Raw genomic sequence first — 64,063 nt, forward strand, 5'->3', positions numbered from 1 at the left:
TAATTTTCTTCTGCTTATCATTGAACTTCAAGACACGCCTACTTTTGTTAAAAATGAGAAACAAACTCAGTAAGTCTCAGAATAGAAGCAATTATATGCGCCTATGTGTGATTGGACACAGGCCTGACTTTGTTTGTCCAGTCATTGTGGCCCAACTTGATGCCCGTTATATGTGGCTGCAAGTCACATGAAGATTGGGCTTTTACCATGTGAGCCTAATTTTCCTCATTCATTTCTTTATGGCTAATAGGATCACCACGTGACTATTTACATTTAGGTATTACAATTAGTTTCTCACTCACCTTTTAAGAATTTTATCTTGGCGAAGTTAACTGATCCCCACCCTTGTTCAGTTTCAAAATACCTAATATGCTTGAAATCATCTGCTACCTACTCAATAGTTTTGAATACCCAAAAAATTGGAATTGCTTTGATGATCTAACAAACAAGTCTGCATACCTTACTTGATATTCATATCTGGGCGACAATTTATGTCCCTACGTTCAGGGCCCCAATAATCTTAAACCTCAAGGAAAATAGTCGATTCATATGAACATCCGTAGTTTGATTTAATTGAGTACAAATCTTTTTTAAAATAAATCGAGGTGTGCCATTCACAAATGAATTCCCTAATATATGGCCCTCACATTAATATTATAACTAGTGTAGAAAACACTTTGAACATTCGTAGTTTGCTTTGGGCGCATTTATAATAAAATCATCATAGCTACGGGTACGGTTCCCGTGACGTAGTTGTGATACCTAAGTTCCAAATACGGGGGTACATTTATGTGACCCGGCCACAACTTCTAATAACTTTAATAAATTAAACATGTTATAGATCGTGGGTACGGTTCCCGTGACATAATTCGCAATGTGTATCAAACAAACAAGTGTACGACAATCGTAACTTGTTCCAGAATAATTTCATAAAATAATTAAAAGCGGTTTTAAAAGTTAAAAATGCACAATAGGCTTTAAATATGTAATAAATCAGATAATTAGGCTAATTATTAATAGTTAAGCGACCGTGCTAGGACCACGGAATCCGGGAATGCCTAAAAACTTCTCCCGGGTTAACAGAATTCCATACTTAGAATTTCTGGTTTCGCAAACTTTTAAATAAAGTCGATTTTCCTCGATTTGGGATTTAAAATAAACCGGTGACTTGGGACACCATAATAAATTATCCCAAGTGGAAACTCTAAATAAATAAAAATAATCTCATTCCGAATAATGTCACTTAAATTAGAAAAATTCCCTTATATACTCCTCTCGGGTGTAAAAAAGGAGGTGTGACACCATGAATCCCAAATCACTCTAAACTTTTCTCAAGGAGTGTAGTCATCCTACCACAGAACCTATATGCTACCCTGCCACTCTCCCACTTTGGTCAAACCCTCTCCTTTAAGCAACTACTCGACTTCTACTTCTTACACCTGGCCTTCTAGAAATTTAACCACCGCGTGACACTTCCCACATGTCCTTCCTCACCCTTCGCTGCCCAATTGCTGCCTTAAATCAAAATCTCTCTCTGTATCACTTGAACCAATAGATCGCTACTAACTTTAACCCTTTCCGGTAATCATTCTTCTCGAGCCATCGACACTAGGAACGCCGATTCGATCCTGAACCACCGCACACTGTTATCTTTGATAGCTGCTTCTCCGGCACTATTTCACACTACTCTTCCCAAAGGCAAATTGAAGAAAACCATAACACCGATGAACTTAAGGTATTCAACAAGGACAATGACACTGCATCATAGATGAAAATTCCACCACGCTCGAAAGTACCAAGTCTCGTTACTCCATCAACCCAAACCTGATCACTTATAGTCCGATTTTCGTCCCCCTGCCGGGAATAAAATACCGAATCTCTGAATCATGCACTGAGTAAACCTCATTTCAAGTCATTCACTGCTCTGACACATAGGCAAGCACCTTACCATCATATCAATAATGCGCGATAATGACCCGTGAGCATCTTAGCAACCTATGCATAGCCTCAAAGCTCCCATAAGTACAGCTACTGAGCTGAAATGATGGAATATCCTTCCGCAAGGCGACGACAATAGCCCAATCAACTATGCAAGGAGGAACATCCCGCACCGCATCTGTAGTACCATTATAATTCCTTAACTCTCGATCGATTCCTAGCGATTCATGTCGCATAAGATTGAATAGGAAGAAATAAAGGCATAAGCCTCAAAGGAATCAAATCACATGATGAGGAATTAAGATGGGAAGCGCTCCTAACACCCTTGTAGCCTCTCGAAGATAAGTGCAGACGTCTCCGTACCGATCCGCAGGACTCTACTAGACTTGATCATGACTCATGAGACCTAAGTGAACCTAGTGTTCTGATACCATGTTGTCACGACCCAAAATCCATTAAAGGTCGTGATGGCGCCGGACACCATTGTCAGGCAAGCCAACACTAAATAGTTAACTAAATTCTCATTTTCATTTTTTTGAAATCATAAATTTCAACTTAATTAGTAAAAGATGACCTTTACAGAATAATAATAACATTTTCCAATTTCAACACTGAATAGCCCATAATCATCCCAGAACCCGATGTCACAAGTGCATGAGCATTTACTTGTAATTAAAAACACAATACAATAACTATCCGGAATACAACTTAATAACTATCCGGAATACAACTTGGACAAGAAAGAAAATTCAAGTACTCGGTAAGTTGGGGATGATGTTTTCTCTTGGCGCATGTTAAGTAAAATATGCTAACGTGCACGAGTAGCATGACGATTCAGGCCACCACCACCATTCTAACGCCACTGGCGAGTTCAGTTACACCGGTTACTACTATACTGGCGCATGCAAAACCTCTAACGTTTGGAAGCTTCCTTCCAATTCAGTTTCAAACAATACGTGAAGACCCAGGTGAGGGTGAATCAAATGAGGATCCACCAAACTTGGCTGGGAAACGAGCTGTGCGAAGAACAGGGTAAGAAATTCCACGCCGGCTTCAACTCTCTGATCTAGCAAAATCCACGGCGAATTCCTCAGCTACGACTCAAAAACCAGTGCCGATGGAACAGGAAACCAAATTAGTGGAGGAGAAAGCTTATAAGAGAAATCGAAGCTCTCAAATGGGTAAGGTACTCACATACATTCCTCCAAATCTGAATGGAGATACAATTATAGTGACGATAGTAGATGAAGATATTAGGGAACAGCAGAACTATTGGAGCAATTCACTCATTGGCTATGTTCTGGGTGAAAATCCTTATTTCAAATATATGGAGAATTATGTTGATAATATGTGAGATTTTGTTAATAAACAGAAAATCTTATATCATGATGATGGCTATTACATATTTAGATTTGATTCGATGGATGATAGGGATAGGGTCATGCAATCAGGTCCATATACTTTTCATAACAAGCCGTTCATTTTGAAGAATTGGTCATTTTTGACCGATATTGGTCTACTGAGGTTCTGAGTAAGCTGGCTAGTGTAGTGGGCAAGCCTATGTACACTGATATGTATACTGCTGAGATGGATCATATCTCCTTTGCTAGAGTTCTAGTAGAAGTAGACATTTCCCACCCCTTGCTGAGTGATATTGAGCTACACACTCCAGTAGGAATTATTCATCAGAGCATAGAATATGACTGGAAGCCCAAATACTACATGGATTGTGTAAAGATCGGGCATACTACTGAGGAATGTAGACAGAGTAAGACCCGGGAGACAAATAGAGCCTTTGCTGAGCAGAATAGAAAGAAGAGAAGGGGTAGAAGGAGGAAAAAGGTGGAGACAAAATGGGTGGCAAAAGATCTGAATACCATGCCAAATGAGCCAACTATTGATGATACAAAAACTTATGTAGATAGGGACAATGTGATAGGTTCAAAATTGGCAGGAAATCATATGGATAATAGTGAATTTCCAGCACTATCAGAAGTAATAAGGAAAGAGAGAAGAACTGACAAAAGAGTGGTTGTGGATGATGTAGATAAACAAGCACAAGCTAGCTGCTCTACTAGTCATATTGGTATCACAAACAGATTTGAGGTCCTCAATCAAGATGGTACCTCATCTAATGCTGGGAAGGGTGGGCATGACCATCATATACCTTCATGATAGTAAGTACTTGGAACATTAGAGGGCTAAATAGGCCCTATAAACAGAAGGAGGTAATGCTCTTTCTGAAAAAGTACAAAGTAGAGGTAATGGGAATAATTGAGACAAGGGTGAAAGAAAATAAAGCTAGGAGAATAACTCAGAAAATAGCAAAGGACTGGAGAATTCGGTATAACTATGACCATGCTTATAATGGTTGAATTTGGCTATTATGGAAGACTCATGCTCAACTTCAAATCTTGGAGGTAGATGCTCAATTTATCCATTGTGAAGTGGTAGAACCAAGTAGTCAGAAGAAATAGTTCCTCACTGTGGTTTATGCATACGATGAGTTGGCTCCAAGGCAGCAGCTATGGGACAAGCTTACTGTTATAGTGTACAAATATTACAAATGATTGGATGAATAGTGGAGACTTCAATAATGTACTACAAGCAGATGACAGAATTAGAGCCCCTATAACACAGGCAGAGGTACAAGGTTTTAAGGAATTCCTGGAAAGAATGCAACTTACCCCTTGAAGAGCACAGAATGGTACTATACTTGGTGTAATAAAAGAGATGAAGACTCAAGGGTGTATAGTAAAATAGATTGGGCATTTGGGATTTTTAGCTGGCTGATAAATAATGGTCACATTGAGGCAGAATTTTTAAATATTGGTGTATCTGATCACTCTCCTATACTAATGAATTGCAAGTTTGGATTGATACAGCAGCACCTGCATCCCAGACGATTCAAATTGTATCATACAGTCCTACACCATCCTGAATTTGCGAGAATAGTGAAAGAAGTATGGGTACAGACTGATGGAGGTATAGGGCGGTTAAGGACATGGAATAAACTTAAAAGACTCAAGGAGGCATTAAAGGGCTTGAACAACTATATGGCATCTTATCAACAGAATCTGGCTCAAGCAAAGCAAAAATTGGAGCTGGTACAGCACCAATTATCCTTACAACCATTAAGGCGGGAACTTATAGAGCAGGAAAGAGAGGTGCTGTTGGAAGTGGAGAAGTGGAGTAATGTAGAGGAACAAGTGTTGAGGCTGAAGTCTAGAGCCACTTGGATACAGTATGGAGATGCAAACACAAAGTATTTCCATGCCCAATGGAAGATGCGCACAACTACTAACACAATTGTTTCTATTCATAATGATGCAAGTATCAAAGTTACAGATCCTAAACAAGTGGAGGATCAGTTTCTGGAATTCTTTCAGAAGCTGATGGGGGAATCATCACCAGTTCATCCCTGTCCAAACACTGAGGTGTCAAGAAAGGAGCTTGTCTAACAAGGCAACAACAACTGGAGTTGATTAAGACTGTCACAGTGGAGGAAGTAGTAGGGGCTATCAAGAGTATGCCAACGGATAAAGCACCAGGTGTAGATGGATTTCCAATAGAGTTTTTCACTAAACAATGGGAGGTGATCAAAGAGGATGTGATTGCTAATGTTCTGGGCTTCTTCCAGTTAGGAAAGTTACCAAAGGCTATCAACAGCACTGCTATTACTCTTATACCTAAAGTCACTAACCCCACACAGGTTAAGGATTTTAGGCCAATAGCATGTCGTACAACAATATATAAAATCACCACAAAGGTCATCACTGGCAGACTAAAGATAGTAATAAATCATCTGGTAGGAGATTCTCAATCAGCATTTATTGAAGGAAGGAACATTACTGATAATATACTATTCACTCATGAATTGTTCAAAGGTTATACCAGGAAAGGGATATCTTCAAGGTGTGTTCTCAAAGTTGACCTGAGGAAGGCATATGATACCTTGGATTGGTACTTTCTGAGGAGGATGTTGATGGACCTAGGTTTTCCACACAGATTTATTGAATGGATAATGGATGTTTAACAATTGTGTCCTATTCCTTAAATTTAAATGGAGGGCTCACAAAGACATTTAGAGGTAAAAGGGGGATAAGACAAGGAGACCCTATGTCCCCTTACCTTTTTGTGATTGCCATGGAATATCTGCAAAGGGAGTTCAGTCAACTTGCCTTGAATAAGGAGTTTCATTTTCATCCAAGATGCAAAAGATTAGGAGTGGTCCATGTCTGTTTTGCTGATGATCTCTTGATGTTCTACAAAGCTGACTTGCAATCAATCAGATTGCTTCAGGATGTCTTTATTAAATTTTCAAAAGCTTCAGGCCTTCAAGCTACTCCAGATAAAAGTTCAATCTACCTTGCAGGTATAAATGAAAGGATGAAAGAACTCATATTGCAGGAGTTGGGATACAATGAAGGCAGTCTACCTTTCAAGTACCTAGGGATGCCATTTGCTTCAAAAAAGCTAACAAATCAACAATGCTGGCCACTGGTTGAGAGGATAACTGCACAAATCAATTGTTGGACTTCAAAGCTATTGTCATATTCTGGAAGATACAGCTTATCAAATCAGTAATTTTTGGGATGCAATCTTACTGGGCTCAAGTTTGCTTATTGCCAAAGAAGATAAGTAAAATTATAGAAGCTATTTGTAGAACTTACTTGTGGACAGGGCAGGTAGGTATATCTAAGAGAGCTTTGGTTGCTTGGGACAGAGTATGTTTACCACAAACAATGGGAGGCCTAAATGTGATAAATCTATGCAATTGGAACAGAGCTGCAATAGCAAAACATCTATGGGCAATCACAAAGAAGAAAGATTGTCTAAGGATTAGATGGATACATTCTTACTACATAAAGAATAGGAACATTGAAACTATGCCTATACCTAAGAATGCAGCTTGGGTAGTGAGGAAAATCATTAAGCTTAGGAAGTTAATACTGGAACTACCAACCTTGCAAGGTGACCTACATGCAAGACTAACAGCATTACAGAATACAGATGGTAGGTTCAGCATTAAGAAGCTATACAAATTGCAAACTCCACAAGGTCAGAAGGTCAACTGGAAAATTTTAATTCTGCATCCTCATATACATCCTCGACACAAGTTCAACTTATGTCTGGCCATACATGGGAGATTACCAACAGTTGACAGATTACAGAAGATGGGCATACAAGCACCTCAAATGTGTGTCTTCTGTGATCAGGAAGATGAACTACTTGAACACCTGTTCTTTTAATGTTTCTACACAAAGACTACATAGCAGAGATTACTTAATTGGCTGGGAGTTCAAAGGCAGATTCAAACTTGGAAGGAGGAAGTACAATGGGTGGCTACATATGCTAGAAGAAAGCAAGGAATTGGCAACATCATTGTAGCTGTGTTTGGCATGTTGATTTACATCTTATGGAAAGATAGAAACATGATCAGATTTCAAAATGGGAGAACTTAATCAGAGAAGATATGTCGAGAGATAACAGCTTATATACACATCAAAGGCAACCTACACAGCAATTGGCAGAAGCACATGGGAGCCTTGAATAGATACCCTTAGCCAAATTTACACTTTAGTTTCTTTATTTCATGAAGATAGACTAGTAAAAGTGTATAGGCTGAGATACATATAGTTGTATAGTTATATAGTTGATGCACCTTGTAGGTGTGGAGTTAAGAGTAGTACCAAATAGAGACAAGGATCTGGTCAGCAGAGTCCTATTATATAAAGTTTAATTTTCTTATAAATGAAATGGAAGTTTATACGGAAAAAAAAATGCAAGTACTCTGAAGGAGACTCTGCTGGTTACGGATCGTCTCAATCACACTACTGCGCCCACAAGGCCATTAGACATACGTGTGCCTGTACAACAAAATATACAGCAAGTGTAGTATGAGTACGAAAACAACGTGTACCCAATAAGTATCCAGTCTAACCTTGAAGAAGTAGTGACGAGGGGTCAACTTCGACACTTATTAGTGGTCCAATAATATCAGGTACAGTAAAGAAGTGAATAAATATGAAACAGAGTAAATATATGGAATAAACAAGTATAAAATACGTGGTACATTCCCCTCTTTATAATTTTACTCAAGATCTCAACTAGCAAGTTTCCTCCATAACCGGAGCATATATATATAGATACAGTAGATTTCATCAAAGAAGTTGTCATGATTCAAATCAGGGAAAATCCCTTAGATACACTGGCTTCTTGCCAAATATTACGCACGATTCCATGAGGATAATATGTACTCCCTCCGTTCCAATTTATGTGAACCTGTTTGACTGGGCACGGAGTTTAACAAAAAGTGAAGACTTTTGAAATTTGTGGTCCTAAAGAAGTAAAAAAGGGGCCCAGAGCATTTATGTGGTTATAAAAGCTTCTCATTAAGAGTAGAATTGTAAGTTTAAGCTAAATTGTTACCAAATTTAGAAACGAGTCATTCTTTTGGAACGGACCAAAAAGAAAATAGGTTAACATAAACTGGAATAGAGGGAGTATAGGAAGTGTCGAGGCATACGGCCCAATCCAACATAAAAGTAAATTGTGCACTACCGAGGGTCAAATGGCGCAAACCATAGATGCATCTATTAACCTTCCGAGGCGATCAGCCTGCTCCCATGAGAGTAATAGAAGGAGTTACCCCGCTCGCGGATCATACTTACGACGCGGTCAAATATAAGTTTAAGGAACTACCCCGCTCACGGATCATACTTGCGACGCGGTCAAATATAGGTTTAAAGAATTACCCCGCTCGTGGATCATACGTGCGATGCGGTTGCACATAGATTTCTTAAGTTATTAAAGTATTCCTCGATTCTTTTAAAATTACGAATTTCAAATGAAAACTTTTAAGTTCCCAACATTTCCTCAATTTAAACTCCTTTCAAAATATTAATAAGCTAACTCAATCTCGCTCCTTCTCAAGACAAACAATATACATAAATTAACAACAATATCAATAAGGTAAGATGTAAGCCTAAAACTACCCGGACATAGGCATAGCCAATAGCTACGTACGGACTCTAGTCACCTCGTGCATACGTAGCCCCCGCAAATAGAAGCACATATTAATTTAGTTCACCTATGGGGTTAATTCCCTCTTACAAGGTTAGAAAGGAGACTTAGCTCCCTCTGAAGTTCCATTACCGGCTCCCAAGCCCTTCCGACGACTCAAACCGATGCCCAACGCTCCAAAACTAGTCAATAATTATGCAAACCCATTAATATATACTCAAATACTCATTATAATCCTGCTTACACAATTCCCAACTCCGCTTGAAAAGTCGATAAAATCACCCTCGGGCCCACGTGCCCGAATTCCGAAAATTTTCGAAGATAAACTTTTCCCATGACATCACAAACTCAAAAATATAATTTATTCTCAATTTCATGTCCAAAATTCATGGTCAAAATCCAAATATACAAGATTCTAGGTTTTTTCTGCCAAAACCCCAAATTTCTACTAATTTCCATGTTCAAATGCATATAAACTCATGTATTTAACTCAAAATTGTGAAGAAAACACTTACCCCATTATGATTGATGAAGATGGCACTCCAATGTGATCCAAAACCGACTCCCATGGGCGAAATGAAATGAGATAGAGCCAAACCCTCGTTTTAAAAAAGACACTGCCCAGCCCCGACTTTCGCACCGACGGTCACTTGACCGCTTCTGCGGTTCCGCAAGTGCGGCCCAACTACCACTTCTGCGGTCTACCACCAGACCCCTCAACTCCGCATTTGCGGCACCCATCCGCTTCTGCGCCTCCGCTTCTGCACCTCCACGCGCGCAGGTGATCGGGTCCAACCTTACACCACTATAGAGTGGCAAGAGCGGTCGATGCAGCTTTTACCCGAGAAGGTCAGGATCGAATCCACAAGGAGCTAGAATAAGTTTGGGATTGGGTTCCTATCTAAACTAGCAATGCCCGATATAATTGTTTACACTTCCAAACATGCTTTGATTTTTTTACTATTCTAAATTTTATACTAATGATGCAGGGAATTTGACTAAGTATGATATTTTTTTGTATGGTTTTCTTGATTGGTAAAGAGGCACTAGGGAAGTGACTTACTCCTAGGTGAGTATCTAACGGGATCTAAAACTTAGGGCAATTTGTTATAGCTGGGATCGTGATATAGCCAATGCACGAAACTACTCACTCTATACCTCTCGGTAGTTTGAGTGACTATGCCCTAATTGGCTTTCTCAAGTCCAATTGGGTGTTCAAATTTGTGCAAGGAAAATTGGCTCAAGTCGGGTATTACTATCTCTAGGTTTAACCCTTTAATTGGGGCTATCAATCTCTTGAACGAGATAGAATGCACCCCAATTCCTTGTTGGCCTGAATTTCCTAGACTTGGACTCTCTTTCTCAAGAAGAGCCTAAGTCAAAAAGGCACCAATTAGTGTTTGCAACCACCAATTCAACATTAAAAGCAAAAAACAGGCCAAATATCATTCACCCATAAACATCTAAGCCCTAAAATAAGAGACCCACTAAATACCCACACTAGGGTTGAACCACAACCCTAGTTAATGGGTTTAGCTACTCATAATTGAAGAAGAAATCATAGATTGAGATGAAGAATAACCCACAAAATGTAAGTACAAGTTAAGTTTCCAAGATTAATTGCTAAACAAGCTACAAAATTACTCAAAATATGTAAAATACGGCGTTCACATGCTCAGCTACAGATAAGATAACCTAAAAATCTGAAAAAGTAGTATTTATACATAGCCAAATTTTTCGGACAAAAATTCCCCTGACGGAGGTACCGCTGACAGCGGAAAATGGACCGATGTAGCGGTGAGGCTACCGCGGTCGCGGTAAATCAACCGCGGATCGCGGTCTTCAGCTTTAGCTCAGACTCCGGCCTCTCTGAATCTCTTCTCCGCGGACCGCAAAAGGACTGTTGTGGCGTTAGAGGTACCGCGGTCGCATAAAATCACCGCGGACCGCGGTAGCTTTCAATCCCAGAAAATCATCTCTCTAAACCTTGCCACCGCGGTCGCGGTGGGTCTTCTGCGTCCGCGGTGGATTTTTCGCTGTAGCGCTGCTTTGACTTGGTTTTGAACTTGTGCATGTTTCACTCCATTTTTGAGCTGGTTATGACATCCTTGTCTCTTTTTGACCAAACATTGCAAACAAGCACAGAAAGTTAGCTTTTGGGAATACTTGTACACATTTTAGTCCAAAACTCAAGCAAAAAGGAGCATAAAATAGACTAGAATCCCTAGTTATTAACTCCCCCAAACATAAGCTTTTGCTTGTCCTCAAGCAAACAAAGTAATTCCCACCTCCTCAAGATAAAAGAAAGGAAAATTCAGTTGTCTTAAAGTAACCTCATCAAGAATCAATTGGGACTAACAATTACCCTCAACTCAAATGCGTTATCAACAATACACAACCTTTTAACACCATGGCAATAGTGCGACACAATAGCATCAAGAGTTGACTCAACTCAGTAAGGAAACTCTTTCTGTTACATTGGTCGCTGTGGAACCCAAACTCATATTTCTCAACTCTCCATAAGCAAACCTCACTTTTAGATTGTAGCACTCAGAAGGAGGATTGTAGAAAACACACTCATCTCTCTCAAGGAAGGTCTCAAGTCCGGCTCTAAGTACCATAAGCTTGCCCCTTATGTGAGTCACCACTAATGTAGGCTCACCCAACTCAAGATCATATAGGGCTTTTGTGGTAATGTAATGAAGGCTTTTGGTTCAAGGCAGGATATATTGGTCTAAGAAGGTTTCATCTTCCCTTAAGCACTTCATTTTCTTCATTTGGCACACATGTTTTTTGACTCTTTGAGTCATTTACTTCTTCTTTAGGGGCTAGAGAGACACACTGTCACTCTTTCTTGTTCATTTCAATTCTTTTTCTCCTTTCCAACTTTTCCATGCCTGTCATCTTTTGCTTATATTGAATCCCTTCATTTCCTCGACATTGTTCACTTTCTTTTGACTTTTTTTGTCTTTTCTTTCTTTTTCTTTTTGCCTTTCCTTTTCTTCATTTTGTACCTTTAATCACTTTTGCATTCCTCGTCTCTCCCCCCAAACTTATGTTTTTGCCTTGTGCTAAGGAAAGATAGGGTGCCAAGAGAGGGTCATTTCAGAAAGAAAAAAGGCTTGTATCATGGTTATTGAAAGAATAAGGGCTGTGGCTCAACGGGGTTGACTAGGGATATCATCATTGGAAGGATATGGATGTTTTTAAGTCTCATTTAGGATCAAGGAGAGCCTATAATCACTTCTCAAGGCGAGCTACACTTAGGATTTCGCTTCAACAAATATTCAGGGCAAGTTCTAGAATTATTGGCATGGGACTTGGACTTGCAAATCAATATATCACCACACAAGCTATAAGATTGCTAAAGATCATAGTCGGGGGCCCACAACAACCTTAGCTAAGATTTGAGCAACGCAAATGGTTCCGAAAAACCACTTGATGATTGTTTAGCCAACACAAGAGTCTTAAGGTCACAGCTATCACCATCCTACACACCAATTTGTTTATAACCATAAGGTCAAAGGTAAATGTGTTAGGCCCAAGTGAAGCTTTTCCTGAGGCACCATTTTTCATTAACTACTATTTACACAAAAACGAAAAGAAAAATAGACACAAACCCTTAAGAAGGTTTTCATGCCATCCATCATCGGGAAGAGCCACCCGGTTCACACAAACTCCACCTTTGGAAAGAACCGTGGCATTAAAAAAACCAAAGGCTTATTGATCATTGAAACTTGTAAAATAAAAAGCTACTAACCGAAAAAGAAGCTACTAAATGAAATAAGAAGTTCTACTTTAAGGAAAATTGCAAAAGAAGCTAAGAAGAAAAATGCAGAAAGTAAACTAAATATGTACAAAAAGGGGTTTTAGATGAATATACAGAAGGGTGAATGAATATATACATGAGAGAGTAAATTTATATACAGACCAAGATAGAGAAATAGCAAAGGTGAATAAAAGGTAGAGTTATGTACATACCAAAAGTGAAAAATAAACAGAAAGAAAGGAAATAGTGTCATAGTTACAAACCAAATCATCAAAGTATCAAAGTAGGGCCACCCCCTCAAATGAGAGCTAGCATTGTCCTCAATGCTAACTAACCAAAAATAAGCTCAAAAGAAAGTTAGAGAGAAAAGAAAACTCCCTATGGATCCTCCGCCTGCATGGGGTCCTGTGGCTGAATGGGGTCATGTGGCTGGGCACCTGGATCATCTGTCGCGGGGGCCTGTGGCTGGCCAGAAGCAACACCCTCCTCCGCAAGCTCAATCTCTACATCATCCACCTGGGGCATCACTCTCCTCCTCTTTGGAGCTCTCTCAATCCCCTGCTCCGGAACCTGCTCTGTCTGAGCTGCTGGATAGCACAGACAGCTTAGAGGTTGTTGCCTGCATCCAGTTGTTGATACTGGGGAGTGTTTGGCTCAATTTGTGGGCAGTTAATGGGTATGCTGAGGAGGATGAAATATCTGGAGGCAAAGAGGTAGATGGTCCGGAGGCAGGATCTGGTATGGCAGTTGGAGGCTGTGAAGTAGTGACTACCACCACTGGCTCTTCAAACTGGCCAGTAGAAGTAGTAGATTTGCCCTTAAATTCCTTGGATTTGGGGTTGTTTGGAGCCTTGAGGTTGTACAATGAAAAGGGCATCTTGGGTTTCACCTTCACGCCAAATTTTCTTTTCTCCACCTCCTGATCCTCCAAATACATTGTAAGGAAGTTCGGTAAGATATATGATCTATCACCCTCATTTACCACCCTGGTGATCACCCTAGACATGACATTCCCGACATTGATCAGAAACCCCGCCATAATAGCCGCCACTAATATCGCCCTGGAGACCGGCATGGTGTTTTCAGGGGAAGTGGGGTCCAGCCTGCTGCATACAAAGGTCTCCTACCCCTTCACCTCAAAGTTTAGGGTTTTCTCAAGATAGGAACCCCTGCAATCAACCATCTGGGGTGGTGTCCGGGATAGCCAGGTATGATGTTAACCACGGGCGGGATGCCTCATCCATCGCCACCTTCTCCAAGTACAATGTCTCATCTTCATCATTGAAACCCAGGTAGTCATTTATTGTCTTCCCATCAAACCTAAATTTCAAATTCCGCACCTTAGTCACTTTTGTGTCCCTTTTTATGTGGGAGACATTGGCGTAGAACTCCTTGACTAAGTGCTCATTTGCATCCCACACCTTTCTAGTGAAATAGTCCTATCCCAATCGCTCCCTGAATTGCCTGTTCACGTTGGGGTTATGAGGCAGAAGATCCCTCTCTATGAATTGGCGCTCAAGAATAAATGACCTTAGAGGCCACCACTCCCGGAACTTGTGATATGCCAGCTCACTGACAAACCTCCTTCGCCATACTTCAGGGTTTCTAGTTCTTTCCACACCTCCGGTTTGAGGCACACACCCTCCCTCTTCATCTGGTACCTCATCATCGACGGGATCCTCTCCAGGTGATGAAGCTATAAGTGAGGTAGAGGCTGCACTATCACTACTCTCTGCTGAGCCCTCAGACAACTCAGAAGAAACATGAACTGAAGCACGAGCAGTAGGAGAGTTTGGAGGTGTAGGTTCATCTCTCAAGCGGAATCTTCCCGGGAAGTCAGCAACATGAGTAGGCACGGAATCAAACTCTAAGACCTCCCGAGAGGGCACATACTCACTTCCCGTGGATTGGGAACCAGCTCTATCAACAGCTTTGATATTCTTCCTCAGTTCCCCAATGGACTTCCGAACTGCTGGGGTCAGTTTGATCTGTCCTCGTCCCCTACCCCGGGAGGACTCCCCTCTTCCTTTTTGTTTGTCACTCCTCTGGATTTAACCATTGTTTGCAAGTATAATAAGTTGAACATTGTTAGTATCAATACCAGAAGAAGTAGTGCATAATATCAGTTAAAAGTGCAAGAACAGACAGCAGACTGCAGATCGCGGAAAAAGCATCGCGGACGTGAAGACTGCACCGCGGACCATAAAAAATGCACCGCGGCCGCGATGGTGTGGGACTCAGACTACCCACTCTCCAATTTAGTAGCACCGCAGACTGCGGAAAAAGGAGTGCGGCTGCGGTAAGGCACAACGGATCGCAGAAAATCAACCGCGGTCGCGGTAGTCAAATTTGGGCTCAGCACCTAGGGTTTCTAATTTTCATGCATTTTGGCATAAATTTCAACATTGTCAATACCCCTAGGTAGTTAATAACCATTTTTAACTAATTAAAACCTAATCTAATTAACACTACGGAACCCTAAGTCTAAATTAAAAGAAAAGGTAAGAAGAAGAAGTAAGAACGATCAAGTTAAAAGAAAATAAGAACAAAATTAAAGACTAAGGATAGATTTGAATTACCAGAAGTGAGATGTAATACAAATGAAGTTCAGTTCTTGTGTTGTGCAAATTAGGGCGTATGTGAACAGTGTTCTATGTTGTTTGAGAATGCAAGGAGCGAAAAGTGTAAAAGGGGGCCTGAGGTTCTATTTATAGAAAAATCCTGGGACCCACACAATCTTACATACCGCTACCGCGGTAAGTGCATCGCGGACCGCGGTTGTGAAGTTCAAAAGAGTGGTTGCTTTGAGACTACCGCGGATCGCAGAAAATGCTCCACGACAGCGGTAAGTCACCGCGGACCGCGAAAAAATACACCATGGCAGCGGTTGAAACTTCATAGAACCTCCATTTTGGACCTTTTAGCACCGCTGACCGTGATCAATTTCTGCCTCCGCAGTAAGGCCATCGCAACCGCGAAAAATCGAGCGCGGCAGCGGTCCAAACTTCAGAGAGTGCCAAATTTTTCTAGATTAGTCCTGCACTGCATCAAACATCCCTATACACATCTCACAACCAGTTAGTTCAAAAACAAATCCTACACTAAGAAGAAAATCAAAGAAAAACACATGGGTTGCCTCCCAAGAAGCGCCTGATTTAACGTTGCGGCACGACGCATGTTACCATCAATCACTTTAGATGGATCATTGCCACCACGTCGCTGTCATCAAACTCGCCAAGATAGTGCTTGACTCTGTTCCCATAAACTCTGAAGATCTCACCATTTTTATTTTTCAAATCAAGAGCACCAAACGGAGTCACAAGCACCACCTCAAAAAGTCCACTCCATTTCGACTTAAGCTTTCCCGGAAACAGTCGTAACCGAGAGTTGAACAAAAGAACCAAATCACCCACTTTGAACTCCTTGCCCCGAGCATACTTGTCGTGTAGGTACTTCATCTTGTCCTTATACAAGGACGCACTGGAGTAAGCATGAAACCGAAACTCATCAAGCTCATTGAGTTGCTCCACACGGAGATTTGCTGCAACATCCCATTCAATATTTAGCTTCCTCAAAGCCCACATTGCCTTGTGCTCTAACTCAACTGGGAGATGGCAAGCTTTCCTAAAGACCAACCGGTGCGGAGACATACCAATCAGAGTCTTGTAAGCAGTCCTATAAGCCCACAAAGCATCATCCAGTTTCTTTGACCAGTCGGCCCTATTTGCATTTACCGTTTTTGACAATATGCTTTTGATCTCCCTGTTGGAGACTTTAACTTTCCCACTAGCTTGAGGATGGTAAGGGGTAGAAACCTTGTGATTGACACCATACTTTGCAAGCAAAGTGTCAAATGCCTTATTGCAGAAATAAGAACCCCCATCATTGATGATAGCTCTAGGAGTGCCAAACCGAGTAAAGATACTCTTCTTTAGAAAAGCCACCACACTCCGGGCCTCGTTGTTGGGTAAAGCCACGGCCTCGACCCACTTTGAAACATAATCAACGGCCACCAGAATGTATGTGTTGCCACAAGAACTCACAAAGGGTCCCATGAAATCAATGCCCCAAACATCAAATACGTCAACCTCAAGAATAGTGCTGAGAGGCATCTCATCCTTCTTTGAAATTCCACCTGCTCTCTGACACTCATCACATCTCTTCACCAGCTCACCCGCATCCTTGTACAGAGAGGCCAATAAAAACCACAACTAATCACCTTTGAAGCTGTCCTCGCCCCACCATGATAACCACCGTAGGGAGAGGAAGCAGAAGCCTCCAGAATACTGATTTGCTCCTCTTATGGAACACATCTCCGGATCACCCCATCATTACAGATTTTAACAAGTAAGGCTCATCCCAATAGTAGTCCAAACTGTCCCATTTAAGCTTCTTCCTTTGGTTAGAAGAGAGCTCACATAGGACAATACCGGTCACAAGAAAGTTGGCAACATCCGCAAACCAAGGCATGCCATTCACAGATACCGAGAGGAGTTGCTCATCAGGGAAAGAATCATTAATTTATAGGCCATCAAGGGGCCTCCCTTCTTCCTCCAAGCGGGACAAGTGGTCCGCCACTTGGTTTTCACACCCTTTTCAATCCACAATCTCAAGGTCAAACTCTTGAGGCAATAAACCCATCTCATCAACCTTGCTTTGGAATCCTTCTTTGTCATCAAGTAGCGGAGTGCTGCATGGTCTGTATGAACTATCACCTTGGCCCCCGTGAGATAGGGCCTAAATTTCTCCATTGCTAACAACTCTTTTTCCGTAACCGTGTAATTCACTTAAGCATCAGTCATTGTTTTGCTTGCAAAATACACTTGGTGAAACATCTTGTTTATCCTTTGACCTAAGATCGCTCCCACCGCAACATCACTTGCGTCACACATAAGCTCAAAAGGTAAGCTCCAATTGGGTGTGGTTATGATAGGAGTAGTGGTCAATTTTTACTTGAGAAGTTCAAAAGCTTTCATGCATTCCTCATTGAACACGAACTTTGCATCCTTTTCCAATAGTTTGCACAAAGGATTCACTACCTAAGAAAAGTCTTTGATGAATCTTCGGTAGAAACCCGCATGCCCAAGAAAACTCCTAACCCCTTTGACTGAAGTATGAGGAGGAAGTCTTTAAGTCACTTCGATCTTAGCCTTGTCCACCTCTATTCCCTTCTTTGAGATCTTATGGCCGAGGACAGCGCCCTCCTCGACCATGAAGTGGCATTTTTCCCAGTTGAGCACAAGATTTGTCTCTTCACACCAAGCCAACACTTTGTCAAGATTCTTCAACACTCATCAAAAGAGTCACCCACAACACTGAAATCATCCATGAACACTTCCAAGAAATCATCTACCATGTCGGTAAATATAGCCATCATGCAACACTGGAAAGTGGCCGGTCCATTACACAAACCAAAAGGCATCCTGGAAAATGCAAAGGTCCCGTACGGGCATGTGAATGTGGTTTTCTCCTGATCTTCCGGAGCAATCAATATTTGGTTGCAACCTGAGTACCCATCCAGAAAATAGTAGAAGGCACGCCCAGCAAGTCTATCTAGCATCCTTTCGGGTCACTTTATTCAGCTTGCGGTAGTCCATGCACACCCGCCATCCGGTGACAGTCCTAGTTGGAATCAACTCGTTTTGCTCATTGATAACCACGATCATACCACCTTTCTTCGACACATATTGCACCGGAGAAGTCCAAGAACCATCCGAGATGGGGTACACAACCCCTGCATCAAGCCACTTGATCACCTCTTTTTTGACAACCTCTTGCATGGCCTCATCCAACCTCCTTTGATGTTCCACGGAGGGCTTGGCATCTTCTTCATGTATAATCTTGTGCATGGAAAAGGCGGGGCTTATTCCCCGGGTATCAGCTAGAGTCCATCCAATTGCCTTCTTTCGTTTTTGGAGCACTACCAATGTGGCATCTACCTGCATGTTAGTAAGACAAGAGGAAAGAATAACTGGCAAAGTTGAACTAGGGCCTAAGAATTCATACCTGAGGTGTGGAGGCAAAGGCTTCAACTCCAACACAGGAGGTTCCTCGATTGAGGGCTTTGTTGGGAGAGTTTTTCTGTTCTCAAGATCCAGAGAGAGCTTACGGGGCTCATAAGAATAAGACCACATACCATGTAAAGCATTGACACACTCCTCCCTTCCTTCATCCTTATTGACATCAAGGTTCAACAATACCACTTCTAGAGGATCCTCCATATTGATCATGGCACTACTATCATCAACGATCACCTCCGTGACAAGATCCACAAAAGAGCACACTTCCTTGCTATTTGGCTGCTTCATTGATTTGCACACATGAAAGACCATTTTTTCATCACCCACCCGGAAGGTGAGTTCCCCTGCTTCCACATCGACCAATGCCTTCCTAGTTGCAAGGAAAAGTCTTCCCAAAATTATAGGCACCTCATAATCGACCTCGAAGTCGAGAATCACAAAATCAGCAGGCAAGATAAATTTGTTCACCCGGACAAGAACATCATCAATAATACCAAGCGGCCTCTTCATTGTTCTATCCGCCATTTGCAATCTCATTGAAGTCACCCTAGGTTGCCCGATACCCAAAGTTTTGAACACGGAGTAAGGCATCAAATTGATGCTTGCTCCCAAATCACATAGTGCCTTTGCAAAGTTTGCACTCCAAATGGTGCATTGAATGGTGAAAGCGCCGGGATCTTCTAGCTTTGGAGCCATCGAGTGCAACTTGGTGAGTCATCTTGATGGTCTCACAATCCATGGATCTCTTCTTTGTCACCAAGTCTTTCATGAACTTGGCATAACCCGGCATTTGCTCAAGAGCCTCCACCAAAGGGACATTGATTGATAAGCTCTTCATCATGTCAATAAATTTCTTAAACTGGTTCTCATTTTTCTACTTCGCAAGACTTTGGGGGTAAGGTGGTGGAGGCCTTGGCAAAGGAGCCTTGGCTTTAGGCATAACCGCTTTCGGCATGTCTATTACGTGTTCCTTAGACGGGTTCACGTCATTCTGAGTCTCCACTTCGTTATCCCGGATATCAATCCTCACTTCCTCATTCAAGTTCTCATCATTCACATTCTCAACAACTATAGGGATATCATCCTCTTGCAACTCAACTTCATCACTCAAAATTTCCTTTTGTTTGGAGGCATTCACATCACCACCTCGACCGCTTCTTGTAGTTACCGCCATTGCATGCTTGGTATTGTTCCCACCCTTCGGGTTGACTACCGTATCACTAAGTAGAGCCCTCTTAGGGCGAGTATTCAAGGATTGTGAGATTTGGCCAATTTGAACCCCCAAGTTTCTGATTGAAGTATTGTGGGATGCTAATTGGGCATCAGAGTTGGCGTTCTTTTTCATCATCTATTCAAACATCATTTCGATCCTCCCCATTTCATTGTTTGATGAGCTAGGACCTTGGGATAGAAATGGGGCTGGGTTGTTTGGTTGTTTATACATCGGGGGCCTTTGAAAGTGTCTACCTTAAAAATGGTAATAACAATTAGATTTGATTTTGTGGTTCTAAAAATATGTGATCTATTTTTATGCTAGTTGTTAGGCAATAGATGCTGAGTGAAGGATAGAAAGTAAGATAATAGCTTGTAGACAATGTAATAGTCAAACCGAATGGCTGGAAATCGGGGCTTCGAGCTTGCGTATACGGGGCCTCGAGGTCGAGTCGGATACCCGGCTGAGGGCAGTCGATGGAGGATTAATAGTTATGGTAAATTTGATGATGGCTCTTTATGACCAATAATGAGCAATAAATGAATAACAATAGAATTGAATAGAGAGTATGTTTGAGTTAGAGAGCAGAGAATGTTCTTGTAATGAATGTAGTGTGTTGTATATTGTTTTTTCTCTATAACAAGTATCCCCTTTATATAGGATAGGGAATCCCAATATAGTACCTGTGCATTTATTATAAAGAGACATAGCTGGTACGGTTATTTACTAGTCTGGTACAGGCTAGTACTATTCTTGCAAATATTGTCAGCTTTGGTAACGTGTCTTGGAAACTTCCCACTTATCCATGGTAGCCACCGGCTTGTGCTTCCCCGAGTCAAGCATAGGGGACTCCCGAGGTCAAACTTCAAACTTTACTCTGGAGGCGGGCCATGGAATGTCATAACGGTCACAAAATCGGGCTCTCTAATTTTAGCCGTATACAGATAGTCCCCGCGTTTCTTAGAGTGAAAATGATAAGAAATGGTCTTGAATCCTTGCCTCTCCGATACTTCTATCACATTATCAGTTTATGCCTTGTCGAGCAATTGACTTGACAAGCAGGGTGTCTAAAGGTCACGTCCGAAGATGTACCCTCGAAAGTAGTTTAGGCCCTTTAGTTGTTGTTTTTTGCTTCTTTATTTTTGTGTAAGGATCCCTCGTGGGCTCTTGTAATCGTCGCTTATTAACAAAACAGTTTCTTCAATTTGCTTTTGTCTTGTGTTGGATCCCTTTTGCCTGCGTTTGCGAAAAATCCAACCGTGTGACTTTATCGATCAATCCAAATACTGGATTCGGACACAGCAATACCTTTGGTTCTCGATTGGTTAATATGATATTCCCCGAAACTCTTTGCCATTCCTTGGACTAAGTCTGGATTGACCTGACACAAACTTAGGCCGTCGGGACCTCCGAGTTCGCTTTGAATGGGAGCGGGGCCTCGAATTTTTTCGAAATAAAACTTAGCCCTGTTAGGCACCGTCGGTAGTCTTCAAGTGAAAGTTCGCTTGATCATCAAAAAATAAAGATAGCCCTTAGGCTTTTGCCAATAGTCCTGAGTGAGGATACACTCGAACCCGGGTGGCCTTTGGGCTTAGTAATTAAGCGAGCGTTTGCTCAAACTTGAAACACAGATAGCTCTGAGGCTTTACGAATAGTCCCCGAGTGAGAACTGGCTCAAAATCGGGTAGCCCTTGGGCTTAAGAATCGGGTGAATGGCCCGTACTTCAAATAACAGAGGTCCTCAAGATCGGGCACCATCTCGAGGCTAGGTTTATGTGGATTGCTCCTTATAGCCCATCATTATAGCAACAGAGATCCTCGAGATCGGGCACCATCTCGAGGCTAGGTTGATACAGGAATCTGTGACCCTTCGAACGTCGTACGACAGCGTCATTCATATGACATGGACATGAAGTGATCAAGGTGGTCCCGCCGGTACACTTCTCTGAAAGCGGCAATGGCCTAGCCAGAATTTATTGGCCTCTAGAGTAGGCGGACAGTCTCCGTTTGCCCTATATATGAGTTTGCTTTCCTTTTACTTGAGGATTACGCTAATTTGAGCAGCTATCCTTTTCATAGGGCTTTCCTTCCTTGCGTCAGCTCCCTCACCATTTTAATTCGAAGCTTTCGCCTAATTTCTCATTTCTCTTTTCTTGCTTTGCCATAGTTATGGTTGCCATGCCCAAGCCCGTTCACCGAGAAGAGGGGAGTTCTGCCTCTACTTCTCGCTCAGTCGGTGGTACACCACCGGCGTGTGGTGTGCCAACCTCGAGTTGTCTCGTTTCGAGGAGGGATTTTACGTTAGAGAGACCTCCCAATGCTTAGGGCCATTGGGAACATGCGTCGTGGTCCATTTCATCAATAGGAGAGGGACGTCTCGAGGCAGTTAGGAAAGACTTGGATGGGTAGAAAAGGCGGTTCTGCTGGCACCTTCTCCGGAAGAGAACATCATGGTTCATGCAGAGGGGTTATTGAATGTATACACGTACCCCTTTGTGTTGGGCCCTCTCGATAGAGTTGTGCTTGGCTTTTGTTGAAGATATCGGGCTACCCTGGTGCAGGTTCACCCGTCGTTCTGGAGGATAGTATTGATGATGAGGTTCTTTGCGGAGGCAGCCGGGCTTGATTTCACCCTTAGCCATCTCATCAGATTGCACCGGCCCTTTGATTACCGAGGCTTGATTACTTTAAGATGTCAATCCGCAAGGCCCTTTATTGCCGACGATGAAGAAGATGGAGACCGAGTATGGATGAATCGATTTGTCCGAGTATGGACTATCGATATTTTCCCTGTGGAGTTCCTACCATTTCCTGAGAAATGGAAATTTGCACGTAAGTGGCACACTTGCGTGCTTATTATTTTTGCTCATGGTGGAGGCGGGCTCCATAAAGATGCTATCCTTTTCTTTATTACAGCGATCCCGTGGATGCCATATGAGGTCCCGGACCTAGCAAATTAGACTTGGAAGCTGGCAGCTCGCTCGACCTATGACGGGCGTAAGTGGCGAGACCTGTTGAAGGGTAGATGGGAAGCAAAACACCACAGTACATGACGTGTGGTTTATTTTCTTAGAAAGTTACTTTATTTTATGAGTATTAACTCTATCACCGCCGGCATTGGAGAAGTTTCTGAGATGAGACCGTGTCCTCTCGGAGACGAGGAAGGGTCGTTGGCTTTGGGGCCAAGGAATGATAATGAACGAAAGGAGTCCTCGAAGGACGAGGGTGCTCATAGTGAGGCAAGCCCTTCTAGGAGGCTCAAAGAGGATGTATCAGCTGAGCCAGCAGCATCTAATGCTTCTAGCCTTGGGAAAAATGGTTCCTCCCTTGCCGCCATCTTCTTTTCCCGTCGAAGGTACTTCGAGGGATAAAGATTTCCTGTCGCCTTCTTCTTCTCCCGTCGAAGTTACTTCGAGGGATAAAGATCTGCTGCCGCCTTCTTCTTTTCCGCCGAAGGTACTTCATGGGGAATTCGAGGCCAGGGGCCGTCTAAATCAAGCGAGGTGTCGAGGGACCGTATTCCCATCGGGAGTGGTTCTACCGGGGCCGATGGGAACTGGCTAGTAGACGTGCGCTCAACTTTTGAGGAGGCTCAGCGGCTTATGTTCTGTAGTGAGTTTTGGCCGACTGTATTGACTTTTCAGTTTTGCACTTTCATTTTCTGATTGAGCTTCTATTTCATAGACCTTTGACAGGCTCAAGTCCGAGCTGCTCCGCCACAAATCCAGGTTGCGAAAAGCTTGGAAGGGGAGAAATCCCTTGGGCTTCTTTGCGATATAAGGGCAAAGGAGTCGGTATACCTTTGGTACAAGGCGAGTCGAAGTCTGGACTACGAAGGCTACCTCGAGAGACAGGTAACCTTTGTTTCGAGGGGATGCATGTTTTCTTCTATCCCCGGAGACTAATAATTTTATATTTCAGTTGCAGAGAAAGACGGAGGACCTGGAACACCTTTGGGGAGAAGTTGGTCAGGCCAAGCATGAGTGTAATGAGCTAAAGGCTTAGATAGATGCCCAAGTTACGGCCAAGAAGAATGCTTTTGGCCAAGGCTTCTGCCCTCGAGGTGAAACTTCGGAATGCATGTGAAAATAGCTTGGTCCAGATGAGCAGGATCGCAAAGCTCGAGTCTGACCTTTTGGATATGAAGGCCGAGGTCGTGGATATGCCCGGGCTGAAGCTGAAGAGATTCGATCTAGGGACGATAATAAAGTGACCGTCTATTTAAAAGACGTTGTCGAAGCTCGGGCTGAGCTGAGAGGGGCTCCTGATCGAGAGAGCAGAAGTAATGAATATGCCCGGTGTAGATCTCGCAGGGAAACCCTTAAAGAGATTCACGCTAGGGGCTTTGATCTCTCGGAAGAGATAGCGCAGGCCAAGGCGGATGAATACGATTCCAATTCCTCGTATCTGATGCCGAAAATAATGGAGAAGAGGCCGACGGGGTCACAGTCCCCGAGGGGAAATTAGACTAGGCTTTTTCCTTTTTGATTCTTTGTACAGTGTTCTTAGAGAACTTTGTAAATGTAGCCTTAATTGTTTCATACGTGAGTGTATGTAAAGATTCGGTTCTCTCCTTCCATGAATTTCTGTTTGCTTGTGTATGTCTTTCTTTTACGCGTTGGTCGATGATTGGCCAGGTGAACTGGACTTTGAGCATGACCTTCAGGTGTGCAATTCGGCTCTGAGGCTCGTTAGGCTAGCCCGTAGGCTTTTGCGCATTTGGTCGGCACGACCTCTGATATAAGCTGGCGACAAGGGCTCTTACACATTTAGGTCGGTACAACCTTTAGCATAAGCTGGCAACAATGGCTCTTACGCGTTAGATCGGTACGACCTTTTAATTTACGCTGGCGACAGTGGATCTTATGCATTAAGGTCGGTATGACCTTTTGATTTGGGATGGAGACAGTGGCTCTTACGCATTTGGGTCGGTACGACCTTTAGTTTGAGCTGGCGACAGTGTCTCTTACGCGTTAGGTCGGTACGACCTTTTGACTTGGGCTGGCGACAGTGGCTCTTACGCATTTGGGTCGGTACGATCCTTAGTTTGAACTGGCGATAGTGGCTCTTACGCGTTAGGTGGGTACGACCTTTTGATTTGGGTCGGCAACCAGTGGCTCTTACGCATTAGGGTCGGTATGACCTCTAATATAGGCTTTATTTTTCCCTCGTTAAAGACTTTTTTGAAGTTTTGTGTTCGCCCGACTCTTCGACGATTCTATAAGAACCTCGATTGTGAGCCGTTATGTGTCGATAGATGAGCACCTCGGGAGGATTTTCTCGATAGTTGAATGATTTCGAAGCCTGTAGTTTGGAGCTGATATGATCGAAGCCCTTTTGCTTGAGTCGAGGGTAGCCTGATTAACCGGTTCTTTTCGAAGTTTTTTCTAAGTAATTGAAGGCCTGTGATTTTATAGCGACGGTCGGGCATCCCCGAGTCACGTTAGTTTGCCTGGTACACCTTGTGACCGTGGTCATTATATTTGGCCGCAGCCTTTCAGTCCCCGAGTGAAGTAGCTTTGGCGTATATATCGAGGGTATGCCTTTTTAGGGGTCTTACGAGTTCAAATATATAACCTTAACTTTAAGATCGGGATTATGCCTTTTGTAAGGTCTTATAAATTAGAACATGCCTTACTTGAGGTCTTACAGATAGGTTACTTGGCACAAGTATGATTCATGCCTTGCTTGAGGTCTTACAGATAGGTTACTTGGTACAAGTATAATTCATGTCTGGCTTGAGGTCTTACAGATTTGGTATTGCCTTATGGAGGTCTTACATTTTCTGATATTGCCACGTGGATGGATTTCGGACTCGAGGTCGCCCGTATAGGGTTTTATGGCCTCGGGTCTTGATACCTCGAAGGGGTGACCGTCAGGGATAGTCCCCGAGATGTCGAGGGTTTTTGGCTCTGTAGTCGTTCTTTGTATATTTTGATATTGCTTTATTGAGGGCTTATGAACTCGAAGTTTCCGGTCTGGAGGTCTTACAGCTTCGAGTTTTTGAAGTCAGTCCCCGAGTGTTCGGGAAATTTCTGGCTCTAGAGCCGTTTCTTGTAAAAATAGTAAACTTCTTTGAAGCGCAAGGCGTTTTGATGGTAGAAGGTATTCCATTGATTACTTGGTACAAGTATACATAGTTTTTGCCGCAGTGGGTTTGATTGTTCTATGCAGACACGGTTCTTTCGACCGTTTGGCTCGATACATCATTTCCCTATTGAGACCCTCTTTGGCTCGTTTTGATTTCTTCGAGGAGATGATCTGCCGGGGGGATGCCCCCCAGTATTCGAGGTTGATTGAAGAGGAACCTCGAATACTTGCTGAGTTCTCCTTAGGTAGCATGTAGATGTTGCCTCGTTCAAAAACCTTGTCGATCAAACCCTTCTTGGAATAAAATTCGATCGAAGGAAAAGAGTGCAACGTATGCTTTGGAATCTTAAGGTCTTCAAGCCAGACAGCCTTCGACTGTTCCGATCGGACATCTGCACAAAGGTTAGTGTAAGATGTAAAAAAGGAAGATGGTTATAACTTAGTGGCAATGGCGCTTCGAGCCTCGATACGCCTTTAGTGTTTGCTCCAAGGACGCGGCACGGTCCTTTGCTTGTTTTATTCGAGTGTAGCCGAGATTGGGCGCCAAACTGTTTTGCTTATCCTTTGGTTCCTCCGATGTTGGCGGCGTAGATATTGGTGTCACATTGCGTACCACGAACATCTCTCTTGCTGCATGTTATTCCCCATACACAGTTTTATTCTGTCCTTCGGTGGAAACTTCATTATTTGATGAAGGGTTGATGGTACTGCTCTCATGCAGTGTTTCCATGGCCTTCCGAGCAAAGCGTTGTACCTCAACGACATGGAATTTGGCATTTTGGGTTGTGCCGACCATGTTGACCGGGATGGTGATTTCCCCTTTCATTGTTTTACTCGCCATGTTGAATCCGTTGAGCACTCGAGAGGCAGGCACGATCTGGTCGAGCAGTCCGAGCTGCTTCATGACCCTTGACCTGATAATATTGGCCAAGCTACCTGTATCCACAAGTACACGTTCAATTTGAAATGTATTTACAAGAAAGGAATTACCAATGCGTTGTCATGAGGCTGAGACAAGGTCTCGATGTCCTCTTGGCTGAACGTGAGAGCATCCTCGGGTATGTAACCTCGAGTTTGCTTTTTCCTTGTGATGGATATTTTTGTTCTTCTGATAGTGGATTCCTATGGGATGATCATATGGATGACATGTTGCGGCTCATTTGTTTCATTCTTCCTGTTCACCTCTTTTTCCCGGAACTGATTTTTGGCCCGATTGCTAAGGAACTTTTGGAGGTGTCCTTTGCTGAGTAGCCGGGCTACTTCTTCTCAGAGATGTCTGCAATATTCGGTTCTATGACCGTGTGTGCCATGAAATTCACATACTAAGTTGGGGTTCCTTTGCGACGGGTCTGATAGTCTAGGCCATGGCCACCTGGTGTTTTGATTTTACCGATGGCGGATACGAAGTCTGAAACGTCAACGTTGAAGTTGTATTCCGACAGGCAGGGTGCCTCCGTCGGTCCTGTGTGCCTATTGAATTTGACTCTGCTCACGAGTCCCTGAGGATTCTGACCTCGATCCATCCCTCGATCATTTCGGGGTATGTTACGCCTTGGGGCGTTTCTTCTATCTTTGGTGTATGGTTGGTATCTTTTCTTGTTCGGTTTCAGCTCCTTTGCCAGGAGCCTGCAAGGATATACTGAGACCGAGGGGGCTCCCAGTTGGTCGTCCTCGACCCTGATCTTTGATTGGTATCGGTTGTGGACATCCGACCAGGTCACAGCGGGATATTCAACCAAATTCTGCTTCAGCTGCTTCGAAACCACCGAGCCTCATTCATTCAAACCTTGGGTGAAGGCCTACACTGCCCAGTCGTCGAAGACCGGCGGTAGTTCCATTCGTTCCATTTGAAAGCGAGATATGAACCCTCGCAACATCTCATTCTCTATTTGCTTGATTTTGAAGACGTCTGATTTCCTTGTAGCTACCTTGATGGCGCCGGCATGTGCCTTTATGAAAGAATCTGCCAGCATGGCAAATGAATCTATTGAGTTTGGATCAAGGTTGTTATACCACATCATGGCTCCTTTCGAGAGTGTTTCTCCGAATTTTTTGAGCAGGACGGACTCGAGCTCGTCATCCCTCAGGTCATTGCCCTTTACTGCACAAGTGTGGGCAGTGACGTGCTCGTTGGGGTCCGAGGTTCCATTGTACTTCGGTAGATCAGGCATTCTGAACTCCTTCGGGATGGGCTTTGGAGCGGTGTTTTGCGGGAGTGGCTTTTGAACGAACTTCTTGAATCAACACCCTTCAGGATCGGGGGTGCGCCCGGGATCTGGTCGACCCTCGAGTTGTAGGTCTCTACCTTTTTGGTCATTGGCTTCTATCATTTTTTCACCCGATCAATCCTCTTTGTGAGGTCCTCGAGAATTTTCATAATAGTGGGGTCGGCTGTTGACCCGTTGTTACTCGATCTTTCCAGTACCTGTTTGACTCGAGGATCCGTTTCTGGTGCTACCGTGCTTGTAACATTTTTAAAAATAATGTGAAGGCTAACCTCCCGTTTCTCCCGAGCTGGGGTTTTTAGAGCCTCTTGTGGGTCTCCTTGGCGTACGCTCCTGTTAGTGTGGGAGCTTATATCGACGTGTTGGGTATCACGTGAGACCACATACGCGGTGATCGGCTCTGGTGCGTTCTCAGGGTTTCGTGGTGGTACACCAATACCTGGAACAGCTACACCATTCTCTCCATGGTCTTCAAGACCGTTTTTTTCATGTGTGTTTACTGAGTTAGACATTTTGACCTGAAATCAAAGATCTTGGACAGGAAAAAGTGTGAATGATAATTTGCGTTATGTAGTAAACTAGCAAGAAAACGATCACTATTATTTTTAGCCCCACGGTGGGCGCCAAACTGTTTACCTTGAAAATGGTAATAACAATTAGATTTGATTTTGTGGTTCTAAAATTATGTGATCTACTTTTATGCCAGTTGTTAGGCAATAGATGCTAAGTGAAGGATAGAAAGTAAGATAATAGCTTGTAGACAATGTAATAATCAAACCGAATGGCTGGAAATCGGGGCTTCGACCTTGCGTATATGGGGCCTCGAGGTCGAGTCGGATACCCGGCTGAGGGCAGTCGATGGAGGATTTATAGTTATGATAAATTTGATGACGGCTCTTTATGACCAATAATGAGCAATAAATAAATAACAAGTAATGAGATGTAATAAATATAAGTAAGACAATAAATGTAAGCAATAGAATCAAATAGAGAGTATGTTTGAGTTAGAGAGCAGAGAATGTTCTTGTATTGAATGTAGTGTGTTGTATATTGTTTTTCTCTATAACAAGGATCCCCTTTATATAGGATAGGGAATCCCAATATAGTACATGTGCATTTATTACAAAGAGACATAGCTGGTACAGATATTTACTAGTCTGGTACAGGCTAGTACTATTCTTGCAGATATTGTCAGCTTTGGTAACGTGTCTTGGGAACTTCCCGCTTATCCATGGTAGCCACCGGCTTGTGCTGCCCCGAGGTTGAGCATAGGGGACCCCCGGGGTCGAACTTCGAACTGTACCTCAAGGCTTCTGGAGGCGGGCCGTGGAATGTCATAACGGTCACAAAATCGGGCTCTCCGATTTTAGCCGTATATAGAAAGCCTTGCCCCCTATTTCCTTGATTGCCATTGTTCCAACCACCCTAATTGTTGTTTCCGCCCCAATTGTTGTTGTTGCCACTCCAGTTTCCCTGGTTGTTCTGATTGCCCCAATTCTGATTTTGGTTGTTGTTCCCCCAGTTTCTATTCCCTTGTTGTTGTTGATTCCCCCAATTGCCTTGGGATCTCCATTTTTGTTGTTGGTTAGAAGCATTTCCCCTTTGGCCTTGATAATTGTTCACGTACTGGACTTCTTCATTCTGCTCATCATACCCATCATCTTGGTTGAACCCACCACTATCTTGGTCATATTGTTCCGGACTCCCTTGGCTTTGTTGACCTCTTTGTCTCCTTTTGTTGACCAACATGTTGACACCCTCCATAGCATTTGCTTGACGTGGTGCTTGAACCTACTGTAATTGTGCCTTTGTTAACTGGTTCATTGTTGTTGTTAGCTCCGCTATTGCTTGACCATGGTCGTGGAGCTCTTTATGCAACTGAATGACCGTGGGATCAACCTGTGGAACATTAGCTCGACTTTGCCAAGCTGAGGAAGTGTCCGCCATCTCATCCAATATCTCACAACCCTGATCATACGGTGTGTTCATGAAATTTCCCCCTGCGAGCTGGTTCACTATACACTGATTTGTTGTGTTAATGCCACGGTAGAATGTTTGTTGTATCATTGCCTCGGTCATATCATTGTTTGGACATCCTTTAACCATAGTCCGGTATCTCTCCCATATCTCATGAAGTGGTTCGTTGGGCTCCTGTTTGAACGCCAAGATCTCATCCCTCAAACTCGCCATGTGCCCGGCGAGAAAAACTTTTCTATAAACTTGTCCGCCAACTCATTCCATGTATGGATGGTATGGTTGGGAAGTCTCTCCATTCAGTCCAATGCTTTCCCTCGAAGTGAGAAAGGGAATAATCTCAACCGCAGTGCATCCTCTGACACATTCGTCTGCTTGTTTCTCCAACAGGTATCAACGAAGCCTTTAAGGTGTTTGTACGCATTCTGATAAGGAACTCTTGTGAAGTACCCTCGCTGCTCCAATAAAGTCAACATCACGTTGGTAATTTAAAAATTGCTCGCCCGGTTCCGGGGTGGGACAATTGCACTAGCGTAGCCCTAGTTTGGAAGCACCCGAGGTACAGCTCTTGGAGGTGGCGGGGGAGGGTCTGGAATATTGTCATTGGCCTGTCGGCCTCTCCTTTGTCCTTGAGGTACTAGAGGTACCTCCTCCTCTCCATTATCATCAACCTCCTCCCCCAGTGGAATATCTCCAAGAGGAGCATTGTTTGCCATTTTTGTACCTATATTGATGATTCACCCAAGTTAGTAAACTAGAATGAAACAAAAACAGAACACAAAACTAGATAGATAGATAGATAGCCAAAACCGTTTAGCTCCCCGGCAACGGCGCCAAAAAGTGATCTGGTCCAACCCTACACCACTATAGAGTGGCAAGAGCGGTCGATGCTGCTTTTACACGAGAAGGTCGGGATCGAATCCACAGGGAGCTAGAATAAGTTTGGGATTGGGTTCCTATCTAAACTAGCAATGCGCGATGTAATTGTTTACACTTCCAAACATGCTTTGATATTTTACTATTCAAAATTTTATTCTAATGATGCAGGGAATTTGACTAAGTATGATATTTTTTTGTATGGTTTTCTTGATTGGTAAAGACGCACTAGGGAAGTGACTTACTCCTAGGTGAGTATCTATTGGGATCTAAAACTTAGGGCAATTTGTTATAGCTGGGATCGTGATATAGCCAATGCATGAAACTACTCACTCTATACCTCTCGGTAGTTTGAGTGACTATGCCCTAATTGGCTTTCTCAAGTCCAATTGGGTGTTCAAATTTGTGCAAGCAAAATTAGCTCAAGTCGGGTATTACTATCTCTAGGTTTAACCCTTTAATTGGGGCTATCAATCTCTTGAACGAGATAGAATGCACCACAATTCCTTGTTGGCCTGAATTTCCTAGACTTGGACTCTCTTTCTCAAGAAGAGCCCAAGTCAAAAAGGCACAAATTAGTGTTTGCAACCACCAATTCAATATTAAAAGCACAAAACAGGCCAAATATCATTCACCCATAAACATCTAAGCCCTAAAATAAGAGACTCATTAAATACCCACACTAGGGTTGAGCCACAACACTTGCTAATGGGTTTAGCTACTCATAATTGAAGAAGAAATCATAGATTGTGATGAAGAATAACCCATAAAATGTAATTACAAGTTAAGATTCTAAGGTTAATTGCTAAACAAGCTACAAAATTACTCAAAATAGGTAAAATATGGAGTTCACGTGCTCAGCTACAGATAAGATGACCTAAAAATCTAAAAAAGTAGTATTTATACACAGCCAAATTTTCCGAACAAAAATACCCCTGACGGAGGTACCGCTGACAGCGGAAAATGGATCGCTACAGCGGTGAGGCTACCGCAGCCGCGGTAAATCAACCGCGGACCGCGGTCTTCAGCTTTAGCTCAGACCAGGCTCTCTGAATCTCTTCTCCGCGGACCGCGGTAAAAGGACCACTATCGCAGTAGAGGTACCGCGTCGCATAAAATCACCGCGGACCGCGGTAGCTTTCATTCCCAGAAAATCATCTCTTTGAACCTTGCCACTACGGACCACGATAAAAGGACCGCGGTCGCGGTGGGTCTTCTGCGTCCGCGGTGGATTTTCTGATGTGGCGCTGCTTTGACTTGGTTTTAAACTTGTGCATGTTTCACTCCTTTTTTGAGCTGGTTATGACATCCTTGTCTCTTTTTTACCAAACAAGCACAACAAGTTAGCTTTTGGGAATACTTGTACACATTTTAGTCCAAAACTCAAGAAAAAAGGAGCATAAAATAGACTAGAATCCCTAGTTATCAGCAGGTGCGGTCCCGCTTCTACGGAACTCGACCGCTTCTGCGAGTCCTTTCCCGCACATGCGGGCTTGCACATACGGCCCTCTTCACGCAGGTGCGATTACACCGGATGCCCAGCTGCCTCAGCCCTTCCTCAAATTTTATTTTCGATCTGCTAACCACCAGGAATCTATCCGAGGCTCCCGGGACCCCGTCCAATCGCACCAACCAGTTAAACATAATGCGGACCTGCTCGAGGCCTCAATTCACATCAAACAACGCTAAAATCATGAATCGCACTCCAATTCAAGCTTTACGAACTTTAGAACTTCAAACTTCCTCATTCGATGCTGAAACCTATTGAATCGCGCCCGATTCACCTCAAATTTTGCACACAAGTCACATTTGACATTACGGACCTACTCCAACTTCCGGAATTAGATTTCGACCCCGATATCAAAAAGTCCACTCCCGGTCAAACTTCTCAAAAATTTTCAAATTTCTAACTTTCGCCAAACGATTCCAAAATGACCTATGGACCTCCAAATCCACTTCCGGACGCGCTCGCAATACCGGAATCACCATATGGAGTTATTCTCAGACTCGAATTTCTAAAAGGACATCAATAACATTGAAATGCACTTCAACCCAAATTTATGAAATTCTTCCAAAATGCTAACTTCCATAGTAGGCGCCGAAACGCTCTGGGGTCATCCAAATCCCGATCCGAACATACGCCCAAGTCCGAGATCATCATACGAACCTGCTGGAACCTTCATATCCCGATTCCGAGGCCGTTTACTCTAAAATCCAATCTTAGTCAATTCTTCCAACTTAAAGCTTTCGAAATGAGAATTTTCTTTCCAATTCAACTCCGAACTTCCCGAAATTCAATCCCTACCACGCGTACAAGTCATAATACTTGAAGTAAAGCTGCTCATGGCCTCAAACCGCCGAACGACACGCTAGAGCTCAAAATGACCGATCGGGTCGTTACAATGTCTATATAAATACCGAATTAATTTTTCATATAGAGAATACTAAAACTTTTCTCCAATATTGTAGAAATATCTTGATACAAAAAAAGAAGTTGAAAAATGAAAATTAATCTAAGGAGAGTCTTTTCTTTGGTGTTATTGATGATCTTGGCCAATGGAGGAAATTTTGTTGAAGGTACTCAGATTATTATTACATGTAATCCACTTGCATGCGCAAAAACATGCCAACAAGCCTATGGTTCAAGGCTAATTAAATCTTATGTAAGCCCATACCATTTGGAGATGCAAAAGTTTGTGTATATGAACACAGCCCGCCCATTCTCAAAGGATCACAAAAAAGTTTATTTCCATGATTCATGTAAACCTGTCAATTGAAAGAGAGTTAATATACATAATCACCTTGCTATTTTTCCTGTAGTAGCTAGCAAATTCTTTTATTAAACGAAGGTTAGATATTTCCATCAATGTTTTAATCAGTAGATAGATGCTTTCATAGATCTCCTCATTACTTATTGTTCTTTAAGGTGGGTTTTTCATGTTTATGTGATTGATATGTGTAGATGACAAAAACTAAGACTAAGGACTTATTCTAGTCAATTTTTATCATATGAAGAGTGAACAAACCAGCGACAAGCAAACACAACAACAGAAAGAAATTACTAAACTAAAGAGACTCGTGGCAGATAAATTCTCCTGAAATTTATAAGAAAATACATTAATGGCTAAGAGAACAGGATCACTTGAAGATGATACAGATTTGGAAAAAATTAAAAGAGTCGTATAAAGTACTCGAGAATACCAGAGGTCAATGCTTATTTCCAGATCGAAATGTTAGATAGAAAGATTAGAACAAGAGTTTAATTAAAATCATCCAAAATATTCGATAATGTAAAAGTTTATCAATGGAGATTTTTAAGACTTTCAACTCTTAATCGGATAAATAAGACCGAAAACATTAAAAAATGAAGAAAAAAATCCATTAGACCGTAGCATTCTATAATTATCACAATCAAAATTCTTAAATTATTTGGAAAAATTTCATAGATCCTTGTACTATTAGTTTTTGTCACAACCAAATTCTTAAACTCCTCTTTTCTTGTTATGAAATCACTTTATTATCCAGTAGAAAGCGACCTGAACTTGAGTTTAACCAATGCAACAACCTTCAAAATCATTTGCTCCTAACTAGAGTTTGTGTCATAACATACAATTGTTAGGTAGTAGCATGGAAGGAGAGATAGTAACTTTCTAGGTAGAAGGTCCGAGCATACGTAAACGTCCATTTCATTACAAATTTGTTACATGGGGAGTTTTACAACGGGGGTCTATTTTGGGATTGTAGATTGATTTCATGGCAAAATGCCTCTAGGGATAATGATATCTCCAATGTTGTTGTGCCATGGATCAGCCAAGTGAGTTGCTAAGTTCTCCAATGGTCCTGTTCCAGGGTATGCTGATTGTTGTACACAGAACCCGACGAAAGCCAACAAGGCAAGGCGACCTACTCAACACCAACACCAAATAAAAGAACGTTAACTATCATTTCTTCAATCTCATCGACCATTTATTTATTCGATCATAAAGCCCTTTGAAACTTATCATTTGTTTTTCTCAACCAAAAATTTTAATTCAATAATTTATTTTACGCTCATTAAAATATTATTTTTAAAGAACTTAAGAAGGGTAATGTTCTCACCATTTTTTATTTCCTTGACTTTGAGTTCTTCAAACTTTTTTGGGTCCTTAGAGTAACCCAATGGGTCAAAAGCACCACCAGGGTATTTCTTCTTCTCAGGATCCTTCTCCATACTTCTTTGGTGCTCTACAAAAGCAATGGCTAAGAATTCAATGGCCAAAATAGTGGGAAGAGTACCCCATGGGACGGGTTGACCCAAATATGTAGCTTGCCCTCCGGGAATGGCAGCCCATTCTTGGGCCTTTACCCAGTTGCCCAGGCCCAATGCTTCTGGTACTAGAATTCCAGGCTGCAAAGACAATAACATGTATGTTAGAAATTCACTTAACATTAACGGATTCTTCCCAAACATTTCAAATGTTGAACTTGGAATATTTCTAGTTAGTGATTATATTATTTCACTATAACTCAATCACAATAAAAAAGATTTGCTCTGGAAAAAAATGAGTAATACTAAGCTCAATTCGAGAACTGATTACTATGTTAATGACCTTAGGGAGTTGACTAGATTAATGTCGATTCATCATCAAAGATTAATTTAATAATTCCTTGAAAATCAAATTAATTATCTCTTACTCCCTCCGTTTCAGTTTATGTGAACCTATTTCCTTTTTAGTCCGTTCCAATTATCTCTTATTCCCTCAGATTTCTAATTCTACCCTTAATGAGAAGCTTTTATAACCACACAAATACTCTTGACCCTTTTTGACTTGTTTAGAATCACAAATTCTTAAAGTCTTCATTTTTTCTTAAACTTTGTGCCATGTCCTTTCCCATTTCCCGAACAATTTTATTTTGTGCCTCACACAACTAACGCTAGTTGTGTGAGGCTTCTTTTTTGTGTCACAACTTTGTGGTCCCAGAATTTTGTGGACCCAAATGTGTAAGATATAGGTCCACAAATGTGTGAGATAAAAAGGGCATCACACAACTAATGTCAACTAATGTCAATTATGTGAGGCACACAATAAAATCACACAATAAAATCACTCCCATTTCTTTAATAAGAAGAGTCTCTATGGCTTGGCTAAGATTATTTGTACTAATTATATTCTTAAAAGTCTCATATTTTGAAACAAAATTTGTACTTAAATAAAAAAGTAAATAGGAGCTTAGCTTACCACAGCAAGCATAGCCCATCTGCAGTGAATGAGTTCAGACTCCTTGTATCTCTCCAAGTTCGCTGGTACTTCTCCTAGACCAAGTGGATCGAATCCAAAATCTCTGTATTCACAATCACCCATCCATTATACAATTAATTCAGCCAAAAATAGTTACAGCCCCTAGCCGAATATATATACAAAAAAATATACACTAATTATGTATAAAATGTGTATACAGTATACGAAAATGGATAGGAGGGAGTAAATTATTACCCGGGGGCAGAACCGTCAAGGTAAGGAGGGCGGGGCTGGCCCGGCATCCACTCGGCAGACATGCTGAACCGGGAGTTGCCATTGGCTGCTCCTACACACACCGGCACTGCAGCGGCAAATTTAGACTTGGAAGAAGAGAGGACAGAGGGGGAAACTGCTGCAATTCCGCAGCTCATCAATGCATTGGAAGCCATTGAATTAAGCTACTATTTGACTTAAAGAATGTTAAAAGAAGAAAAGAAAAATGAGAATATGGGGGAATAGAGGAGCAGGGTGATGGCTAGTATAAGGGAAGAAGAGGAGATATAGGGGAATCTGAATGTTAAATGTTATTGGCTAAGGACTCTAGCTTCTGTTATGCGATTGGGCCATGTGGAAGATGGAAATGGGATTTATTGAGATACTTGATGTTGCTTCCGTGGTGGAGGTTCACACATTTGGCTTAAGAGTATTGTCTACATGGATAATCTACTGAATTATATCTCTGTGTATAGAGTTTTAACTTTTATGTGATGACGGTTAAAAAATATTTGCATAATTAAATCAGTTAAAAAGTAATTACATGCAAATCTAGAGTATAACATTAATTGGGTAAACTAGAATAAATAGTAAACGGATAGCATGCTATAACAGGTTATATTACATTGAATATATAAGAAATTCTCACACTGCCATTGTACGTTGTGTGTGCATGTACTGATGTACATAAGTATGTATGTTGTACCTTTAGGTACAAGTGGACTTCCTTGCATACATATGGTATTACTAGGTTTATTTCAATATAATATTGGCAAACCTTCCATAATAGAATGGACATATGAAACAGTCACTTGTCCCATGTGAAAGATTGCAGGTTTCTGAACTCAAATTATTTGGGCTAAACTGTCTAAACAAAAATTATCTCGGTAGGGGTGTATATAGGTCGGGGTAGTTCGGATTTTTTAGTCCCAGATCAAGTTCCAGATTTTAATAAGTGCTCATGGCCACTGGGGCAATTGCAAGTGCAATCATGGATCAATCATCAGTAATCAGGCAAACATATTTAAACTATCAAGGAAATATTAGCAGTCAACAAGAGCAAAAACGGTAGATATCATTGATAGAGGATATGTTGCTTCCACAACCAGAAAGCAAAAATATTCAAAACATGAGCAAAAAGAAAGAAAAATTCCTAATCTAGGTCACTGAAGGTACTAGACAGGTTCAGGAGACAAAGGCTAGAATTCCTATGGCTTGGGGGAGCTAGAGGGTTGGTTTTGGGCTTGGAGAAGATTCAGCATATTGTGAAGAATCCCATCATTCTTCTCCTTTTCCTTGGTAAGCTCAGTTCTGAGAGCATCCCTCTCAGATTCAACCTCTTCCAAACGAGCCTTTAGCCTAGCTATCTCAGCATCCTTGGCCTCACTTTCCTGAACAAGAGCCCTGACTTTACTGTTGATAGGTGTCTTCTTGGATGAACCAGGTTCATTTGGAATGGCATTGACTAAATAGTCACAATCAAGCAGAGTATTAATGCCAAAGTAATCCTTGCTTCTGGCCATTTCCCACTTCTTCAGAGGCACATTTCACCTATCCAGAATCGTAGTCAGAATAAATCCATAGGGGGTGGCATGAGCCTTGGAGCCATTGATAACCCTGTCCAGTAGCTTGATGATGAATGCAAGCCAGTTAATTTGCCTTCCACTTTCAAGGCACTCCATTAGAACTAAGTCCATATAGTTAGCAATATGCCTTCTCTCCTGCCTGGGTAGTAGGCACTTGTTGACAAACTCAAAAATGACTTTGTGTTGTGGCTTCATCTCACTCTTGTGCACAAACTTGGCATCATTCACTTCTTCAACATTACAGAATCTCCTAGCGATTGCAAGGGCAGAAGGAAGGGAGTCCAGACTTGGCTATCTTTGCCTAGTGTAGTCATCATATCCCTCAGCAGGTATGTCAAGAATCTCTCCCAGCGTCTCTGCATCAAAGGTCACTTGAACTCCTTTGACTTTGCTTGTAACTCTGTCATCTTTGACCTCAGCATTTGCCATGAATTCAATGATTTCATTTCTGGCCAATCTCTCATCCATCTGAAGGACCATGTCTTTCCAACCCTGAGCAGCTAGGGTGTTAACCAAACGAATCATTCCTGGTTCCACCAAATCTTTCAGCAATCGTCCCTTCAAAAATTTTCTTTTGCCAAACATGGCCAACTTGTCTTGTTCACCTTCAGACTCACTCTCTTCTTCACCACTCCAGTCCTCATCTTCAAAGATTGTAACTTGTTTGTTTTTCATTGCAGACCTTGTCCTCTTGGCCAATGCAGGTTCAGCAGCCTTAGACACAGATGAAGACTTCTTGGAAGAAGTCTTGGTCTTTTTGGGTTTGGGGGTCTGAACCTCCATTGTTGTAACTTTCTCCTGATGGACCTGTTCCATCTCCTCAACGTATACAGCTTCAGAGGATTCTGCAACCTTAGCCTTTCCTTTGTCCATCCTCTTTTTCTTGCTGTCTGCAAAAGCTTTTTGAAATTCACTCTCAACCTATTTCACTCTACTCCTTGTGGCTCTTCCCTTTGGCAAAGGAATTTCAGCAGTTTTTGGGGAGGAGGCCTTTCGTTTCTTGGAAGGTTTTGCAGTGCTGGGGGCTTTTGGTGTTGGAGTTCTCCTCTTCTTTGGATCATAACTTGCACCTACCCTTTTTTAGAAGGTCTGCTAGGGTCTCTTCAATTGATGAACCAGGTTCATCTCCCTGTGAACTTAGATTAACTAACCCCTCAGCAGCCTCCCCTGAACCACTTCCCCCTGACTTCTTGCCACTTTCTTCCACAGTTTCCTGTGTAACCCCACAAATAGCTAGTACAGGCAATTCAGAAGTGGGTTAGGAATCAGCCACTCCTTTCCCTTTTCCCCTCACATCACCATATCACCCTCTCTCTCTTTTCCTTTTGCAATTTTCTTTTTACCTCCACTCCTTCCCAATTCAGGCATTTCCACATCCCTGATAGGCCCAACCAAAACAAACCTATTTTCTAAATTTTCAGCCAAGGAAGAGCTTACCTCAGAAGGGAATTTTTTAGCCTTCTCAGAGTCAGAAGACCCAGTTTCTTCCCCCTCACTTGCAGATTTGAACGAATCAGAATTAGAGTCAGAATCTTGGGCTTGACTCGCCTTTAATTTCTCGTTCAATTTCTTTGACAGAGCACCAGATGCCACCGTTTTGCGAGCAAGCATTTTCACTCGCCTTCTCCGGGTTGAGGGGTCGTGCTAGGTGGAGGAGGGGTGGATGAATCAGAGGGAGTAGGTTGTGGAGGAGTTACGGGGTTATCTTGTGGGTTCGTCATTATAGCTGATTGCTTGAGAGAGTTGGTGAGTTAAACTTTTGAAGAAGAAAGCAATTTACAGTGAAGAAGGTTTTTGACGGTTTTGAATTATGAGGGTGGCAGGAATTAATAATGAGTATTTAAAGGGAAAGACTCATTTGATGGATAACGGTAGCTTTAGCAGTCAACTAGAGGTCTAATCAACCTGAAATTGCAGGTTGAACGAACGGTTAGGCTTCCCTAGATTTTAGGCATTTTTTGTGGTTAGAATTCTAATGAGGACGGAACTGGTTCAAAAAAACAACTGGATAGAATTTTTTGATGTGTTGAACATTGTTAGGATTCTGCTCGTGATTTAAATATTTATATTTCTAATTGTGCAGAATATAGAAAACATACCTTGTCACACAGATGAACCAATACTGATGAACCAGGTTCTTCATTTAGAATTCCCTTGATCATGCCTCAATTTACCAAAATAGAGAAAAAAATTTGTTAGAGATCAGTGAGTCATATCAACACATGTCACTGGAGTATACTATTTACAGTATGAAGATGAATAAAAATTAATCTAGATATTTACAAAAGTTCTAGATTTCTTAGCCAAGAAAATTTTTTTTTTCACTGTGCATTCTGAATTGGTCCCATTAGGTGATCTTAATCATCCCTAATTCTAACATGTTCCTCTCAAAGCTTTCTCTACTTAGTGCTTTAGTAAAGATGTCAGCAATTTGTTTTCAGTAGCACAAAATTCTATAGTAATCAATCCTTTCTTATAGTTGTCCCTTAAGAAATGATGTCTAACATCTATGTGCTTAGTCCTCTTATGATGAACTGGGTTCTTTGTCATACTTATAGTACTAGTGTTATCACAGAAAATAGGGATGCAACCAATCTCAATGCCAAAATCCATTAGCTGCTGCTTGATCCACAGTAGTTGGGCACAACAAGAGGCAGCAGCAACATACTCAGCCTCAGCAGTGGATAAGGCCACTGAATTCTGCTTTTTAGTGGCCCATGATACCAGACATGAGCCAAGAAAATGAGTCATACCTGAGGTGCTTTTCCTATCCACAAGGAAACCTGCATAGTCAGCATCAGCATATCCTACTCGATTAAAGTTACTACCTTCAAGGTACCAAAGACAAAGATTAGTAGTGCCTTTCAAATATCTCAGTATCCTCTTGACAGCAGTCAAGTGGGATTCCTTAGGATTGGCTTGAAAACGATCACAAAGCCCTACACTGAAAACTATGTCAGGTCTGCTAGCAGTAAGATACAAAAGTGAGTCAATCATACCCTTATACAACTTTTGATCAACAGATGAACCAGGTTCATCTATGTCTAATTTAGTGGCAGTTGCAATGGGTGTATCTATTTCTTTTGATTCATCCATTTTAAACTTCGTAATTAACTCCTTTGCATATTTCTGCTGATGGATCATGGTTCCATTAGGGTTTTGTTTGATCTGTAAACCTAAGAAAAAATTAAACTCACCCATCATACTCATTTCAAATTCACTCCCCATTAATTTTGCAAAATCCTTACTCAGTTTTTCAGTGGTTGCCCCAAAAATTATGTCATCAACATAAATTTGTACTACTAGTAGATCCTCACCTTTTTCCCTCAAGAATAGAGTACTGTCAATCTTACCTCTTTTGTAGCCATGTTCAAGCAGGAATTTGGATAGACGTTCATACCATGCTCTAGGAGCCTACTTGAGTCCATATAAGGCTTTGTCCAATTTGTATACATGATCTGGACACTCCTTACTTTCAAACCCTAGAGGTTGTTTGACAAAGACTTCTTCCTTTAGGTAGCCATTGAGGAAGGCACTCTTCACATCCATTTGGTGAAGGGTAAATTCCATGTGTGCTGCAAAGGCTATGAGGAGTCTTATTGCCTCCAGTCTTGCTACTGGAGCAAAGGTCTCATCATAATTTATGCCCTCCTCTTGGCTATAGCCTTGGACCACTAACCTTGCCTTGTTCCTTGTAACTGTTCCATCTTCATCAAGTTTGTTTCTGAAGACCCATTTAGTGCCAATCACTAACCTGTCCTTGGGTCTTGCTACCAGATGCCACACTTGACTTCTTTCAAACTGATTGAGTTCATCTTATATTGCATTCATCCAATCTGTATCCTGCAAAGCTTCAGCAATATTTTTAGGTTTAATAAGAGATAAGAATGCATCAAAAGCACACATATTCTTTAATTGAGATCTGGTTTTGACTCCAGAAGTTGGATCAGTAAGGATGTTCTCAATGGGATGAGAACTTTGATACTTGTAAGGTTTCACAACCAACTGATTTCCGTTTGGAGTTTCTCCCATGTTTTGTTGCTGAGGAACAGGCTCATGAACAGGTTCCATTTGGGAATTAGATTCATTTCTTCTTTGTTCAGTTCCCCCTGTCAGGTTGCCCTGAATGGAAGAACCTGTTCCATCACCTGTTCCTTCTTTTGATGCCTCTTTAGCTTGAGCTGTGACTTTACTCAAGTCTCTTACCAGCCCAATGGCTTCATCTTCATGTTCCTGTCTCTCAGAAAGAATGTTAGTTTCATCAAAAACTACATGTACACTTTCTTCTATACACAAAGTTCTTTTGTTATACACTTTATAGGATTTTTCTATGTGAAGAATATCCCAAGAATACTCCGTCATCACTTCTGGGATCAAACTTACCTAGGGAGTCCTTTCCATTGTTGTGCACAAAGCACTTGCATCCAAATGCCCTAAGATGGGATATATTTGGTTTTCTCCCTTTAAGTAACTCATAGGGAGTCTTCTCTACAAGAGGTCTGGTCATGCACCTATTTATGATGTAACATGCAGTATTTACAGCCTCTGCCCAGAAGCTATGAGGCAGTTTACTAGAAAGAAGTATAGTTCTAGCCATATATTCAAGAGTCCTATTCTTTCTTTCAACTACTCCATTTTGTTGAGGAGTCCTAGGTGTAGAGAAATTATGATCTATACCATGCTCATCACAAAATTCAGCAAACTTAGCATTTTCAAATTCAGTTCCATGATCAGATCTAATTGATGCAAGTTGATTTCCTAGTTGTTTTTGAGTTTTTCTAATAAAGGCAGTGAACATATCAAATGCTTCATCCTTAGATGTTAAGAACAATACCCAAGTAAACCTAGAGTAATCATCAACAATTACCATCACATATTTCTTACCACCTCTGCTCAATGTTCTCATTGGACCACAAAGATCCATATGGACCAGTTCCATCGTCTTGGTCGTGCTTACCATATTCTTGCTTTTTGTCATGACCCAAACCGATGGGACGCGACGGGTACCCGGTACCTTACTCAACCGAGTACCAACGTAACATATCTTTCTTATACGTCATCATATACACGTGACATACGGGCCTAATAGGCCAACATAATCATTTATAAACTCAAAACATAGGCCGATAAGGCCGTACAATCTTTTACGTACACGACATATGTCTACAAGCCTCTAAGAGTACATAAATGTCATAAAGGTCGGGACAAAGTCCCACCATACCAAACAATACACGTCTAAATCATACTAACCAAACAAGCAACTCTGAAGCAAATGGAGCGCACCAACATCTTCCTCTGAGCTGATAGCCTACTTGGAGGGCTCTCGACCTATCTATCGGGACCTGCGGGCATGAAACGCAGCATCCCCAGGCAAAAGGGACGTCAGTACAAAAAATGTACCGAGTATGTAAGACACATAAATAAGTACATAACAGACATGGAAGAAATATAGAGTACATGACTCAACCTGTAAGTCTGAATAACCTTGTAAATCATGAAATAATTATAGTATCATGCATATGCGTATGAATGTCATGTCGTGCATAGGTACATGTTTCATAACATCATCAGCCTCTGAGGGCATCACATCATATCATCTTGGCCACTGTGGGCAAAATCATCAACGTATACCAGCTGATCAGGTGGTGGTGCGTATATAACGTCATAACCTTTTCCATATCCCATATACATATATATACATACATATATTCGTGTATATAACGCCATCTGGTCACGTGTCAATGTACATGAATGCAATGCATGAAAAGTACGTTAATAAAATCTTTGGGAATGTCATAACACCATTTTTCCTTTGAGTAATATCATAAAGTAAACTCTTTTCAACTTTCGTATTTTTCTGAGACCCATGAACAGATGATAAAATATTATGACACATGAAAATTCAAGAACATAGATATCTCTAATACTTCTATGAATAGAGTCATTCATGGAATTTGTGCATTTGCACATTTCGTTCGTATCGTGTGGATCATGCCAAAAGAAAGAAGGGATAGCCTTAACATACCTGGAGGAGGGAAAACTCTGTATCATATTTTTGGAGAAGATTGCACCGTACTCCTTTAGAACCGCAAAATTTTACGTTGCTAAGTTCTAATAACTTTCGTTGGAATCGCTTTGTTGCAAGACGTTTCTGTTGAAAACATGAAGAATGGCGTTCTGCTTTGTAATTGTCAATTCACGGCTATTGTTCTGATTGTATGAACTTGGTATGAATTTTGTTGTAAATTCAAGAATTGCCGTCAGAAATGTAATGAAAAGTCTCAGATTAACTTCATGAATTCCCTCCCTTTGTTCCTTGTTGTTCCTTTCATTATATTTTCTTGTTATAAAATGAATTGAATAGTCTTGAAAGACAAGATAAAGATGGCTAAGATAATCACTTCTTACGTGTAAAATTCCTTAAGATTTGTTGTCCATGTGCCCACTAGTTGGCTTGTCTAAAGACAAGTCACTTAAGTGTTCCTTCATCTGCTGCCACGTGGGGTGGGGATTAATCTTATCCAAATATATCTTCAATTAATTAGGTAATATCCCGTTACCCGGTAATTAATCAATTACCCGCAAAATTGAGAATTATTCCCACTTACTTAAAATATTACTCACTTTTCACGTACCTTATACACCTTACTATTATGGTCATGTGGTACCTCGTATGAACTAGTCCATAAATATCAGGTATTTTAGCTCGGGCTGTATTTTACCCCAAAATGCCAAACTTGGACAAAATTCATTTTCTTCGACTTGCTCCCCCTTTCACCTTCATGAATTTACTAATCGCTTGTGAAATAGCATAATCCTTATAATCTCCAAATAATCTTTTACTTGGACTGATGTCAATTACCTTACGACAAATTTAACGTACAATACTTCAGGGTGCAACATCGTCGTAACTTAATACTGCAAAGCGTAACATCACCATAGTGTAATACTGCTGGGTGCAATATTGTTGTAATATATTACTGCAGAGCATAACATCGACATAATACTGAGGGGCGTAACACTTTTAAAAGAGGATCTTACCTACTTCTCCCTTGCACAAGCCTCACAAACTTTATCTTCCTTGAACTTGATGTTAGGCAATCCTATCACCAGGTCCTTGGAGACTAATTTGTTGAGTTGATTTAAACTTGCATGACCAAGTATTTTGTGCCACAAGAGGGGATCATTGTCCAACACACTCTCATTTTCTGAAAGAGTGGACAAATTTACAATGTAAATATTGTTAACTCTTTTTCCCTGCAAAACAATCTTGTCAGTGGTAAGATTAAACACAAAACATTTAGTTGAGGTGAATGCTACCAAGTTACCTGTGTCACATAGTTGTGATGCACTGATTAGGCTATATTTCAAGCCATCTATCAAGTAGACATTCTCAATGGAATGTGAGTCTGTCTTACCTACCTTTCCAACCCCAATAATCTCACCTTTCTTCCCATTTCCAAAGGAGACATTACCTCCTTTTAAGTCCTCAAGTGAAAGGAATTGGTTCTTGCTTCCAGTCATATGTTTTGAGCAGCCACTATCCATGTACCATATTTGGCTACTTCCCTTCACTTGGGCCTGCAAAAATAAATCAGGGGTTAGTCTTAGGAACCCAAACTAGTTTAGGTCCCTTTCTATAGGCAAAGGGGTAAATTAAATTCCTTTTGGCCCACCTAGGCAGCCTACTTTTCCCTTGGACAAAGGTTTTGTTCTTTTGACTGGCATTTTCTTTTACATCACATTCATTTTTGTAATGACCAGTCTTGCCACACTTAGGTGTTTGTGTCCCATAGCCAAGTCCTCTCTTGTTGCTACTGTGGTGTTCTTGTAGCCAGGATAGTGCATTAGAAGCCTTATTCCATTTGCAAGTTCTGTCTAGTTCATGCTTTACCTTCCCTAGGTCTTCTTTTAAGACTCTTATCTGCTCATCCTTTTTGTACAACTCATCCTTCATCTTTCCTAGATTTTCTTCTAAGGTGAGATGTGTGTGATCAGTTTTCTTCTTACCTGTTTCTAATTTCAGTTTTAAATTTTTAGACCTAAGTTCTAAGACGCTGGTGTCAAGTTCAAGAACCTGTTTCTTCAACTCAGCATTTTTACTATCACTCTCATTAGCCCTAGATTCTAGGTTTTTGCACTTGGCTTTTAAGATCACACACTCCCTAGACAGTTTTTCCTTCTCATTGTTAATTATCTCAGATTCATCGATGAAGTCTAGCAATAGTTCGGATAACCTTTCTTTAGACAGAAGTTTAATCTTGTCTTTGAGATGAGTCACATTTACCTCTTGTTCATCATCTGATTCTCCGATGGCCATAAGTGCTTGTTCATCTCCAGCTTCATCTTCTGAATCTTTATCTGATGTCTCTCCCCAAGCAGCAACCATAGCCTTTGTTGATCCTTTGTTCCTTTTGGGTTGAACCTGTTCCTTCGTTCAGCCCTTTCCTTCGTCCATTCAATTTCCCACTGGGGACAGTTCTTGATCATGTGATCAGTCTTGCCATATTTGTAGCAACCCTCATGGGTTTGTTTCTCAGGAGCTCTTGGTTTGTTGAAGGTTGTACCTCTTGAAGAACCCTTTCCTCTCATCAGGTACTTTTTGAAATCCCTTGTGATCATGGCCACTTCATCATCCTCTAGATCTTCACCTTCAGCTATTCTGAGAGCCAGACTCCTTTCCTTCTTAGGTGCATCCATTTTCATGGTTTGCCTTCTCAGTTCATAGGCAGTGAGATTTCCAATCAATTCATCCACCTTGAGAGTAGCAATGTTCTTTGATTCCTGAATAGCAGTGATTTTGCTTTCCCAAGTTACTGGTAAGACCATTGTCAAGATTTTCTCAACCTTGTCTTCTTCAAGGATAATTCTCCCAAGAGATTTAAGTTCATTTGTTAGTGTTGTGAACCTTGTGTACATCTCCTGGATGGTTTCTCCTTCCTTCATGGTAAAAATTCTCATATTGAGAATATAGCAGTGTTCCTCTTGATCTCTTTACTTGAGGAGTTCCTTCATGGGACACTTGTAAAGTGTCCCATATCTCCTTAGTAGTGGTGCAGCTTTGAATCCTGATGTACTCGTCTGGTCCTAGTCCACACACAAGCCATTTCTTGGCCTTGGCATTCTTTTCCCATTTCTTCAAATCTTCAGCAGTGCAGTCAGCTCTTGTCTTTGGCACGTCCACTCCTTCAGCATTCTTCATTGTAGTAGCCAGGGGACCATCAGTGACTATGTCCCAGAGTTCATCGTCTTCTCCTATGATGTGATCTCTCATTCTCTTCTTCCACCAAGAATAGTACTGACCATTAAAGAGTGGGGGCCTAGCAGTGGATTGCCCTTCCCAGTTTCCAGGTGGTGCACTCATCTTGATCTTTTCCTAAGGTGTTAGCCTCTTCAAGGATAACCCGCTCTTATACCAATTGATGTTTTATACTTCAGTACCACACAAGAGTGGGGGATGATTTGTGTGGTACCCAATTTTTGCTTAACTGAACTATAGAAGGACATGGTTCTTCTATGTGTTCCAACTACTACTGTTTGCGGAATAAGAAGTAAAGAAAATAAAGAACACAGAGATTTTTACGTGGAAAAAAACTGGCTCAAAAGGTGAAAAAACCACGACCTACCACTCAGTAGGATTTTCCCAAACTTCCACTAAAATCACTGAGCCAAAACAACATTTACAAAACTCTTTGTAAACATAAGGATTAACTCTAATCCCGTTGTGGCACACAGCCTCAACTGTTGCAACAACTTCAAGTTAACTCTAACTTGAACACTCAAGGTACCTAATACAATTGCTTCTATAAAATCTGAAAGGTACAATGTAAAATCAGCTACTACAATTGAACTAGAATAAAAGATAGACACTCGGAACTAGTTCTTCTATCTTGTTCAAGTAGCTTCAGGATTGCACGCTTGAATCACACATAAATTGCTTGCAAAATTGCCTTGCTATTTTGCTCTCAATTTACGTTTAACTTCTGCTTATGTGCGTTACCTGTAAAAGAGAAAAACACTAATATTTATTGGGTTAGTAATTAGAGGTTAACTGGGATATAGATGCTACTCTTCTATCGTAGAAGAGTTATAGTTGATCTCATACTCTAACACTATCCTCTTCTTAAACTGTGTGCTATTCGTGTAAGGAGTCTTTCTCTCCTTATCCAATATGCAACATTTTCGATCAGATCAGGAGATATTACTTCTGATAAGTTAGATTTATCTCCTTCACGTGCATCTCACATGTTTGGGTTGATCACAACTGTGCTTCACAAGATGGACCTGGTCCATGTCTGAGTTCTTTTGTCAGTCTTCAAAACTTATCACATTAACTTGGCGCCAACAACAATAATTGAGATAAGTCATAGCTATACTAAAAATATTCAATAACAAAGATAAATAAAATTGCATAAAGCAAATATTACTAATTTATAAACCATGATGAAAATTAATATAATCTAAATATACTATATAGGTCATGCTAAAATAAATATAGCTAATAAGTAGTATTATTACATAACTAAGCACTAAAGAAAAAGATAAATTAAGTTATGCATTTTCATTATAAAACCAATGTAAAACTAAAAAAATAGATATCCAACACTACCATCATTCCTAGTATTGAATTAAATTTCTTGTGTTAGCATTAGTATCGATGTAAACTTTTGTTTGAGTTACTACATTTATGGGCTACAAAATTTATTTACCATTCAAGAATATTAAGTCCAAACTTAAAATAATACATTAAAAGATGTGAAAAAGTTTAGGAAATATTTATAAATTACATTACAATAATATTTATATGTATAAAATATTTTTAAAAATTATATAAATGTACTATCGGGTTCGTTTGGTTTCGGTTTGATTTTTTTTAGTTAAAACCAAACCAAACCAATTATGGTCGGGTTTTTTTTCCTAATACCAAAAAAACAATCAGTTTTGTTTTTTTTTTTTTCCGGTTTGGTATGATTTTATCGGTTTTTCTTTGCACCCTTGCATCCGGGTAAAGCAATCAATGTCAAAGTTTCTAACTAAATCGTCGTCCGACACATTTCTTAAGTATTACATTTACAAGGCATTTTATTAAGTTTTTTTTTGTTCCCTGCCCCTTTGATCCCCTTTGTTGGAGGTATTGCTCCTTTGGTGACTCGAACCCACAACCATAGGGTTGTAGGTGGGAGTGCTTTATTAAGTTAACTGAAGTTTTAGAAAGAATAATTTTGAAACACATATTTTTTCAAATTTTTTTCGAATAAATTTTCTCAATGAAAAAAGAGATTTAGGATGGTTTTCATCGCAAAACTCTCATCCACTCAACAAAACAGCTCAAAAATGTTAAAGAAAAAACTGCAATTATTCAAACACGTATGAATCTACAGATCTCGTCGCATAAAATCATCTTCGAAACTTCTTACAAAATCTGTCCAAATAATAACCGGTAATGCAAGTTAAACCATGTGTATTACCATATCATTGACACGATAAAGTAAATTATATTAATAAATAATTGCAAAGTAGTAATCTGAAAATCAGTACCTTCACCATTTACTGTACAGAAGTTTTGAACAAAAGCTTTTTTATTTAAATTTTTTTTTGGTGAGGGGTAGACATATATAGAGGAAGGAAAAGAAAAGTGTTAGTATTGAATCCTGAATTAACTAGAAATTATAACTAGCAGGATACAACCCCAGTCTCTAATCAAACGTTTCATTTCTTCCACTTTGTTTTAATATATAAATGTCTAACTTTTATACAGATTCGGAGTGATCAATCATAAAGCATGTAACCTATCATACTACGCTAAATGGAGGAAATGGTTTTCTCAATGAGAACTTGTGTGAAATTTAATCAGATCTCACTTAAAGAAGAAAGAAAGAAAGAAAGAAGGAAGGTCCCAGCGACATTACAGAATCTATCATGTCGCGCTCACAATACTTAACATAAGTATAACTTAGCGATGGATGGAGTCTCACTGCTCCATTTCCGTGCTATCACCATTTTTTAGGTTTAACCATCCGATGGCCAAAACTCACTGTCCTGACCAATTCAGATTCGTGCCAGGTAAGCCAACTAAGGGGGGCAAGGACTCTCTTCCAAGAAGTTCTCCATTCTCTGAGTAGAAGAATCCTAACCATCCACACACAATTCCCATGGTGGTGTTGCTATCCGTATCTAATCAATCACTCTAGTATCCTTAACCAAAAATCATTGTTCCAAGGGAGAAGCAATTCATGCATGGAATGAACATGAGATTACAAGAAAATTCACACAGCCAAACATTTACATGCAATGCAAATCTTTAAATCACACCCAAAAAAAAAAAAGGAATTTCAATCTGAAACATTTATGCGTCAATATGTAAACTCTTTCCTGTGATCACAAAGGCATAAAACCATTCTCGGGTAAGTGTTCCATCACACTGCTTTTAAACAGAATGACACAATGCCATTCTTGGGCAGCAGGCAACTTAAGCACTACCTCAAGTGTCTTATCAAGCCAGATACTGTGTACAAGAATGTAGATCTTTAAGAAATAAACTGTTGCTGGGGTTGTCGTCACCAACTTGCACCACTTTCTGCATCACGGGACTGGTAAAAATCATTTGGTCTCACAATATTTACATCCTCAAATTCATTGTCATCTGAAAGGATTAGAGATCCACAAATAGATGAGAAACTGTTTAACAAAATGTGTATCATAGATGGAGCAACGAATATAAGAATACTGTGATGTTGAAGAATAGAACATTATGTACTAACAGGGACGACCAGGAGAAATCCTACATTCCTCAAAAGCGCAATTTCACTTCCTGTTTAGACTTTAGAGCCCGTTTGGCCAAGCTGTCAAAAACTGTTTATTTTGAAAAGTGCTTTTTGAAAAAGTACTTTTGCAAAATAGCAGTTTGTGTTTGGCCAATTCATTTGAGTAGTGCTTTTTGCAAGCTTATTATGTTTGGCCAATCTTTTCAAAAAGTACTTTTAAGTATCAAATTACGAAAAAAAGATAGTAAAGAATCAGTTTACAACTAGTATTATATAAAAAAGAAAAATAAATTTAAATATTTACTATAAAAAACTGCTTCTGCTTCTCCTCAAAAGCACTTTTTTTCCTTCCAAAAGTTGGGCCAAACACCTCNCGTTTTTTTTACCTTCCAAAACGTTGGGACCAAACACCTCAATTTTTTGCCAAAGTGCTTTGGTCAAAGAAGCACTTTTGGCCCAAAAAAAAGCTTGGCCAAACAGGCTATTAATCTTGCTCTCGGGAGTTTAATAGGAGTGGAAACTAATGCTGCTAATAACTATAAATGTCATACAAATTTCATCTTAAATTCGCAGATAAACCAAATGCACAATTGTTTTACTTTTAAGATAAGTTCTAATACTAGAAAGGTTGCTATAGGAGTACTTCTAGCCACCAAGTTCACAATTAGTTTACTTTTAAAGTTGGTGACGGTGTGGCAGTACTTCTATATGCCACCAAATTAACAATTTATAAGTGATCATGTATTTGACGAGATAAAGATTAAAATAATGCTAATCCCTGTAAAGGACCCAAGTCTCAATGTAAACTATAGATGGCTTATTTCTTTTATTACTATTCCTGAAACCCTATGGATGGAGGGGATTGTTCTAGGTGTGAGTCAAAACGAGAAAGTGAACAAATGGAACAAAAACCGGAACTGCAACACTGACAGAAGCAAAGGACAAGAAAGAGAAGTACTTTTGCATCCCATTCCAGAAGCACAAGACAAATCAGCATCAGCATCAGCCTACAAATAACTAGAAATTAAAGCAATGATTTGGTTTTATGCTCTGCCCCTAACTACATTGCCAGGATAAGGCTATAGTATACTTAAGTCTCCTAATCTCTGGCAAATCCATATAAAACAATGCAATATCATTTCCTACAAATCCAACTAAGATATGTAGCTTTTTAAGATTACAACCTTCTTTCAATACTCCTTTCTTACACTCCTTAAACCAATATAGAGCTAGAAGTCTATGTAAAGCCCATGAGGAAATATAACTTGCTGCTATGTACTCCCTTACACTCAAAAGGATCCTTTTTCGTTTTCGCAATTATTTCTAATTTCTTCTTTTCATTCTGGAAGCTTACAAAAGATGGATTTGCACAAATATTAATGTGCAAAAAAAAAGCCATAACATATCAATTGAATGGAGAGAAAGTTCTTGAATGATTTGCTACCAAATGGTTTTGTTTGTAACTCAACATTAAACTCCTTGAAGCACTAAATTCATCTTCATCAAAACTCAGAAATTCATGACGACTCCAAGTTTCAGCATGAGGAAGCAAGAAACACTTCAGTGACCACTAGGCCACACCCCTGGTGCAAATTCCTTTTCTTCTGGTTAAGACAAGGAACAATTAACCATTCCATTGAGTAACATGCAGTAACAACGCCAAACAACCAGCTTGACCAGACATCCTTTCCACCTCACTTAGGATGAAGTAGGATTCTCTATGCTCTAGACCATTAGTAACCATATTGTCCATTAAATTGCAGGATCACATCAATCCCTTCATGTTCAATATGCAGATTCAGACATTGCTGCCCTCTTTGAAATAGCATCTAACTCTTGATGTCAATAATCATGTTACAGACATGTAATAGCTCTTCTCAACCTACATTATGACATTGGTAACAACATCATCAAGCTCCTTCCCACCCCTATCAGTTGTATTAATATGTATCAATCTCCAGCTAACTTTTTGAAGCCATATATTATGCTAAATCTAGTCTTAAATTAATGCTGACCTGGTTTTGCACCAAATAATATACATGAATATTTACTGTAGTGTTTTCAATCAACTTGTGATTGTTGTCAGTACGAAAAATGCATGATCATCTTGATTATGTATTATCTAATACCTAATTATTATAATTTTTAATTTATAACTGTCATGGAAAGCCTCAAATCTAATCACACCTGTACCAAATTTTCAATATACTTAAGAATTTTCCAGTTTTCCCTGAGTCTTCCACTTGGGCCAAAGGAATAGCGTTGGCAGTAGTCAAACTTCCTGGATTTTCAGAAGCCATACATAAACACATCTTTTCTAATCCATTAAAGAGATTGATTGCCACCAAAGGTTGGTACTCAGATCAGATATATATTTGCATAAAACAAAGCATGCATTTTGAGCATTCTTCACCACCATGTTATACATGAGCATGTGAATACAAACAGTTGAGTCCTATGTTGCTCAGACTCCGGTGCGGATATAAGATCCAGGTGTGGATCTAGAAGTCGGATTCTTCATCACATAAATTTAGGATTCAAGAGTATGGCCGAGTGCGGATACAGGTGCTTGGATACGGCCAATAAATGTATATTCAACAAATAAAGTATATTTTTCGATTAGTTAAAGTTAATGAACTATAATAATAACACTTTATTCTTTAAAAACACCAATATTATATTCATAAGGTATCTCGCATAATAGAAAAGCATTCACATACTTTATATAAATATATAGAGAGAGAGTTACCCAAAAATCAAACCAAATACCTATCAATCTATACTTCTCTGTCATAGAATGTAGTCAAAGTACCCAAGGTAAGTTGACCAAATCGGTATGGATCTTACACCCATACCCACACCCATGTCGTGTCGACATGGGTGCGGAAGGGATTTTGAAGAGTCCGCGCAACATAGGTTGAGACTAAGGGTATATAGTAGAAGCAGAATCAGACCAGTATCCACTCAGATTAAGACAATTTATGATACAAAGATCCCTAAGTTTGCTAAAAAGTTTCTACCAAAACCGAAGAAAAACAAAATGCAAAAGAGAGAACCTTTTCTCAGAGTCAGCGCCACCACAGCATCATTTTCGACCTGAAAAGTTCATAAAGGTAATTCTTAGAACATAAGTCAGATACCACATGAAGTGACAAGAAAACAAGAACTATTCGATTACTACAATGAGAAAAGTATCTCGTGGACCTCTATAACTTCTCGCATTACAATAAAGATAAAGTTTGGTACTTATATAGTACCTTCCATCACATTATAGATATAGTATTTTGACTTGGCACAAGTATTAAAGAAAGAAATTAACTTCTATCGTATTTAAGTGGAAGTAGGTTCTAACAGGTTGGAAAGTCTGTAACATTTTACACAATTTAAACTTTTTTAGTTAAAAGGTCGTACTACCTCTAAGATAATATAATATCAAAAAGTATTGGATAGTTGAGGGTATTTTCATAGAAAGTGGACATGTTTTTGAGACAACCGGAAGGAAAGTACCAGTCCATTACGAGGAAGATCATATCTTAACACAATGGATAAAAAAGAGAGGTCCTCAATGATACTATTCATTCTCAATTACACAGTAGTGAAAGAGATGGTCATCTACCTTCTGATCAGCCAATGACTTCGAGTCGTCCAACACATCACCAGTAGCTACAAGGATTAATCGTTGATCATTAACAAGTTGATCTATGAGGTTATACAATTTCTCCTTTATTTGTAGGATTGTCTCGGTGGGATCACATTGAATAAAGTATGTGGACTTGTCACGCTTGACACGGATATACATTGCCTGCATAAAATGAGGAGAAGTTAAAGAACCCAGATGATTTATTTAAAGAAAATATACCACACTTGCTCCTTTCTCAATAGTTACCTTTTGTTCTACTTGAAAGTTCCAAATAAACCAATGTATCCAGCTTAGCACATTTTTGACATAAAAACCCCGACTAAAATTTGTAATTTTTATTCTAGTATTTACGTGGTATTAGTTAGATCCATTAATTACTTAGAATAGAGCCTATTACTTCTGAGTCAGAGAGTCTGACAAAAAGACTTCACAAACCCAACCAACATTCTTTTATTTCATTTACTTTAAACATGCTAGATCCATTTAAGTTTGATAGTTGCTGGATGTTCCTTCTCGAGATAGTTGGTTCGAGAACAACACTTTTGAGCCTGACAGTGTAAATTAAAAAGTCAGTGCTCAAATTGTCCCTTATTGCTAACCTTAATATGAATTTTTTGATGAACTGACTGATTAGTAAAAAAGGCTTGATGTTGGCATACGTACTTGATGTCTCACCAAATACATAACCACTGGGACATTTCAAGTTCGGCTCAATCATGAAGGGATAAAAACTTGCTCAGCCAGACTTATAAGTGGTAAAAAAACAAGATATACTTAAGTAAACATATATAGGAATTATTTACAAACAGAAAGAATTGCAACCTTTTTTCCTTTCATGCAATCTCTGACCCTAAACAAGAAGATCTGTTAACATTCACTTAAAACAGATTGACATATAAGCACATAACATTCTAAAGCAGGTTCTCTCTCATACTCTCACTCTCTTGTATATAATGAAGTTTCTAATGGGTTTTTGTTTGGACGGGTGGCATTGACTAATTCCAGAATCTTCCCTGCTTCCTAACACAGTCAATGAAGGCACAATTTATCAGCTAAACCTGCCGATCATTCTTATCAATTCTTCTTAATTATATTACCCATAAGGGAACAAAATGACCATGTGGACATAGGTTACTAGATGTTCATATACTTACAGACTGGACACATTAATTAGGTTTGCACATACGGACAGACTTGGATTTTATCTCTTGCCCAAACCTTGTATATGTATTAAGAAATCCACTAAACATTTGACTGTGAACCCAGTTATTATTGTATATTAACTTGAGGTTGTTGTAGGAACCCATAAACTTCAGATACTTGCTTAAAAACTATTATTAATTGGCATGGTTCATGAGAAGTTGGTCTAGTGGTCCTAAAGACCAAATCAACACTCAATTTGCTGCCTGCAAGGCCTCCAAGCATTGGTATGTTTTTGCTATACTTTAAAGTGAAGTCAATTTTGTCGCTTTCTCTTGTTCTCTTTTCCAATTACTGTAACTGTAGAGTAGGAAAAAAGAATTGGAGTTATCTGATATAAACTTTTCTTTGAAACAGGAAAATAAGCAATAGAAACCAGTAGAAAGTGAGCTAGCTAACCTAATTGGAGTTGATAGGTTGGGCTGACACAGCGTTTGGGCTAGGCTTGGCCTTTATCCTAGTAAAATTTTCTGATTTATCAGAGGCGAATTCTTCTATCGGCAACATATTATACTGAATTATTTAACAACAGTGCGCCACTAAAGCCCCTCCCTATCCCAAATACAAAGGGAGGAGAGGGATGTAAATAAGGCAATCGGCATGGAGACTACAATGTTAAGAAGGAGAGAGCCTCAAACATCAAGTACACCTATTAGTCTTGTAGCCGTAGGAAGCATCTATAAGATCATTTTTAAGGTCCTTTCAGATAAACTAAAGAAGGTCGTGGATGATACAGTGTCTCACTCTCAGCATATGTCTGTGGATGGCAGACAAATTTTAGATGCGGAATTGGTGGACAATAAGATGTTGGATTCTAGAAGAAAGGAAGGGATACCAGGTGTTCTACGCAAGTTGGATCTAGAGAAGGCATAAGACTGTGAATTGGAACTTCTTGGACTTTGATGCCAAGGATAGGCTTCGGAGAAAGGTAAAGGTGGATAAAGTTCTGCATGGCTAATTAGCTATAGTAAATTTCTCAATTTTCGTCAATGGAAGCCCATCTGGTTTTCTGGAGAGCTCAGATTAAGAGAAAAGATCATTTATCTCCCATGCTATTTATTTTGATAATGGAGGCACTCAGTAAGATGATGGATAGAATGGTCACAAGGGGTAAGGGCTGCAAAGCAGAAGCTTGGCGGGAATGACGTTATGATAACAACAGGTCTCCCACTTTCTTTTTTGCATACGACACACTAGTATTTTGTGATGCAGAGGCACAACAGTTAGCTTACATGTCCTGATATGGTTTCAAATAGTTTTTAGGGCTGAAGATCAACTAGTGGAAATGGAAAATATCCCAGTGGAAGATGTAGACAACATTGAACAACAATCAGAAGTACTTAATTGCAGAACAAGAACATCCCCAACTACCTACAAGGGGAATCCGCTTTGAAAGAGTGGAGAAGAGATTGGTGGGTTGGCAAAAAAAGCACATGTTTAAGGGAGGAAAGGCAGTTCTGATCAAGAGCATACTTTCAAGTGTCCTGACATATTTTTTCTTTTTTTTTTGATTTGCACCGGGTGTCCGAGTCTCTAAGAGCCCCGACTAATCCCGGGGGTGCATAGGCCCTCGGCAAGGAGTTTCCCGCAAGTGCACCACGGTTAATTCAGGTTTTACCCAGTCCGATGGCCCTCAGAAATTGTTTGCACCCAGTGGGTTTCGAACTTGAGACCTTGAAAGGGAGCAAACCCTAAGGCTCAAGTCTATTGCCACCAGGCCAACCCCCGAGGGTTAAGTGTCCTGACATATTATATGTCCATAATGCACGCACCGACAGAAAATGAAACTGGGAAGCTGGAGAAACTTGAAAGAAATTTGTTACCAGACCACAGGACAATAAAGTTTCATTTGGTAAATTGGAATGTGATCACCTCTCCAATCAAGCGCAGAGGACTCAGGGAGAAAAATTTAAAGGTCTTCAACAAAGTGCTGCTAGGGAAGTGGATGTGAACGTTTGGAGATGAAGAACATGCAACTATGGAGGATAGTGATTATAGACGAGTATAACATTCAGGATAGGGATTGGAGAACTGGTAACATCAATATCCCATATGGATGTGGCTTGTGCAGGAGCATTATGAAGAGATAGTAAGTTCTTGGAAATAGGCTACTGAAGAAGGATGACCAGTGATCCTCAACCCTATCAATGTCAATATTGAAAGCTACAAGGATGGTTTGTTGGTTTGTATGGATATCAACAAGAATGGTGATCCTAACAGCAGAAAATTTGAGGAAAAACAAAGCGGTATTTGTTTAGTTGGTAATTGATGTGTAAGATTTCGGGGAAAAAAGGAATCACTCACTAGTGCGCAGGGGGATTTCAAGCCAGCAGACGTGGAAAGTCCTGAACTTGCTTAGATACAATGAACAACGGCCGAAATAGTGGAACAAGTGATGCACAGTTAAGCACTAAGGAGCGGGAGGAGAAGCAGAGCACGGGATGTTATGCCGCTAGCACTCATATTGGTACTTAGAGACAAAGGAACAGGAATTAAAGGGGAGGAATATGACTTTGTAAAGCAGTACAACTTAGGGTTTGTCTTTTGGAGCATCGACAAAGTTCTTATAGGAACAGATCATCGGAAGCCTTTTGTAGAGAACCATATTTTTGTTTAAACTCTTTACTTTTTGTATACCTTTTGTATTTAAAGTTTCTTCTCGACAACATCAGTAAACATTACTTTCAAATAAAAAAGAGGTTCGTAATGAACTCCTTCTATTAACGCCCAAACTGAGAAAGAAAACCAAATAGATAGATACTACAATTAAAGGAATCCGTTAAATCGAGCCACCAATTAAGAGATGATGGACAGCATGCCACTAAAATTACATCATCATCTTAGCCTAAATAAACCATTAGAAAATTGATAAATCACATAAATCATCTGCACATAAATCAATTGCATCCAAATTGGAGCACATTTTAAGCAAAAGGAATCCATCATTCGACAACAGCACATAACAACTTAGGGTACAGAAAATGTACAAGTGAAACACTAAAAATTCTCTAACATAATGCTGAATAACAAGTCCCCTCAAACGTAAATCAAATGAAAAATCTCTTACAAATAGTTGAAGAAGCCCAATTATTCAGATGGATTAGCCATTACAGGAACTTCAAAAAAGGAACATGAAAAAGAGATCAAACAAAGGAAAGCACAGAGCCCACTAACCATAATGGTGCCTTTTTGCCAGTGCCTGATGATCTTTGGCACTGACAAGGAAGGATTTATATCGGGACTTCTTGAAACCAACGTCGGGTTTTATGGGCGTGGCAAATTTAAAGCAGTAAATGAGAGCTTTAGCTCCCAAAATTCAGTACTAGTATAGTACTGTATTAAAAATAAATTAGCCCCTGGTTTGATTTGGGCGTGGCAAATTTAAAGTATTAAATTAGAGTCTTGACCCACAAAATTCAGTATTAGATAAATTTGCCCCTGGTTTCGAGGGAAAAAATGATAAATTTGCACTTTGAGATTTGTGAGAAATGTCAATTGTTGATATAGTAGTACAAAGAAGTTCTTTTGTTTCCCCTACTAGAAGTTGGATTAATAAATTTACTTGAATTATATGACTTTCCTGGTCTTCAAAATTGTTTACTCTTTCATTTTCAACCCTTATTTTGCAGTGAAGATTCTATAAAGCCATTTTTTTTTATTGAAATTTATGATCACTATAAAAGGAAATTTGTGGAAAATGATTGCTAATGACTTATGTTACACTCCATTTTTTCGTACGTATTGATGTAAGCTCAGAAATGAGATCATCTGTGAAAGTACATAAAATAAGTTAATCATGTTAACTTGGAGGTTAAAATATTTAATATCATGAACTGCAAATGCCAAGGGGTTGGGAGGTTTAGAAGCTACACAAATTGAAGAAAATAAGTTTCATCGAAAGTCGACAAGTTGGGAATGTTATAACATGTACTTTTAGGGTGAGACTAGGGTGCTCAAAATGATAAGGAGGTTATGTTATGAGTTATTTTAGTCTTATGATAGTCGTGTTTTATGTTTTGAAGTCAAGCGAGTTGTGGAACAAAAGTTGACAAAGATCATCACAAGTTACATTCATAAATATGCTGAAAATTAGGTCAAATGAAGCTGAGCATTTCTCCCAATGTACTTGGAATTACGGGATTATCTATCTACCAAATTGAATACCTACTAGTCTAGTTTCCAACGGATTAAATCATTCATTTATATAACATTGGAAGAGAGAGATATTCACGTTTTCGCAAGACTGCGCAGACTGCTAGGTGATAAGTAGGTGCGTCACCTACTTGCCAAAAGGAAAAGCATCAATTAAAAGCCCCTAAAGTCAGCCAAGAGGGGACTAGGACTTATTAACTCATTTCTTTTTACTCATTTCCCAGACCAACAAAATCAGATTTAGCCCCTGCAACTCATCCACAAATATCCCACACAAAACCTAGGTAATTTCGGGTGATACGATGTGATTCTAGTGGCGAAAACCACGGACAGCTTACTAGTTTCTCTTTCTCCTTTTTGTAGCTGCATTGGAGGACTGATCTTGGACGAATAAGGAATAGGTTTCGTGGGTTCTACTGAGTCCAAGGTAAATTTATGCTTCTCCTTCCATTATCTATGCTTGTACGAGTTGTAACTCGTAAAGACTAGACCTAACGATTTTCGAAAGAGTGGTATGATGTTTGTTGTTGCTTCACTATTGACTGGTTGTGAACTTATTCTTAAGTTGAATTCATGGATGTATATTATAAGAGGCTTAATTATGTACTGTTGGTTGTGTTGCTCAATTTGAAAGAAAAGGCAAGTCGAAACGTGTTTTAGCAAACTGAAAAATCAGTTTTGAGTTGCTAAACTTGTGGGACTATTTTGTGGGCTGTTTCGTGTTGTTGTTGGGTTTTCTCTTCTGCTACTGTTTTTATGGAGTTTGGGAGGAAAAAGGGTGTGGAGAAACACCACATAATGCCAGGGTGGTTGGCTGGTCGTTACTTTTTCGGGTTGTTTGACACTACTGGGGTTGTCGTTTTATGTATGAACTGATTAGGGTGTGTGGGCCATTTTGTGGTATTTTGTGATGGATATAAGGTTGGAAAATAATGTATACATGTTGTTATTATTGTGTTCTTGTTGTTGTTGGTGTTATGTCGAATTGCGAGGAAGTAAAGATTATAGGGGAGATGCTGCTCGTTTTATTATAAAATAAGCTTGTTGTTCATTGTGCGATAGTTGTACCTTCCATAACTTGATGATAGTATTGTTATCATTGTTATAGATTAAGGTGCACGAGACGAGTTTAACGTGGTTATTGGACAGATTGTGATAAGGTATGTTAAGGCCAAACCTTTCTTTTATTTTGGCATGATCTTGTAACTACATGCGTTTGATAGCGAGACATAAAGAGAAGTTCGTATTCCTGAACTTATGTATATTATCCTAGTCTCATAAGTTATAGTATTCTCCGTTATAGGGACTTTATATTCAGTTTAATATTGTCTTCTTTCAGCCAAGAGCAGAGAGTCTATATATACATAGTATTATAGTATTTTACCACTGTCGCGCCCCCTTTTTCTCGCGAAATCAGGTTTATGACATTTAGGAGGACAACTCATTCCTTTTGGGAATTGGGTTTGATTTGAAGAGTCGCCACCTAATGATCAGGGTGCATTAGGACACCAAGGAGATTTGATTTGAGTAACCAGAGATTGGGTAAGGGCTTGAAATTATTCTAAGGGGAAGGTGTTAGGCACCCCTCAGAATGCACTAGTGTGGTTCCCGGCCAGACTATTATTGTGAATTTGGGTACAATTAGCATACAAACAAATAGGGCTCAAATAAGAGGGGATTTCATCACATAAAGGTTTGAAAGTAAACAAGGTTTGAAAGAATAATTAGAAAAGCTGATTTTAAAAATAAAGAGTTAAAATGCTAGAAAAAAAAGATAAAGAATAAAGGGAGAGGGGTCCTAGGTTTATTAATAATATGGATCACCCCACACAATGCCCGGTAATCACTCCTCAATGAGGGGCTACACGTGACATTATCGCGTGTCATCATATCCATATCTACCCTTCCCACCCTGTTAAGGTATTAAAACGCGGAATGATCTCGTTTACCTATTGCATGCTATTACCCGTCCCAATCCTATCAGTCCCGGAGGTATTAAGACTACTAATCCTAAAGGGAAGGGATGTTAGGCTTATTTGTGGTTTCAAAGGGGCAAAATTCTAAGGCGACATACAAAACACGTATAACAAGTGGGGGAAAGCACATAACAAGCAAAGGCTCAAATATACCCCCTTTTAAACAAAGAAGCACGTAATTAGCATGACTTACACATACTGTTTAGGGTCTGATTGAATACTAAACGTGAAATAACTTAAAGGTTGAGGCAGACTGATTTATTACATAATTCAGATAACAAGCCCAAATCAGGCCTGCCAACTGGTTGTAGTTAATAGAACAGATTCTAGTTTATAACTTTACCCTAAGGCTTGCCTAAGTGTTGGACAAGGATCCAATAGGCATGGTATCTATTTAATTCAGAAAGAAAAGAAATAACAAGGTCTAAAATAAACTGGATACGTACTGGTTAAAGGGGAAGTCGGGTTATTTAAAAGAGAGGCAAGATTTAATGAGGGTTATAAGTTCTGCAACTGATAGTACCCATTATTACTGATTTTAGCTCTATTCGTGAATGAAGCGATTCAGATTCGATTAGGAGTTCCTATAGGCATGATTCCTAGGCGTTGTTGATTGTAAGCCTTTGCAGACATGGTATAAAATACAGAAGACTCGTTTTTAAGCCTATGAACATGATATCTAGATGCAGAATTTGTTTAAGACCTATGAACATGATAACATGATATCAGAAATTTGTTTAAGACCTATGAACATGATATCTAGGTGCGATTGAACGTACAGATTTAGATAATCCTGTAAGCATGATTTCTATATGAATGTAGTAGTCCTATGATGATGATTTCTATGTGAATGATGGGTACACAGAATTCAGAAGGACCTATAGGCATGATTTCTATGTGCATATGCAGAATTCAAAATTCCTATAGGCATGGTATCTACCCTTTTTGCATACATAGTTACCCGTCCCTTTTCACTAACCATCCCCAAGAGTTTATTACAAGTTATTACAGCCCGGAATAAGGTAAAATACATCAGAAAGAAAATAAATAAAAGTACAACCAAGGAGAGCCTGATTCAGACTTTATGTCTGAAATATGAGGTAAACCAACTCCAAGAGATCATGATCCAAAGCCTTTCTCTCATTTGAGTGTGTCAAAGTTCCCTAAGAGCCTCGAAGGGACTCCGAGCAATGCTCACACCCAAATGTATTATCAGATTGGGGATGAGTGCAGTGTGGAAGGGTCAGCCCTCAAGTGTCCAAGTTCAGAGGGAACTCAAAGGGTCCCAAGGCAAGGCTCACAAGAGGGGGGCAAACTTAAAGATTAAGAAAGTGTGCAATTGCAGAACAGAATGCTAAAAGGGAAAAGGGAAAGGAAACAGCCACAAATAAGCGCATATAAGAGGTTCAGGGGAATAGGGAGATGGTAAAGAGCCTATTGCTTAGGCAAGGGCAGACTTTAGGCATGCCCAGCAATGGAGGGTGCTAGTATACCTATAAGCCTGCTAGAACACATACTATTAGAGGCTAGGATCCCAGGGGATCAAGTCTGATTCATGGACAATAACTTGCAGTATTGCCATGCCTCAAACCATAGCTTAAACACATAGGGGGTAGGGGTTTGGGATTCATAGTAGAACAGGCAGAAAGAAATCAGTATGCTAGAGTAAGTGTTGAACTATACAGAAGCAGTAAGCAAACAGGGGTACAAAAGCAGTAAGAAAACACATTGTTGTGGTGCTACAAAGCTTAAATCAGGACATACCAGTTTCAAAGTAGCAAATAGAGAAAGCAGGCAGCAAAACTTGTAAACAGGCCACAGTACAAACAATAAGAGAGAATACTTTTTGAGTGTGAGTATAAGTTCAGAAAGACTACGAATGATGGGGTCCTTGTGTTAATGAAAGAGTCGTGTACTTATAGTGTGAAAAACAGGCAGAAATAAGGTAAGAAAATAATTAAGGAATTGGGTAATCAATTGAAATCAATCAGTGCAATACTTCTTTAATTAAGGAATTCAGACTTACACGGTAATGAGCAAGAAAATTATTTAAGGAAAGAGATCAAACAAGCATCTTGTGCAAAGTAGGCAATTAGGGGTAAATACATAGGAGTTTATTTAA

At 40.3% G+C, this 64,063-nt stretch overlaps 2 protein-coding genes across 3 annotated transcripts; both read right to left on the reverse strand.

Annotated features, from left to right (window-relative positions):
• Positions 1 to 34,774: 34,774 nt before the first annotated feature.
• LOC109205532 (chlorophyll a-b binding protein 6A, chloroplastic-like) lies at positions 34,775 to 36,898 on the reverse strand. The gene is made up of 4 exons (XM_019368242.1): positions 36,606 to 36,898; positions 36,351 to 36,453; positions 35,230 to 35,518; positions 34,775 to 35,034 (listed from the first exon to the last, which is right to left on the reverse strand). Exons 1-4 carry the CDS (start codon positions 36,797 to 36,799, stop codon positions 34,883 to 34,885), a joined length of 738 nt encoding a protein of 245 aa, XP_019223787.1. The 5' UTR covers positions 36,800 to 36,898; the 3' UTR covers positions 34,775 to 34,882.
• Positions 36,899 to 50,419: 13,521 nt separating this feature from the next.
• LOC109205533 lies at positions 50,420 to 59,298 on the reverse strand. 2 transcript variants are annotated; one of them, XM_019368243.1, is made up of 4 exons: positions 58,988 to 59,298; positions 54,590 to 54,775; positions 54,030 to 54,069; positions 50,420 to 50,852 (listed from the first exon to the last, which is right to left on the reverse strand). In XM_019368243.1, exons 1-4 carry the CDS (start codon positions 58,988 to 58,990, stop codon positions 50,767 to 50,769), a joined length of 315 nt encoding a protein of 104 aa, XP_019223788.1. In that variant the 5' UTR covers positions 58,991 to 59,298; the 3' UTR covers positions 50,420 to 50,766. The 2 variants fall into 2 exon arrangements, with proteins under 2 accessions (XP_019223788.1, XP_019223789.1); XM_019368244.1 differs by lacking the exon at positions 58,988 to 59,298 and adding an exon at positions 58,881 to 58,972.
• Positions 59,299 to 64,063: the final 4,765 nt, after the last annotated feature.

This window comes from Nicotiana attenuata, unplaced genomic scaffold (genome assembly GCF_001879085.1).
Source record: "Nicotiana attenuata strain UT unplaced genomic scaffold, NIATTr2, whole genome shotgun sequence".
In the NCBI taxonomy this organism is placed as follows: Eukaryota; Viridiplantae; Streptophyta; class Magnoliopsida; order Solanales; family Solanaceae; genus Nicotiana; species Nicotiana attenuata.

Bases quoted from the DNA above. Each gene is read 5' to 3' on its own strand.
- LOC109205532 (XM_019368242.1), bottom strand. From the start codon at position 36,799: ATGGCTTCCAATGCATTGATGAGCTGCGGAATTGCAGCAGTTTCCCCC. The intron at 36,454-36,605 runs GTAATAATTTAC...TTGTGAATACAG, and splicing joins CTTGACGGTTCTGCCCCCGG to AGATTTTGGATTCGATCCAC. The intron at 35,519-36,350 runs GTAAGCTAAGCT...TTGTCTTTGCAG, and splicing joins GATGGGCTATGCTTGCTGTG to CCTGGAATTCTAGTACCAGA.
- LOC109205533 (XM_019368243.1), bottom strand. The intron at 54,070-54,589 runs GTAGATGACCAT...TGAACTTTTCAG, and splicing joins AGTCATTGGCTGATCAGAAG to GTCGAAAATGATGCTGTGGT. The intron at 50,853-54,029 runs GTTCTCTCTTTT...TAATCCTTTCAG, and splicing joins GGCGCTGACTCTGAGAAAAG to ATGACAATGAATTTGAGGAT.